The sequence below is a fragment of the Lactuca sativa genome, chromosome 3 (genome assembly GCF_002870075.4).
Source record: "Lactuca sativa cultivar Salinas chromosome 3, Lsat_Salinas_v11, whole genome shotgun sequence".
Lineage (NCBI taxonomy): Eukaryota > Viridiplantae > Streptophyta > Magnoliopsida > Asterales > Asteraceae > Lactuca > Lactuca sativa.
Genome location: NC_056625.2, coordinates 90,913,002 through 90,985,090, shown reverse-complemented (window position 1 = coordinate 90,985,090; position 72,089 = coordinate 90,913,002). Strand labels below are relative to the sequence as shown.

Below are 72,089 nucleotides of genomic sequence, written 5' to 3'. Positions count from 1 at the left end.
GTATCAGAGCGGGGGCATGAGTCAATGTGTTCGACGGGGACGTCAAACTCTATAATGGGGGGTGAAGGTGGGTTGCACCTGATTCCACATCGACTTGGAAGGAGAACGAAACATTTCCTTATAAGGGGTGTGGATACCTTCCTTGTCGCACCGTGTTTTAAAGTTGTGAGGGTAGCAGATCCCATAAGAACTTTACAATTAAGCGTGACCGGGGAGAGCAATCCAGGGATGGATGACCCCCTAGGAAGTTTCATGTTGGGAGCCTAAATCGGACAATATTGTGATACATGCCATAGGGGGATGTTATAAATAGTATCAGAGCAAAGGCACGGGTCGATGTGTTCGACGGGGACATTGAAACCTATAATAGGGGGTGAAGGTGGGTTGCACTTGATCCCACATCGGCTAGGAAGGATAAATAAGCATTCCTAATAAGGGGTATGGATACCTTCCCTATCACAACACATTTTAAAGTTGTGAGGGCAGCAGATCCCATAAGAACTTTGCAGTTAAGTGTGCCCGGGAGAGAGTAATTCAAGGATGGGTGACCCCCTGGGAAGTTTTCGTGCCGAGAGCCCAAAGCGGACAATATTATGATGCATGCTAGAGGGGGATGTTACAGAATCAGCCATTGTGTCTTGCTTAAAATTTTCCAAGTAACTGCTCCTCCATTTAGTAAGAATACCCTTCCAGACTGCGAACAAAAGTTGTCTCAGTTTGTTTGAAAACTAGCATCATTGTAACTGCTTACTCTTAACGTATCACTGTCGCCAAAAACTATTGTCTCAGTCTGTTTGAAAACTAGCATCACTTTAATCTCTTACTCTTAGCATATCACTGTTGCCAAGAACTAGGAACATGTCTTTCGTTCTTCGCAGATACTTAAGAATAGTCTTCACCAAAATCCATTGGGCTCTGCCAGGATTTCCCTGAAACCAACTAACTATGCTCAAACCATTACACACATCATGGAGAGTTCATGTCATTGCATACATGATCGATCCTACATCCAAAGCAAATGGGACTCGACTCATGTCAGCTATCTCTTCATCAGTACTTGTAGTTTGAGTCTTACTCAACTTGATAGTACTATGAATGGGCAATTCCCTTTTCTTTGAAATCTCCATACTGAAACACTTCAATATTTTATCCAAATATGTACTCTGGCAAAGACCAATAAGACGATTCTTTCTATCCTAATGAATCCTTATTCCTAGAATATATGACGCTTCTCCTAGATCTTTCATAGCGAAACACTTCCCAAGCCAAGACAATTCTTGAAAAGTTGGAATGTCGTTTCCTAAAAGGAGTATTTCATCAACATACAAGACTAGTAAAGTTACTATACTCCCACTAGCTTTGACACATACACAGGATTCATCTTCACTTCTAGAGAACCCAAACTCTTTGTTTTTCTCATGGAAGCAAAGATTCCAACTATGAGATGCTTGTTTTAATCCATAAAAGGATTTCACAAGCTTACACTCCATATCAGGAAACTTTACCCTCTGGTTGACTCATGTAGACGTCCTCAAATAGTTTCCCATTAAGGACAGCAGTTTTAACTTCCATCTGCCAAATTTCATAATCATGAAATGCAGTTATGGCTAGCGTTATCTTGATCGACTTTATCTTAGCTACTGGTGAAAAGTTCTGCTCATAGCTAATCCCTTGGGTTTGAGTACAACCCTTTACAACCATCCTAGCATTATAGGTGTGCACTTTCCCATCCATGTCGGTCTTCTTTTTGAAGATCCATTTGCAACCGATTGTCTTTCGACCAGGTACATGATCAACTAAGTTCTATACTTGGTTATCAAAGACAAGGTGAATCTTATTGTTTATTTCCTCCTTCCATTTAGCAGCCTCAGGGACTGTCATTGTTTCCCTGTAGTTAGCAGGCTCATCCATATCTACCAGTGTACGATCACTGAAAAATGTTTCACCATCTATAGTAATATGGAAACCATAGAACTCAGATGGCATGCTAACCCCAATGGAACAACGAAGGGGTAATGATTTGTTAACTGGCTCAACTGGAACCTCTTCCTCATGTTGAGTGCTAGTTTTTTCTGAGGTTCCTTCATTGGATAACTCTTTCATTTCATCAAGATCAATAACACTCCCCCTGTCCTTCTTGAATATGAGCTCTCTCTCGCAAAAGAATCCTCTTTAAGCGACCAAGCTCTAACAAGGTCTGTTGAACAAGTATCCAAAGGACTTATGTGGCTAGCCAATGAAATAACACTTCTTAGCTTTGGGTTTAAGTTTTTCATGCATCTCTCATCTTACGAGTGCTTCACAACCCCATACTTTAATCATATATAGTTTAATGTGTATTCAAAACTTTTCAAAATACTACGGTTTAAAATTAATTTAAGAATTAAACAATTAATAACTAATTAATTTTAATCTAAATAATGATTTAATCTTTTATCTTAATTAAACAATTAATTAAATAAATTTAAATCATATTATTTACCAATTAAACAATTAATTAAATAATTTAAATTTAAACGCATGGATTAAATAATTATTTACCAATTAAACAATTAATTAGATAATGTAACACCCCGGCTTTCAGGTATTTTCAAATTCATCCATTGGTTTTAATTATTTCATATTGGTCCTTGGAATTAAAAGGAAGTGGTCATGGGAAGCCCTAGTGGCAAATTTGTAATTAGGATGTGGGAAGAGTACGCTAAGGATACATGTGAGTACGCTAAGCGTACATGAGGGTACCCTAGTTAGCTGGGCGTACGCATGTCCGAGTGAAACCCTAAATTTTAGGTTTTGTGGTGTATTTAAGCACCTTTATAGCTCATTTACCCCCAACCTTTCCAGCATCCAAGCCCTTGAGTCATTTTTGGTAAACCCTAACCCCATAATAGTGTATTTTGAGCTAAAAGTGTGTCCTTTGTGTGCTTATGTAAGAAGGAATTGCATCAAGGAGTTTAGAAGTTGAAGCAAGCTTGTGGATCTTGGATTATCACCTTCTTGGGAAGATCCTAAAGGTAAAAATTCTTCACCTTGATGATGGGTTTTATGCATAAGAACAATCCTATGTGCTCAAACAAACCCTAATGCTTAGATCTAGGTTTCTCTATTGAACAAGCAATGAATCCAAGACTTGCAAACCCTAATATAGCATACATAATTCGAAATTAACACTATAAGAACATATCTAAGTGATTACCTCTTTCAATTGGCTTGAAATCCTTTGGATCTTCTTGTTCTTGAGCTTAGAGTTACAAGTGTAACTCCTCTAATGGCTTACAAACACCACAAGCAAGAAGATAACTTTTAGAGAGGACGGAGGATGCATAATTTCGGCCTAGGGTTTCTCTTGGGAATCAAGTGGCGAAAAATTGAAGGCTAGGGGTCTTATATATATATATATATATATATATATATATATATATATATATATATATATATATATATATATATATATATATATTGTAGGCTGCTAAGGTTTCAGTCTAAACCCTAATGGACAACTTAGTCACCAAGCAGCCCAAGAAAACTTCTAGAATAAGGCCTTGGATGAAAATATGATGATCCTTCATCATAATTTCGTTCCCCCTTAGTCCATTAGGTTTCCCAGCCCAAAACTCAACTATCACACATTTGACAGTTTATGCCCCTTTATTCAATTAGTCTCTTTTAGTCACCAAATTAATTCCTAATTAATTTATGACTAATACTATCTAAATAAATATGATTTCTCCTTTAATATATTATTCTCATAATATATTAATAAATCATAATATCCTCTGTTTCTCATTAAATTACCTTGTCAAGTTGCTTCGGTGAAGGCAACCCAAAAGGACCATGCACAACCGGGTCAAGTACATACCAAATATAGTTACGGGCTTAAACACTAATCCAACACTTGATGCTTTGTTTCCTTAGATCTCATTTTGGTAGTTTTGTGGTTCTTCTTGTCTCAAAAGTCCCATTTTTATGCATGATTGGTTTTGGACATTTTGGGTTGTCCTTTCAGACCTTAAAAGCCATAAAAATGAGGTCCCTTTAGCTAGTTTGGCTCCATGTATCTTGTGGAATGTCTTAATGGATTAAGACCTTGTGTCAAGGACTTTACGGACGTGTAGAGTCATAAAGTTGGAAAGTTTACGACTCTAGTATGCCTCTGGACCTTGGATCTAAATTGGGAGCTTAAATGTTGAAGCCATTAAGCACTTAATGAAGAAAATGGGGTTGCGAGGTTACGCCCCACATAGAAGGGAGTACGCATCATGTACTCGGTTAGCTTCCCCCGTAATCAGTAAATGTGAGGCTTGCGTACGTTGAGCGTACCTCCGGAGTACGCCCCGCATACTCGCACGGAACAACCAATTTTGAGTTAACTCAGTTGGGTTGACTTAGTTAGGTTGACTCAGTGGATCTCTGGAGTTTGACCAAGTTTGACTGTATGTGATCAAGTTTTACTTTTGAGGGTATTTTGGGCATTGTTGGGATTTTTATGGAATTGGTCACTTGGTGGTTGTAGGCATTTGAGTTGAGATCTGAGATTCGGAGTCGGGCCTTATTAGTTCTGTTCAGCTTGTGAGGTGAGTTTTCCTCACTGTGCTTTCGGGTCGAAGGCACCAAGGCCAGCACATTGGTTAGATAACCTAATATTGTTGATATGTCGAGTATGGAATAGATATGCATGTTAGTTTTTATATGCTAGTCTGGAAGATATGTAGGACTACTTGTGATACTGTCTGTTTATTTGTATATGATATTATATGTTATATGTCGACATATTGTGTGGCTTGGGTTGAGGTTGTACTACTCTGTGATGTAGCCAACAAACCCTGGAGCATACTATATGTGAGTTGAGGGTCGGGGAGGGCATGCCAGACTCATACTGAGGGCTCATGAGCATTCCAGATACGAGCTGAGGGATGGGAAGGGCATGTCACACTCGTCCAGAGGTCTTAGTGGTATTCGATCCGAGGACTGCTCAGGTCGGGGAGCAAGCCAGACACAAGTTGTGGGCCAAGGGGGCAAGCCAGACTTATGATGTGGGCTTAAAGATAATCTAGTCTGTTAGTTGTGGACCCATTACATGTTGTTATTATATTTATGCTATTATTTATGTATTGGAATTTTTGGGGAACTCACTAAACTTTGGGGTTACAGTTTTGGGTTATGTGTCAGGTACATCAGATGATCGTGGGAAGGAAATGGCTTGATCATGCACCTCCTCATGATGTGTTTTGTGATTTTGGGAAAACTCTGATGTTAAAAATGTTTTGGAAGCTACAATGTAAACAATTATGATTTTGGTTGGTTTGAAAAAGTTTAACTTTTTATGAAATTTAATGGATGTGACAAGTTGGTATCAGAGCCTTGGTTTGAGTGAATTGCAGGAACACTCATGTGAATCTAGTCTCAAACTAAGGAAAAAGATTTTTAAAATGGTTTTCCAAATAATCAAGGAGGATGCGATGTGTACGATCAGACGGATCAAGTAAGTAGACCTCAAAATACCATACTATTATTTGACATTGTGATATGTTAGAATAGAATGCTAGCGATAGGCTAGGGATCTTCAGGATTTTACATGATAAAATTGTCTGATTATATGATGCATGACAGCCTAGGGTTCTTCTCTAATGGAATTGACATCATTACTATAGTTGCTTAGTGTATGAATGTTAGGCGTGTCAAACCTAAAAAATAAAGGGGTACAATATACTCCAAAAGAACACTACTATATTGCACTAAAAGGTAGTACAAGGCACGCAGGGTCGATCCACAGAGACACGGGACAATCCATCTCTACCTCTTTGCATAAGGTACTTTGGTCACTAACAACAATAGGGGTTTTGAATGCAATGATTAGAACAAATAATTAAAGACACAAGTAATCGACTAAATGAGTGAATTAAATTCAGAAATTGTAAGGACTCCAACTCGATGTATGACAACTTAGCAATGCGATTCAAAGATGACGAGATACTTTCTCAATTCTATCTAAGTTGGTACTTGAAAGTGTTAACAATCTCTAACACTTCCCATTCACCACATTAATTAACCAAAAAAACCTCTTTGATTAACCCGAACCTTACTAACCTAATATAAACAAGCTCGTAGAATTAGATTAAAAGATTGCATTAAGCTTATGTGAATGTTCCTAACAACACCCAATACTCCCCACAAGCGCAGGAGTGTAAGAGTGAGTTAATAAGATTTAAAGTAAATTCATTCAATGGAAATTGGTTTAGTGGTTGTTACTTAGTCCAATTCACAAAACAATTACGGATTTTGATATTAGATAACTTGAATGACCTAACCCTAATTCAAATGGCCAATAAGAATCACAATTAGAATCAAACATTTGATTAAAGCAAAATCAAATTCACTAGATAGATACTAAAAGAAAACAGCAAGTCATATGATTGAAATCACAAAAAAGAAGTCATAACATGAAGTTGGAGAAACTAGGGTTCTAGCCTCACATGACTAGAGCAACATCACAAGTCAAAAAGATGGAAATAGTACACAATTACAACTTATAAATAAGAGAAATAATGTTTCCAAATTGTAAATGATCAAATCCTTGCAAAAGCCTTTGAAATCCTCTCACCAATATTGCTCTAATATCATGTGTGTGTGTGTAAAAATGACCCAATTCTCGTGATATGAAAAATAGGAAAAACTGCCAAAAGTTGGTTTTAGGGCCGAACACGCCCCGTGTCAAATAAGAGTAAATCAACACGGGTCGTGTTGAGTGAAAAATGATCTTCAACCCTCAATTCTAATTCCAAAGTACAATGCTCAATATTGCTCAGTTGGGCCAACACGACCCGTGTCAAAATGGGCTAAACTGACACAGGTCGTGTTCAGCAAGATCAAACTCTTCTTTATGGTCAAACACGACTCGTGCCCATTTTGCAGTGTAAATCCAACACAAATCGTGTACTCCTCTGACTCTGAATCCAAACTTGATTTTTTTCAACTTTTTCGCTCTTCTCCTGATCATCCCGAAATCCTCACCAATGCTTCCCGGCACCTCCTAAAGCGCGTTCCAACCTCCGGTTTACCTAAAAATAACATGAAAGTGTGAAAATAAGGTTGTTCTAGACACTAATATGAATATGATGAAATGCAAGAAAAATGAAGAACAACTATGCTAAATAGATGCATAAAAAGGGACTAAAAGGTGTGCATAAAGGTGCACAAAATGCGCCTAACAACGCATCATGGTCATACATAACTAGGATTTTATAGCTTCAGAATGTTTGGTCTAGCCTTATTTCTTGTTCTTGTTTGATGAAGGGCTTAGGGTAGGATTAGATATTCGACTCTGTATAGGGTCCAATGTTATGTATGGCTAGTATACACGCCTAACAAGGAAGTCACAACCCCTAGGGATTTATTAGGAGTTGGTTCCCCATTACGATATGAGTGTTATCTAATATCCTCCTGGATTATTTTCAGAATGGTGACTACATGTCGATTTGAGGCAAGATCAAGTCCGGGATCGGGAGTTTTCCGCTAGGGTGAGTCAGTTGCGTTGGATGACAGGATCAGAGAGATTTTGCAGGAGGAGGTTGTTGTTCGTTTCCGAGCTCAGTTACCAGAGATTTTTGGGTTTATCAAGACTGCCATGATTGAGTACTTTGATGAGCGTTATGATGCTTTATCTGAGACTGATGCTATAGCAGCCACTGCAGCCGTACCGGCTGCAGGGGTTGGATCAGGTCAGGTTTTTCAGTATTAGGACTTCAAGAATACGAAGTCCATGACTTTCGATGGGGTGCAGGACCTGATAATCGCCATGAGGTGGCTATCAGATGTGGAAGGATGTTTCTTCACATGTTCTTATCCTACTGACCAGAAGGTTAGATGCGCTCTGAACCTTCTCAGGATCGAAGTGAATGATTGGTGGAGGCTCGCTACTTGTTCGTATTCTGCTGAGCGGATAGTTGTTGTGTCTTAGGAGCAGTTCTATGAGATGTTCTGCTCCCGATATGTGTCGTTGTTGGAGCGAGAGAAGTTGGCCCAGAAGTACTTGGATTCGAGGCAGGGTTCTGAGATGGTAACAGAGATCACCAACATGTCCACGGAGTGGGATATGTTTTCTCCTAAGTTTGCTACATCTGAGAAGCCTCAGATGTGACATCCCGGAGATTTCAACAATTTTTTTTTTAAAATTTTCAAAACAACCCATACACTAAAGAGGTATTTACAAAAACCATTGTTTCTAAAACATTATGTAAAATCAGAATCGTTTATAACATAGTTTTCAAAACAAAAATATTATCAGAGTTTCCAAGAAATCATAAGCTCCAAAAACACGAGGATGTGTACGGTCACACCTTCACCTAGCCAGGGTCCACTGAAGTACCTGAAACCATAAACCAAATCTGTAAGCATGAAGCTTAGTGAGTTCCCTCAAAGTACCAACCACAACAATAGCACATACACAAATAGATAACATATACCAGCAAACACCATACATACAGGACCTTCAACATGACTGGAATGCCCCACTGGCCTGCAGTCCATCTGGTACGCCCGAAGATCCTTCAGTCTGACTGGAACGCCCCACTGACCTGTAGTCTATCTGATACACTCATTGAACCTTTAGCATGAGTGGTACGCTGCATCGGCCTTCAGCCTATCTGGAAAGTTCTTTGGGCCTTCGGCATGACTGGTACTCCCCATTGGCCTTCAGTCTAACCGGGATGCCCTGGATCTGTTGGCCTTCAGCACAAATCAAGTCTGCCTCAACCCAACCACACATAACCATGTCGACGTATACATAACAGATAAGCATACTTAAACATATCGACATAAATATTATCGGGTTTGTTGACTGGCAGCAGAAAGTAGTACAATCTCAACCCAACCACACTACATCAACATATGCATCCGGTAAACATATAGCCAGAGCAGATAACAGGCAGATCTAATAGATCCCTAAGAATAACACCATCTTACATATCAGGATACAGATCTAACAGATCATTATAGTAAGCCATCATATGATAAACTAGGATAACAATCCGAAGGGCCGGCCTTGGTGCCTTCCACACATAAGTACAATGACGAAAACTCACCTCTCGATCTGATCCGTAGCTGATGAGGTCCCAACTCCGAATCTAAGCTCCAACCAATACAAAGGTCCAGAAGAGTGCCAAACTAAAGATGAAAGCTTTTCTTGCTAGATCCTTGCCTCTTTCTTCTAACTTCTTCTCCTTTTGCTCCAAAAATACCACACTAGTTCACAAAATGAGAGGGAAGGGTGATTAGAGTTCACAAGGGCCGATATGGGGGGTTAGAGGTTAATAAAAGATTAGCCCTAGGGACTTAAGGAGATTATATAGGGTGCAAAACCTTAAAACTTAGGTTTTCTCATCTAGCCACCAACACGCCGAGTTTCCTTCACCAAAGTTGATGTGTTGGTCCATAAAATACGCGGCCCAAAACCTTCCAACTCGCCGAGTTGAGGTTGTCAACTCGCCGAGTTCAAAAGGAAAACTTGCTTTAAGGAATAAATCTCATATTTGGAAATAAGTATGTTACAACTCTCTCCCACTTGACCTGGGCTTCGTCCTCGAAGCCTGCTCTGGTGAACAATCTGGATAATGCTCTTGCACCTCAGCCTCCGGTTCCTAGATCCAATTAGAGCCCCTTCGGTGCTGCCATTGTACCTTTACCAAAGGTACTTCCTTGCTATGCGAAACCTTTGCCTTCCTTTCCAAAAAAGCTACCGGCCTTTCAACATAATTCAGGCGCTCATCAACCTGACTATCATCCAAAAGAAATCACCGTGCCCTTATCCAATGTGCACTTTCGCAGCTACGAAACATGGAAAGTGCTGTGAATCCAAACGAGCTCCTCCGGAAAATCCAATCTGCAAGCAACCTTGCCAACCATGACAATCACTCGAAAGACCAAAACTCATCACCACTTAGAATAATCACATCTACTTAACCTGAAATTTGAAGTCTCAAATCGGTCTAATTCCCTGGCAGACCGCCCATACTAAACCATTGCTAATTCCATTCCACTTATCTTCCAAATTTACTACTCAACTTCTGATTACCTGAGGATTCAACTAGAAAACAGAATTACAACCCACATGATGATGCCATAAACGTTTCTCTTGACCGGAGGAACATACATGCCCTCGAGAAAAGGCTCATTCTGATGGTAACAAATTATATGGATATAATGAACAATGTGAGACAAACTAGGAGATAAACCTCCTAGTTCTGAACAAGACACCGTTTCCTTTATCTGTTGAACCAACATGCCACTACTGAGAGTTCTGAGGAACCTGGTCTATCATCACTAAGGAAACCATCCTTCAACCCTGGACCCCTTCACTGCTACCTTTGGCATGCATATCCCTTAATTCAATTCTATAAAAGCAAGACCTTACACACCACACTCACTATTACCAACGCGAGATCCACCAAAAGACCATTCGAAAATAGCAACACATAATATCTTCTTGTGAACCCTTCCCTAAGACTGATGAGCATTCCTTATGAATCTTCCCCCCAGTCTCTGGTTGGAGACATTACCAACACATGCAGACATGCTCTTCCCAACATATCAATTGGAAAATTTACTCAACTGCAAATCCTTATGATGTACTACAACCTTAATTAACCCCAGATTCTTTGTCATGCCATTACCAACCACTATTCCGACGAGTACCAACCACTTGAGACTTTTGTGAAGGGATTTACAATTGCTACCTCAAAGCCAATTCCCAACTTGATAATCAAACCCTTAACAACAACTTGTGAACCTACAAAAATGAAATGCATACATTCCACAAACACTTCTTGATACCTGACTGATACTCCTTACAGCCCTTACTGCTTCCTCTATCCAACCGGTCGATTTGAGAGATTTCTCAAATTCCTTCGATGCCAATACCACAGTGCACATCTAAAGAGAACCCATAACATAATCCAAAAAGGAGAGAAATACCAAAGTTCTATCAAACGACAAACCTCAGTCACTAGCAGAAGATATGCCCATGAATGATCTGAACAAGACCCCATACCTTGTTTGAGACTGAATAGATTCCACTAATACGCAACCAGCTTATGAGGACTTCCAAAGTGGCCCTGAATGCTACCAAGAATTAAGCCGACTATAAACCAGAATTCTACACCACCATAATTGAGGGTAAACATACCAAAGGACCGAAGCAACATAGAACATACTAAACTTGATGATAGGTTGACCCGTCCATTGAAATTCAACTAACGCAACTTGAACTTTCAGAGCACCTACGTTGAATGATGAATGAAAAGACCAAAGATCGAAGATACATTTTCATAGATCTAATGAACCAAAATTCACTCAAAGTTGAACGCACCCAACTCCAAAGCTGAGTTCCTGACCGACCGCTCCTAAGTTGGACTATAATTAGAGATCCATACAACAAACTGAAAAATTCCTCAACAATTGATACTCGGCTAGAATGATTCCAACGGTCCATCATCTATTCATTTTCACCTCCAAAAGGAACCAATGGCTGCTACGAGCCCTTGAACAATTCTTGAACCAAGATCCTACATACTCACACTTTAGATCCATGAGAACCATCCTCCCAATACCATGACCCGAACAGATTGATGATCACCTAAGCAGAATACCCAGTTCTCCCCCACTTAGGGTTCGAACTACCACCCAATGGTGCGGAATCCAAGCCATAACTCAAATTTCCTTAACCAGGTACAACCATCTCTGATCCTGGAATAAATAATACATGCATGATGATCCTCCAAATACGGATCAAACAAATCCCAAGAGAATCCTAAATTTCAGCTGAAGACCTCTGAAGTCCCCAATTATTACCACTTAACATTAAGGATTTTTCACAATAGCATGAGCAACTACTGACTTACGATCCAAACATACACCCCTTGTCTACAATCCTTAAGTTGATCATAACCTTCGCATCATTCTTGAGTCTCGCGACTCGAATATACGGCCTTGAGAAAAATTCTTGAGACCTCAAAAGCAAAGAGCTCGTCCAGATCTGTACCATTCAACCCAAACCGACCACGCCACTGAGGCTAAAAAAAATTATCGGTCCCATCCTTATGCCAAAGAAACCATAACCAACAGATCGACAGATATGGGACTACTACCACGAATCATGATATCATACCATGCTATTCCTCCTGACCAACCCTTAGAATCCCCAAAACTTTCCTTGATTCGGGTATGGATCCTGTGCTTCTAGTAGTACATGCCCAATAGTACCTTCCACATCTATTCGTACCTTCGTCAAGGATCATCTCGAGTCCTCTAAGACTTACTTATAAAATACATCCAATACTTGCTCAACCGCAAAACAATTACACTAAAAAATACTCCCAAGGCTCTCCTAGGATTCAACTCACACCTCCTCTGCCATCAGCTGCTGAAGAACCCCTATCAATGCCATCTAGCCACTTCATAAATATAATTACACACAACAAAGCTTAAATAATCCTTTGACTAAAGAACTCCTCCCTACAACTGGTGGACTCAGACAAGAGCTGCACAATAGATCTGAGTTCTTCATTCTAAGATTATTTAACCTTCAATCCTGCAACGGTTGGACTCAGACAAGAGTTACGCAGTAGGACCAAACCCCTTATCCTAAGATCATTTAAACAATATAGCATGTGACTTAACGTATTCCCTCAATAGCCAGTTCACACGTGAAAGAGTCATATAATAATCAATCAAGGATTCTAAAAGAGCTAAGGCATCATATAATCAGGCAATTCTACCACGCAAATTCCTGAAGATCCCTAGCCTATCACTAGCATGCTGCTCTAACATATCACAACATAATCTCAAATAATTGTGTGGTAATTTGGGGGCTAATTATTGGCTCTGACTCATCATACACATCGCATCCTTCTTTTTCATTTTGAAAACAATTTGAAAATCGTTTTTTTAAATATTTTTCCTTAGTTTCAGACTGGATTCACACAAGTGTTCCTCGAATTCACTCAAATCAAGGATCTGATACCAACTTGTGACATCCTGAAAATTTCAAATTTTTTTTTTAACTTTTCAAAACAAATCGTTCACTAAAGAGTTGTTTACAAAAACCATTGTTCTTAAAACATTATTTAAAATTGGAATCGTTTATAACATAGTTCTCAAAACATTTTCATTATCAGAGTTTCCTAGAAATCATAAGTCTCAAAAACACTAGGATGTGCACGGTCACACCTTCACCTTGCCACGGTCCAGTGAAGTACCTGAAACCATAAACCAAAACTGTAAGCACAAAGCTTAGTGATTTCCCCCAAAGTACCAATCACAACAATAGCACATACACAAACATATAACATATACTAGCAAACAACATACATATAGGGACTTCAGCATGACTGGAACTCCCCACTAGCCTGCAGTCCATCTGGTATACCCGCAGAGCCTTCAGTCTGACTGGAACGCCCCACCGCCATGCAATCTATCTAGTACACTCATAGAACCTTCAGCATGACAGGTATACCCCATCGGCCTTCAGCCTATCTGGAACGTTCTCCGAGCCATCGGCCTGACTAGTATGCCCCACTGGCCTTCAGTCTATCCGGGGCACCCTAGGTCTATTGGCCTTCAGCACAAAGCAGGTCCATCTCAACCCAACCACACATAACCATGTCGACGTATACATAACAGATAAGCATACTTAAACATATCGACATAAATATTATCGGGTTTGTTGACTGGCAGCAGAAAGTAGTACAATCTCAACCCAACCACACTACATCAACATATGAAACCGGTAAACATATAGCCAGAGCAGATAATAGGCAGATCTAGTAGATCACTAAGAATAGCCCCATATTACATATCAGGATACAGATCTAACAGATCATTATAGTACGCCATCATACGACAAACCAGGATAACAATCTGAAGGGCCGGCCTTGGTGCCTTCGACTCGTAAGTATAATGAGGAAAACATGATGGGTTTTCGTATAATACAACATCCTATGGTGCACATACAACCCTAAATACATTGGATCTATGTTTTCACTTTTATGTGGCATGAAGTCGTGATGTATTTGGTGTTGCTTGAAACATTTTTCCCTTTAAGAACTTAGTGCCCTAAGTGTTGCACCTCAAATGGAATCACAATTCACCTAGGACAAAGGTGACTCTTAAGAGAGAAGCTCCATGCACAAAAACCACCATGAACTCCAAGAGCTTCATGTAGAACTACAAGTGGCGATTTTGGGCAATGCACTACATATTTATATGTGGGATTTCAAGGGTCATGGGTATACCAATGGGTTTTATGATCCATGGTTCATGTGGCCTAACTCTTTATGTATCCATACATAAACTCGGTCCAACATGGATCATAAGCCCAACACATATAAATATAACTAATTACCATAATTAGTCCTCATATATTTAATTAGTCTCCTTTTGATCACTAAATTAATTCCAAATTAATTCTTGATTAATACTAATTAAAGCATATGATTTCATATTAATATATTAGAACTTATAATATATTAATAAATCATATATAACCTTCTTTACAGAGTCCATCCAAACAAATTGTTTCGGTGTTATGCAACCCAAATGGACCATGCTACTCTCAGGTTGAGTACATACCAATAATGGTTATGGGCTTAGACATCTAATCCAACAGTCTCCCACTTGGATAAGTCTAAAACTATTATTGCAGGTATGACTCGAAAACCCGACTAGCAATCATATCTTTTAAAAACCGTTGTCGAACTCTGACCTAGTCAATGACTTGTCCATTAGATAAGGGATCATATATTCCTCCATTCTAGATATCATATGGACTGAGACATGGATTATAATCATTGGCTCTATCCATTTGTTGTTTCCCAATATCCGATTTATGACGATTGATTAACTGAACAAATAAAATTATTCTAGGCCCGGCCGAGCACTTACGTTTTTCATCACTAGATCATCGAGGGGCCCATAGATATCACTTTTATCCCTCCAAGGGTAAAAGGAATGGATAAACATCGATTCATATGCTTTCTCTATATACGCACCAAATCACACACAAAAATGCGTTTTATAACACCATGTTACTCGTGCGTTTTCACATAATCAATGTGTAACCGACTTGTAGACTGCAACTCATATCTCTTGGGTTGAAGAATATAAGATATTATCGTCTCATGATCACTCGTGATAAAATCCATGAAGTGATTCAAATGGGCATGAGTTTAATCCAATACTCGAATCTCATTCCAGGAGCACTCATGAATGTTGCAGCAACTTTTGCTATGTCTAAACACTTTAGACATCTACAAACCCAATTCATGACAGTCTTGCCATAATACCTACTTCCAACGTATTATCGATTGTGGATGGTTTGAAAAACTTAGTCATTCAGGAAGAATAACCTAGTTATTCTGGACGTCAAAACATGCAAAGTGAAAGACAAGAATAATCGAATCCAATATGGTCTCATAACTTATGAATATAAATAAAACACCCTTTATTTATCACCATATTGATTACACATTATTCATTGTATAATGTTTCGATTTATCAACCTAATACTTGAATTAAAACAATAGTCATGCCATGCTCCAAGCATGCACACTATGTTTGTCCAAACAATAGCTATGCCATACTCCAAGTATGCACACTATGTTTGTCTATGATCCTTACTTTGTGAAATAGACCAATTGAACATGATTTCAATGATGCTTATTTCACAATCCCAAATCCTTCCTGCAAACGTAAGAATACTAAAATCTTGCCATTTACTGTAATCTGTTAGATTCTAAACTTATATGCCATGATCCTCTTTTAATGACTATGCACAAAAGTCATAAAGACTTGGCAACAGAAATTACAAAGCATTCCAATGGAGAGCAACTCCATGGAAATGAAGTCTCAAATTCAAAGTACATTCCTTTGAACATCCTTCTTGCATTAAGTTTTATAATCTTACATAGATTTAAAGAATAACTTCCACCTATGTAAACATTTCCATATTCCATTTTGACTATCACTTCTGAACAAGAGTTGCCTCCTTTCAGAATATGCCAATATGGTCCTCCCAAAATTAACACTATACTTCCAGTTGTCCATGAGCAACCAATCTTTGGTAAACCTCATATTGCCCTTGACAATTGCTTAATCATTTTAGTCATATCCAGTTCTAGTACTTTTTCCCTCTTAATGCCCTACGCATTTGGAAAAATTTAGAACAGAGGACACGCTTCATGATGTCTCACATTAAGGCATGATACTATACCATTCTTTTGCTATAATATTTCTATTTCTATTTGCCATGTTCTCATAATTCAGATTATGAAAAGGGATGTCGTAATCAATCGAATTTTAGAACGCTAATAATGTAATCATGACTAAATTTGATCAAAATCTCACAATCTAAGCTTTTAGAATTGAACTGAAGTATAATTTCATCTCCCTTAATTATAACAAAACAACCTTTTCAACCCCTGCAACTTTACAAATTGAAACTTTTGTTTTCTACAATTAACATTGCTCACTATCAATATTTACCATAACTAATTATGCTCCCACTATCATAATAATTATTATCTTACTAGCATAACACTTATGCTCCCACTAGCCCTGACATGTATCCAGAAATCATCTGGAATTCTAGAAATCAACACTTTATTGACTTTCTTACCAAAGTTCAGATTTCTGATACGAGATGCTTTGATAAAACTTTATCAAAATCATACACCTTTCCGTAGATAGCTCACATGTGTGTCTAAACAATTTTTAGAACTATGAAAAAGGATGTTATAATCATAATATCAATTGTTTAGAACTTTGCCATTTCTCACAAGTCCATGTTAATGTGCCGGTTAACCACACACGCTCCAGTGATGACTTTGAGAATGCAAATATCACAATTTATATCTACTTAAAAATCTACTTAGTGAAAGCATTTCCTCACCATAATTTTCATGAATCGGAGAGAAACCTTATGACAATTAGATTTTATAGTGCATATGTTCCTATCCATGTAAATTTGTCATAACCATAATCACAAGACAAGGTTAGTGACAAATCCAAACTCATATGGACTGAACTTGTGTAATCTTAACTTCTTGCCACCTGGCAGCACAAGGGCCTACCATTGCTTCCAGGTTGTTATGCAAACAATTGAGAACTCATAGAACTCATGTGCATAGTCAACTTTAACTGGAATGGGCACAAAAACAAGAATATGTCAACACAATAGGTTGCAAACCTCAAGTCATGTGCTAGTGATAAACAATAGGTTGTTATTCTTGATTAGTTCTTGAAACTTTTTCAAGATCTTTAAGACTCCCACTGACCTCTTAACATATAAGATTCTATTGTTAAGAAACATTCCTTGACAAAACAAATATTCAAGAGTTTGTGCGGATACTTATCAAAATAAACACTTCACACAATTGGTCTTAGTTGGTCTTTGTTTTATCCAAAACATCACAACTTACTAATTTCAAATGTATAAGAGTAAGAAAACATTTTACTCTACATTTGACAAGTGTTATAAACCTTCTAAGGATTATGTCACTCAATTTACAATCTTGGAGTATTACTCTAAGATTCAATTTTGGAACAAAATATGACTTATCTTTTTTATTTAACCAATTCAACAAATAATGATTCCTCTTCTTAGTCAAACAAATAAACTAAGATATCCTTAGAGAATCAATTGTGATATGGTTTCATAATCACTAAGATAATCATAAAATAATATACTCAAGTACTCTCCATGTTTTCAAATTGGAGAAACTTTTATCTTTCTGCCTAATTTGACTCTTCTTATTCGTTCTGCCTTACATTGAAACTTTTCCAATGTACCAGAATTACACTTAAACTTGTAAGTATAACCATATTCACTAAACTTTAGTAAATCATGACGACTAACCTTATCGATCTTTGTGGTGGACCTGACCAGCACATAACCAAGTGTACCTGATCTCTTAGTCCTTCACTTGACTCACATATACATGTGCACAAGGAATTAGTCTTAATTTCCTAAAGATAAAAATTCTCATTCATCATACAATACAAGTTGCATGATTCCAAGTTTCTATCCAACTGAAACTTTTGGGTGATGAGAATCTTTCCTTATTTAGTAAATTATGACACTACCACAAACGAAAGAATCAAATCTGTTTTCCAATATTGCTATCAATGGAAACATATAAACAACAATTTTTCACAAATGCCATTTTAAGGATATTTTAAAATAAATAAAATTAAAACCTTTTCTTTTATTTTAAAACTTACAGAAAAACTTATCCTTACAATGCAAATTCATATGAAAACAATGTTGTTATTTATTCTTAGGCAATCTATCACAACTCTAAAGCAACATCTCAAAATTCTGATAATCGAACCATGCGATCGAAATCCATCTTCGCGATCAGAATCAGCATATTCTTCCTTTAAGCTTCCTCTCTTTTCTTTGATTGTACAAAACATCAAAATGTGACCTACTCACCTCATGTAATAAGAATCTCCAAATAGAAATGTAATAGAGTTAGATAGTGGACTTTACCCGAAAGCATAGTCAAACACTCTGACTTTACCATCCTTATGATCTTTCAGGTAAATAGGGCAGCTTCGCAACTAATGTCCCTTCGTTTTGGCAATAGAAACATATGGAATCTTTAGCAATGGTACACGGGACTATTTAAAACTTAGCCTTTCTCTTTACCATTAGGTCAACCGGGTTGACTATGGTCGATCCCTTTCCAGTGGGAAGAGAAAAATTTTCTTGATTTCCAATGTTACCATTGTCAATGTGCAAAAAAGTTTTGGATGTAGATCTTCCAATCAAATTTTCTTTACCAGTGCTCTAAATCATTGTTGATTCAGCAGCAACAAGCAAATAAGGGTCATATCATGCTCTGTCATATAGTAGTCTCAAAGGAATTCACTATGTGACTTAGGAAGTGATTGAAGGACCTAGTCAACAACCAACTTCCTTAAGAATTTGACACCCAGCACCCCTGGCTTGTCAATATGTGACTTCAACTCCAAGATGTGATTACACATAGACACTGCTTGCCAATAGGGATTGAGTGACCTTGAACTTGTGGGTTAGGGAGAATAATTGGATGAGGTGGAGGAAGAGAAGTATGATTTCCATGATCCAATCATGGAACATCATCTTCATTAGGAAAGCCTGTTTCAAGGGATTTGGGAAGATCATAGATGTCTTAACCAGACATCCATAATGGGAGAAATTCAAGTTAGTTGATTTATATCCTTAATATAACACCCAATATGAAATATTAAGGCTAGGACCCAACACAATATTTTATAACTTGGAAGAGGCATGTCGTAATCCAAGCTATAAAATATTTGAAGGTAGGTAAATGACGATTTACTAATTTCCACCACGAAAAACAAAAAAGGATTTTAGGTCTTAAGTGAATTTCAAACTACTAGATCCATTGAGATTCATTGAACTATTCAATGGCATGTTTAAATCTCGATTGTGCCCTTCAAGTTTTGTGATTGGGATGCCGAGGATCACAAAACAAGGTGTGAATAACCATGCAAATTAACTTGGTACCCTTAATTTTTTCACCTAATCGATATGCCGGTTAACCACACGCGCTCCACTGATCTATGATAAACATTAAGTTACCCTTCGCCACTCTTACTAGTCCATGTTAGTGTGTCGGTTAACCACACATGCTCCACTAACGACTTAGTCATGTATAAAGTGCATATTTCATGGGTTAGCAGCAAATTCACATTTTCCTAAGTACCAAATATTGGGAATTTATAAGGGTTTAGTTACTTAGTATTTATCATTATACTTTTAATGAAGGGAGATTAGAGTCATGTCCGACCCGTTTGGCTAACGACCATCCACCAGTCAAGGAAGCGGTGGGTGAGAGTGGACACCCATTAAACTGCCATTTTATAGGCAGTAACCTTATACCCCCCTTATAGACCAGCTTCGAGAATGAGGCTTACTAACGGTAAGATTGACTTTGTTCTTATACATACATATATATATATATATATATATATATATATATATATATATATATATATATATATATATATATATATATATATATAACTATTCACTATTAATATTATAATCGTATAAGGGTTGAATTTTAACTCTTAAAATTCTAAGGGTTTAACTTGGAATTAAAGTATTCTTGGGGGGGAAACTTTACAAATTCCAAAACTTGAGGGCAAGTTTTGAACAATTCAAAAACTTTTGGTTTCCATAACTTATGAGTTTAAAGTAGTTTTAATGAAAAAACTCTTCAAGTTTCATCACTTGAGGACAAGTTATGGAAGACTTTAAAACATTTTAAAAATGAGACTCTTCATTTTTCATAACTTATGGAAATCTTATGAGCTTTAAAAATCATAAATGAGACTTTTCATATAACTTTAGGACAAGTTACAAAAACACATTTTATGAACAACTTTTAGATTAATTTGGATCGAAGATGTCATACCCCGGTTTGACAGGGCGTGGTTGGTCACAAATTTATGGGGCGGACCGAGATGGTTCTTCCGACTACAAATATGATTCAGCTGATGAGGCAGAGATTGCAGACTTCTTAGAGTTGGTAGAAGAGCTATGCCGAATGGCGCCCATCCGAGTTGGAATTTCAGGTCAGCGACATGGTGCTACTGAAGGTCTCACCTTGGAAAGGTGTGATTCTCTTTATGAAGAGGGGAAATTGGGTCCCCGATATATTGGGTCATTTTGGGTTATTACCAGGGTTGGCAAGGTTGCTTATAGATTGGATCTTCCTGAGGAGCTCAATCAGATTCATAGCACTTTCCATGCTTCACAACTATGAAAGTGTGTGTTGGATGAGGGTATGGTGGTTTCCTTGGATGCTATTCAAGTTGATAAGCACATGAACTATGTTGAGAACCCAGTAGCTATTCTAGATAGGAAATTAAAGGTTATGTGTAGCAAGGAAGTATCTTTGGTAAATGTGCGATGGCAGCATCAGAGGGGCTCCGAGTGGACGTGGCAGCCGGAGGCTGAGATGCGGGAGCATTATCCAGATTTGTGCTCTGCAGGAGACTTTGAGGATGAAGTCTATTTCAAGTGGGGGAGATTTGTAACACCACGGCTTTCAAGTATTTTCAAATTCATCCCGTGGTTTTAATTATGTCATTTTTGGTCCTTGGAATTGGAAGGAAGTGGTCATAGGAAGCCCTAGTGGCAAATTTGTAATTTAGATGTGGGAGGAGTACGCTAAGCATACATGTGAGTAGGATAAGTGTAAAAGCCAAAAAAAACTGTGGGTTTTAAGCACTATAACACTCCTATGGTGCACATGCAACCCTAGATCCTTTGGATCCATGTTTCCTCTAATTATATATATGCAATTTCAATTTTCCAAAGCATACATCCTAACTAGAATACAATAGAGGATATACAACATAAAAACCAAGTTAGATGAATACCTCTTGATGTAGTTTGTAGTTCTTGGCCTTAGAAAGCTTTAGCACATCAAGTGTGATTCCTCTAATGTGTCACAAACACCAAATAAAAGAGGAGGCTTGAGAGAGTAGGATAGTTAGCTCAAAATCGGTTATCACTCTTCTTAGAATGAATGGGCAACCGATTTTAGGGCTAGGGGTTGCTTTATAGTGTTACAAAGGATAGGGTTTCATCCATGAAAACCCTAATGCACTATGACCCTTCATATTTCTTAGGCTACATGGGATAAACCTCCATGGACTATCATATTGGTTTAATGCATCCTAATCAACCATGGATTATTGGCCCACACTATAAGAATCATTGATTTATTTAATCAGTCCCCGTATATTAATCAGTCTCTTTAGATCACTAAATTAATTCCAAATTAATTCTTGATCAATACTAATTAAAGAATATGATTTCTCAATTAATATATTATACTTATAATATATTAATAAATCACAAATAACCTTTCTCTCAAAATTCCATCCTATCAAATTGCTTCGGTGAAGGCAACCCAAAAGGATCATGCTACTATCGGGTCAAGTACATACCAGTTATAGTTATGGGCTTAGATACCTAATACAACAGCCTCCCACTTGGATAAGTCTGATAACTATAACTGCCAATGTAACTTCAAAATCCGATTAGAAATCGTACCTCTCAAAAGCCATTGTCGAACTCTGACCTAGTGAGTGACACGTCCTTTAGACAAGGGATCATATATTCCTCAGTTCTTCAAGATATCATGCGGACAAATACATGGAACATAGTCATACTTATTATCTTGTATTTTGTTTCCCGATTTCCGATTTATCTGACATAGAACATAATTAAACACATCAATTTAGTCCTGACTGGGCCCAACACATAAGTCAAAAAAATCATCGAGGGGCCTAAGATATCGCTTTTAATCCTCTTAGGATAAAAGGAACAGATAAACTTCGACTTATATTCTTGTACTATCTACTCATTAAATCATGCATAACGATACGTGTTATAACATCAAGTTACTCATGTGTTTTCATATCATCAATGCACAACAACCTCGTAGTCAACAACTCATATATCTTGGTTTGAAGACTATATGATATTATCGTCTCACAATCACTCGTTATAAATTCCATGAAGTGATTTAGGTTAGCGTGGGTTTAATCCAATACTCAAATATTATTTCAAGAGCACTCATGAACGTGGTAGCATACTTTTGCTATGTTTAACACCTTAGACAATCTACAAGCCAATTCATGACAATCTAACCTCATAACCTACTTCCAAAGTATGATCGATTGTCGATAGTTTGAATAATCTTATTATTCTGGAAGTCAAAACATGCAAAAGTGAAAAAATAGTAAATAATTGACACAAGATAGTAACTTTACTTATAAATAAAACTCATTTTATTCAATCATCAAATGTCGATTATAGTTTAGCTATTGCAAGTTTCTAAATATTTATCTAATCACTAAAACTAATATCGTCTGTTATCCTAATGCCCCTTGCATGCTGCAAGTGCCTAACCCTAGTTAGTCCCTTCGTAAGGGGATCTATTGGGTTGTCCTCTGACGATATCCTCTTCACAAAGAGGTGTCCTTCTTCTACTTGATGTCTTATGAAGTGGTACTTTCTTTCTATATGTCATGATCTATCATGATCTCTCGGTTCCTTGGCTAAGGCAACCACCCCTTCATTATCGCAGAAAATCTCCACAGACTCCTTTATGGATGGTACAACTCCAAGGTCTCCGATGAATTTTTTCAAACATATCGCCTCTTTCGATGATTTTCTCGCAGCTATGTACTCTGATTCACACGTTGAATCAACTACAGTCTCCTGCTTGGAACTCTTCCATGTTACTGCTCCTCCATTTAGGGTAAATACCCTGCCCGACTGAGAGCGCAAATTATCTCTGTCGGTCTGAAAACCGGTGGCACAATACCCTGTCACTCTCAAGTCATCACTCCCACCGAGGGTAAGAACCCAGTCCTTAATCCTCCGCAGGTACTTAAGAATGTTCTTTAATGTAGTCCAGTGAGCTTTACCAGGATTCCCTTAATAGTTGTTGACCATGCTCAAAACAATGGCCACATCAAGGTGAGTTCATGTCATAGCATCATGATCGAGCCAACTATAGAAACATACGGTACTCGACTCATTTCTGCTATCTCAGCCTCTGTACTCGGACTCTGAGTCTTACTCAGTTTGGTATTGCTCTGGATTGGTAAGTCTCTTTTCTTGGAATTCCCCATGCTGAAACATTTCAACACCTTATCCAAGTAGGTGATTTGACTAAGTCCTATTACTCTTTTACTCCTGTTTCTCAATACCCTTATCCCTAGAATGTAAGCAGCTTCTCCAATGTCCTTCATAGCGAAACACTTCCCAAGCCAGGACTTAACCTCCTGCAAGGTTGGAATGTCGTTTCCTATGAGCAGTATGTCATCCTCATACAACACGAGAAATCTAACTATAGTCCCACTAGCTTTGACATATACACAGGACTCATCCTTGCTTCTCGAAAATCCAAACTCTTTGACTTTATCATCGAAACAAATATTCCATCTATGAGATGCTTGTTTCAATCCATAAATGGATTTCTCAAGCTTACACACTCTATTAGGGTACTTTCCATTGACAAAACCCTCTGGCTGACTCATGTAAACATCTTCAACCAACTTTCCATTAAGGAACGCTGTTTTCACATCCATTTGCCATATTTCATAGTCATGAAATGCATCTATGGCTAACATAACCCTTATAGATTTAATCTTCACTACTAGTGAGAATGTCTCATCATAGTCAACTCCCTAAGTTTGAGTAAAGCCCTTCGCAACTAATCGCTCCTTATATGTGTGTACTTTCCCATCCATATCGATCTTCTTCTTGAAGATCCATTTGCACCGGACTGTTTTGCGGCCTGGTACATTGTCAACCAAGTTCCAAACTTGATTTTCATACATGGACTGAATCTCGCTTTCCATAGCCTCTTTCCATTTAGCAGACTCGGGGCCTACCATGGCTTCCTTGTAGTTATTAGGTTCATCCATATATATCAATAATCTATCAGTGATAAATGTATCACCTTCAGTTGTTATATGAAATCCATATAACACAGGTGGAACATTAACTCTACTAGAACGTCTCATAGGTACGGACTCGTCAATCGGTTCAACAGGAGCTTCCTCCTTGGGTTGAGCACCAGTGTTTGAGGTTCCTTCCTCACTTAACTTTTGAAGCTCTTCAAGGTCAATTTGCCTCCCACTATCCTCTTGGCATATGAGTTCTCTCTCATGAAAGACTCCTCTCCTCGTAATGAAGACAACATTGTCACTCAGTCTATTGAAGAGATATCCAAAATATTTTTGTGGGTAGCTGATGAAAATACATCGCTCACTACGAGGTTCGAGCTTGTCGTGAGTCTCTCCTCTTACAAAAGCCTCGCAACCCCAAACTTTGATGTGATCCAACGAGGGAACCATCCCTGTCCACATCTCGTAGGGTGTTTTGGCAACCTTTTTAGTAGGGACTAGATTTAGGATATAGGCAGCAGTCTCTAAGGCGTATCCCTAGAATGAGATAGGTAATGAAGCTCGACTCATCATGGAACGAACCACATCCAACAAGGTTCGATTGTGCCTATCATCCACACCATTCAACTACGGTGTCCTAGGTGGCATCAACTGTGAAACAATTCCACATTCCTTAAGATAGTCTAGGAACTCGATACTAAGATACTCACCACCTCGATCAGATCGGAGCATCTTTAGTTTCATGTCCAATTGATTCTCCACTTCTTGCTTAAACTCTTTGAACCTTTCAAATGTTTCTAACTAATGCTTGATTAAGTATATATAGCCAAATCTGTTGTAATCATCAGTAAAAGTCACATAGAAGCGGTTAGCATCCCTTGTGGGGGATCTAAAGGGTCCACATACATCCGTGTGTATGAGATCCAACAGACCTTCACCCCTTTCACAAGTACCAGTGAAGGGTGACTTGGTCGTCTTTCCAAGCAAACAAGATTCGCAAGTGTCATCCGACTTCAAGTCAAATAACTCCAAGACTCCATCATTTTGGAATTGGACTGTGCGCTTCTTATTGATATGTCTAAGAAGATAATGCCACAAGCATGCCTTGTCCAAAACATTTGACGAATCAATATTCAACACATTATTTCCTAGGTTATCTACAACCATCATACTTTCATATATACCATTACAAGGTAATGCTTCAAAATAAAATATACCATTATAATAAGGATTGATAATACCAATTACATTATTAAAATAAAAGGTAAAATCTTGTTTATACAAACTATGAAAGGAAATAATATTTCTCTCCATATCCGACGAGTAACAACAATTATTCAATTATAAATTTAACCCACTACTAAGCAATAAAGAATAAACTCCAATCCTGGTGACAGGCGACATTTTCCTATTTCCCATGATTAAGTTTATCTTCCCGTGCTCCACATACCTACTTCTTTTTAGTCCCTGCAAATCAGAACAAACGTGAAATCCACAACCTGTATCAAGGACCCAAGAAATAGCATGTGATGAGTTATTAGAAAGAATAGTGTAAACACTTGCGAAGGTGGGATTTATCTTCCCATCCTTAATGTCATGCAAGTATTTGTGGCAGCTTCGTTTCCAGTGCCCTTTTTCATTATAATGGAAGCACGTTGCTTCATTTGGATTGGTAGAGGAATTAGCAGAACCAGCTTTGGTCCCACTGGAAGAGGATCCATCAAAAGAATTTCCCTTGTGGCTCTTAGAAGGAGTATTCCTCTTTATATGATAAGTCATTATGAACTGATCATAACAAGAAGGTAAAGAATGTAGGATGATGTCAATAGCCAACTCATCATCAAAGTTCACATTCAACTTCAGCAAGCGGTCCACATATCTCTGCATCTTTTGCAAGTGGGCCGTGATGGACTCTCCATCCTTCATTTTGTTTGTGATCATGGAGGCAATGATCTCATACCTCTCCTGTCGAGCACTTTAATGGTACCTTTCCATCAAATCTTGGTGCATTTCGAAGGGCCAGAAATCCTCATAGGACTTTTGAAGCTCAACAGTCATGGTAGCAATCATAATACACGACACCTTTGTCGTGTCCCTTTCATGAACCCTGTATTCCTCGATTTGTTCGGGAGTAGCAGTTTGTTCAACAATCTCCTTCATCTCTTTATTGAGAACATATTCTTTGTCCTCATTGCGAAGGGCCATACGAATGTTTCTAATCCAATCGTTAAAGTTTGACCCATCGAAGATAGTTCTCCCAACCAAGTTCATTAGGGAGAATGAGCTAGAAGGGTTGGATCCTGAAGCATTGTTTGGGATAGACATTTGAAAAGGAAGAAGAACAAAGTTTAGATTAGATGAGAATCCTAAATACAACACCTAAATGAAATATTAAGGTTAGGACCCAACAAAAAATTTAATAATTCGGAAGAGGGATATCGTAATCCAATTGCAAAATATTCGAAGGTAGGTAAATGACAATTTACCAATTCTCACAATGAAAAATGAAATTGATTATTAAGTTTTAAATTGGATTGAAATTCCTATATTCTTTTGAGATTCATTAAACTTTTCAATGGCATATTTAAATCTCTATTGTGCCCTTCAAGTTTGTAACTGGGATGCCGAGGATCACAAACAAGGTGTGAATAACCATGCAAATGTGCTTGGTACTCTTAATGTTACAAATCACCTAATCAATGTGACGGTTAACCACACACGCTCCGTTGATCTATGATTAACATCAAGCTACCTTTTTCCATCCTTTCTAGTCCCAAATTTGTGTGTCGGTTAACCACACACGCTCCACTAACGACTTAGCAAGGTGCAAAGCGCAGTCTCATGGAAAAGCACCATTTTCACATTTTTCCTAAAGTAACTAAGATTGGGAATTTAATAAGGTTTGGTTACTTTATAATTTCATTATACTTATTAATGAAGATTAATGTCCTATCCTACCCATTCGGCTAACGACCCTCCACCAGTCAAGGAAGCGGTGGGTGAGAGTGGACACCCATTAAACCACCATTTTATAGGCAATAACCTTATACCCCCTTATAGCCCGACTGCGTGAATGAGGTCTGCTAAAGGTAAGACTGACTTGTCTTATATATATATATATATATATATATATATATATATATATATATATATATATATATATATATCTATATATATAAGTATTAAATTTTAATATTATAATAGTATAACGGTTGAATTTTAAATTTTAAAACTCTAGGGTTTGGAAAAAAATGTTTCATTAGCGAGACTTAACAATTTCCAAAACTTGACGGCAATTTATGAAACTCTTCAAAACTTTTGGTTTACATAACTTATGAGTTTAATGTTATTTTAATGGATGAGACTTTTCATGTTCCATAACTTGAGGACAAGTTATGAAACTTATTAAAACATTTAGATCAATTCCAACAAATAAAATTATCATATAACTAATGATTAATCTAACTAAACTTATAAAGCAAGACAATATCAAATCAACAATTTACAAGTAACTTTGTTTATCATATAACCAACAATTATCTTAAAACTTTGATAATTATATTTTAATTGGAAGAGGATCATCATTACCAAATCAGAAAATAAGATTTTTACAACACAAATCAGTTTTTGGTAATGATCCTAATCCAATTCTGGCCAAAACTCGAAATTCTGCAAACAGAAGCCTCTACTCGACGAGTACATGAACTGGACTCATCGAATTGCCCTTTTAGTGAGTGAACTCGTCAATTCAGAACATTGGACTCGGCGAGTTCATCAATCAGAGGCTAGAAAATCGATTTTTTCAGCTTTAAAAAATAACCAAACATCAAATATAATATAACACAATCCTAGGCTCTGATACCACTGTTGGGTTTTAAGCACTATAACACTCCTATGGTGCACATGCAACCCTAGATGCTTTGTATCTATGTTTTCTCTATTTATACATGCAATTTCAGTTTTCCAAAGCATACATCCTAACTAGCATACAATAGAGGATATACAACATAAAAACCAAGTTAGATGAATACCTCTTGATGTAGTTTGTATTTCTTGGACTTAGAAAGCTTTAGCACCTCACGTGTGATGCCTCTAATGTGTCACAAACACCAAATGCTTGGAGGCTTGAGAGAGTAGGCTAGTTAGCTCAATATCGGTCACTCTTATTAGATTGAATGGGCAACCGATTTTAGTGTTAGGGAGTTGCTTTTATAGTGTTAAAAAGGCTAGGGTTTCATCCAGGAAAACCCTAATGCACCTTGAGCCTTCATATTTCTTAGGCTCCATGGGTTAAACCTCTATGGACTATCATATTCGTTTAGCGCATCCTAATCAACCATAGATCATTGGCCCACACTATAAGAATCATTGATTTACTTAATCAGTCCGCGTATATTTAATTAGTCTCTTTTGATCACTAAATTAATTCCAAATTAATTCTTGATCAATACTAATTAAATAATATGATTTCTCAATTAATAAATTATAATTATAATTAATCACAAATAATCTTTCTCTCAAAAGTCCATCCTATCAAATTGCTCTGGTGAAGGCAACCTAAAAGGACAATGCTATTATCGAGTCAAGCACATACCAGTTATAGTTATGGTCTTAGACACCTAATCCAACCAAAACATGGTCCCAAAAATTTTGTTTTTAATAATAGATAAAATAGTGATTCCAATAACATCCAAACATCTCAAATAAAAAACCAATGTATTAATTGTCATAAAATCAGAGTAAACATCAAGTGTGGAATCCAGTGGTGTGTGCGATGCAGTCATCCCGAGCTTTTCCCTCTAGGACCAGAAGTACCTGAAACATAAATGGAAAACTGTAAGCACAAAGCTTAGTGAGTTCCCGCAAAATACCACATACCAACTATACAATAAAAAAAAGTGGGTCATACCCGACTTCGGACCCCGTCCGGCATCGGGCCCTGTCCGGCATCGGGCCCCGCCCGACATCGAGTTGAGCTCGGTAAAACAGGCCCCGCCCTACATACAATAACATATATCAAAATAAACACATACATATGCAAATAATCACAGAGATATATAGCATACAGATATCCATCGGGCCTTGACCCAGAAATCATATAAACACAGCACATATAATAGTCACAAAGACAACTAGCATACTAACAACATAATAGAAACATGGGCCGGCCTTAGTTCCTTCAACCCGCTAAACCCGGTAAGGAAACACACCTCGAATGTTCAAAGGTAACTGGATAAATCCCTGGCCCCGAAAATCAGCTCTACTCAACCCCTAAACATAAACAATCCCTTAAATATCGATCAATATTTCAAAACCCCTTAAAGGTTAAGCTTGGTCAAAATCAAAGTCAACGCTCCGAGTTGACTAAAATCGCCGAGTTGTTCTTCAACTCGCCGAGTTTCCTCCTTAATCACCAAAATCGCAAAAAGTTTGTCCAACTTGCCGAGTTCACCCATGAACTCACCGGGTTTCCCCTTAATCAAGCAGAATTGGGAAAAGTCGATCCAACTCGCCGAGTTCACCTATGAAATTGCCAAGTTCACCTGTGAACTCGTAGATTTCTTTAGGAGACACACCTCTTAATCCATTAAGTCATTCTCGAAAATAAAAGTTCCACCATTTAGATCTAGGCTAGAATATCGACTAAAAGGGTAAAGTTTCCAACTTTACCCTTAAGAACCATCCCAATGGGTAAAGAACCCAAACCCTTAGCTTAGAAGGTTAAGTCTTAAACAATAAGCGTGTATTCATCAAGACAAAGCTCCATAATACAGATCTGGTCCTTAAAGGCTGCTAACACACATAAAGTTTCCAACTTTACGCTCAAGTATACTTAGAAGAGGCTCAAATGATCAAAAGAAGCCATAAGATGGACTTAATGCATGCATGGGGCTCTTAAGACCATAAAGTTGGCACCTTTATGCCAAAAGAGCTCAAGAGGACCATAGATCTGGAAATATATCACTTGGGATGACCTTCAACCCCACCAATCACCTAAACATGGCTAAAAGCCTCAAAACTAACCCAAAAAGAGATCTAATAAAATATTAAGCAAGGTTAGAACTTTATACCAGAGATATGCCAGAAATGAAGCAAAGAATCAAGATCTTGAAGGCTCTAACTTGAATCACCACCTTGCACCAAGCTTCTCCTTCTTCCAATAGCTTCAAACACACCAAAATACACTCAAAGGGCTCACAACACTCAAAAAGGCTTTAGGGTTTCGAGACTAGGGTTAGGGACTTTGGAGGCTGGAAATAAGGCAAACACTTGGGACTCAGGGTGTTTAAAAAGGGTGCAAAACCCTAAATTTAGGGTTTCCTCCAAAGCAGTCAACTCGCTTAGTTGAGACTCCTCAACTCGTCGAGTTGCCTCATTAAAATATGCAGCCAAAAATAACTTCAACATGTCGAGTTGGGGCTTCCAACTCGACGAGTTCTTCAGGAAAAATGTGATACTTGGAATAAAATCTTACCAGAAATAAGGCGTTACACTAAGAGTATTAGGGAGTACCCTAGTACGATGGACGTACGCATATGTACGTTGGGATACGCATGTCTGAGGGAAACCTAAATTTTTAGGGTTTGTTGGGTATTTAAGCACCCTTATATCTCATTTATCCCTATATTTCTAGTCTACAAGACCTTGTGTCATTTTTGGCAAACCCTAACCCCATAAGAGTGTATTGTGAGCTAAAAGTGTGTCCTTTGTGTGCTTAAGGAAGAAGGAGTTGCATCAAGGAGTTTAGAAGTTGAATCAAGCTTGTGGATCTTGGATCATCGCCTTCTTGGGAAGCTCGAGAAGGTAAAAACACTTCACTGTTATGCTTTGTTTTCTTAGAACTCATTTTGGTAGCTTTTGTGGTTCTTCTTGTCTCAAAAGTCCCATTTTTATGCATGATTGGTTTTAGACGTTTTAGGTTGTCCTTTCTGACCCTAAAAAGGGTTCTAAGCCATAAAAATGAGGCCCCTTTAGCTAGTTTGGCTTCATGTATCTTGTAGAAGGTCTTAGTGGATTAAGTGTTGAAGCCATTAAGCACTTAATGAAGAAAATGGGGTTGCGAGGTTACGCCTCACATAGAAGGGAGTATGCACCATGTACTCGGTTAGCTCCCCCGTAATCAATCAATACGAGGCTTGCGTACGTTGAGCGTACCTTAGGAGTACACCCCGCGTACTCGTATGGAACAGCTAATTTTGAGTTAACTCGGTTGGGTTGACTCGGCTGGGTTAACTCAATGGATCTATGGAGTTTGACCATGTTTGACCAAGTTTGACTTTTGAGGGTATTTTGGGTATTGTTGGGATTTTTTATGGAATTGATCACTTGGTGGTTGTAGGCATTTGAGTTGAGAGCTGAGATTCGGAGTTGGGGCTTATTAGTTCTATTTAGCTTGTGAGGTGATTTTTCCTCACTGTACTTTCGGGTCGAAGGCAACAAGGCTAGCTCATTGGTTTGATAACCTAATATTGTTGATATGACGTGTATGGAATAGATATGCATGCTAGTTTTGATATGATAGTCTGGTAGATCTGTAGGACTACATGTGATACTATTTGTTTGTAACATTTCATTTCAAATAGAGTAATTAAATAATAAATCTAGAACCCCAAGATGTAAATTTATATTTTATATTAATTTATACTAGCCCTAAAATGTATAATATTTAGCGGGGTGTTCATTTCGGGGAGCCAACCGATACAATTTTGGTTTTCGAGGTAAAAGTGTAAATCCATGATTTATTTTGTAAAGATTTTTAGAAGTCGGGGGTGTTCAGTATCATTTGGACTTAATATGAAAGGATTTATGGAAGCAAGGGGCTAAAGGGTAAATTTTGGACCTAAGTTGAAAAGGTTTTGTGGAGGAAGGGCCATTTGGTAACATTAGGATTTGATTTGAAAGAAAAAGGAGAAGGAGGGACTAATAGTGTCAATATGGATCAAAGTTTGAAATGGACGGGTACATGAACTGGACTCATCGAATTGCCCTTTTAGTGAGTGAACTCGTCAAGTCAGAACATTGGACTCGGCGAGTTCATCAATCAGAGGCCAGAAAATCGATTTTTTCAGCTTTAAAAAATAACCAAACATCAAATATAATATAAAACAATCCTAGGCTCTGATACCACTGTTGGGTTTTAAGCACTATAACACTCCTATGGTGCACATGCAACCCTAGATGCTTTGTATCTATGTTTTCTCTAATTATACATGCAATTTCAGTTTTCCAAAGCATACATCCTAACTAGCATACAATAGAGGATATACAACATAAAAACCAAGTTAGATGAATACCTCTTGATGTAGTTTGTATTTCTTGGACTTAGAAAGCTTTAGCACCTCACGTGTGATGCCTTTAATGTGTCACAAACACCAAATGCTTGGAGGCTTGAGAGAGTAGGCTAGTTAGCTCAATATCGGTCACTCTTATTAGATTGAATGGGCAACCGATTTTAGTGTTAGGGGGTTGCTTTTATAGTGTTAAAAAGGCTAGGGTTTCATCCAGGCAAACCCTAATGCACCTTGAGCCTTCATATTTCTTAGGCTCCATGGGTTAAACCTCTATGGACTATCATATTTGTTTAGCGCATCCTAATCAACCATAGATCATTGGCCCACACTATAAGAATCATTGATTTACTTAATCAGTCCCCGTATATTTAATTAGTCTCTTTTGATCACTAAATTAATTCCAAATTAATTCTTGATCAATACTAATTAAATAATATGATTTCTCAATTAATAAATTATACTTATAACATATTAATAAATCACAAATAATCTTTCTCTCAAAAGTCCATCCTATCAAATTGCTCTGGTGAAGGCAACCTAAAAGGACAATGCTATTATCGAGTCAAGTACATACCAGTTATAGTTATGGTCTTAGACACCTAATCCAACCAAAACATGGTCCCAAAAATTTTGTTTTTAATAATAGATAAAATAGTGATTCCAATAACATCCAAACATCTCAAAAAAAAAAACCAATGTATTAATTGTCATAAAATCAGAGTAAACATCAAGTGCGGAATCCAGTGGTGTGTGCGATGCAGTCATCCCGAGCTCTTCCCTCTAGGACCAGAAGTACCTGAAACATAAATGGAAAACTGTAAGCACAAAGCTTAGTGAGTTCCCGCTAAACACCACATACCAACTATACAATAAAAAAAAAGTGGGCCATACCCGACTTCGGACCCCGTCCGGCATCGGGCCCTGTCCGGCATCGGGCCCTGCACGACATCGAGTTGAGCTCGGTAAAACAGGCCCCGCCCTACATACAATAACATATATCAAAATAAACACATACACATGCAAATAATCACAGAGATATATAGCATACGGATATCCATCGGGCCCCGCCTAACATCGGGCCTTGACCCAGAAATCATATAAACACAGCACATATAATAGTCACAAAGACAACTAGAATACTAACAACATAATAGAAACATGGGTCGGCCTTAGTTCCTTCAACCCGCTAAACCCGGTAAGGAAACACACCTCGAATGTTGAAAGGTAACTGGATAAATCCCTGGCCCCGAAACTCAGCTCTACTCAACCCCTAAACATAAACAATCCCTTAAATATCGATCAATATTTCAAAACCCCTTAAAGGTCAAGCTTGGTCAAAATCAAAGTCAACGCTCCGAGTTGACTAAACTCGCCGAGTTGTTCTTCAACTCGCCGAGTTTCCTCCTTAATCACCAAAATCGCAAAATGTTGGTCCAACTTGCCGAGTTCACCCATGAACTCACCGGGTTTCCCCTTAATCAAGCAGAATCGGGAAAAGTCGATCCAACTCGCCGAGATCACCTATGAAATTGCCAAGTTCACCTATGAACTCGTAGATTTCTTTAGGAGACACACCTCTTAATCCATTAAGTCACCATTCTCGAAAATAAAATTTCCACCATTTAGATCTAGGCTAGAATATCGACTAATAGGGTAAAGTTTCCAACTTTACCCTTAAGAACCATCCCAATGGGTAAAGAACCCAAACCCTTAGCTTAGAAGGTTAAGTCTTAAACAATAAGCATGTATTCATCAAGACAAAGCTCCATAATACAAATCTGGTCCTTAAAGGCTGCTAACACACATAAAGTTTCCAACTTTACGCTCAAGTATACTTAGAAGAGGCTCAAATGATCAAAAGAAGCCATAAGATGGACTTAATGCATGCATGGGGCTCTTAAGACCATAAAGTTGGCACCTTTATGCCAAAAGAGCTCAAGAGGACCATAGATCTGGAAATATATCGCTTGGGATGACCTTCAACCCCACCAATCACCTAAACATGGCTAAAAGCCTCAAAACTAACCCAAAAAGAGATCTAATCAAATATTAAGCAAGGTTAGAACTTTATACCAAAGATATGCCAGAAATGAAGCAAAGAATCAAGATCTTGAAGGCTCTAACTTGAATCACCACCTTGCACCAAGCTTCTCCTTCTTCCAATAGCTTCAAACACACCAAAATACACTCAAAGGGCTCACAACACTCAAAAAGGCTTTAGGGTTTCGAGACTAGGGTTAGGGACTTTGGAGGCTGGAAATAAGGCAAAAACTTGGGACTCAAGGTGTTTAAAAAGGGTGCAAAACCCTAAATTTAGGGTTTCCTCCAGAGCAGTCAACTTGCTTAGTTGAGACTCCTCAACTCGTCGAGTTGCCTCATTAAAATCTGCAGCCAAAAATAACTTCAACATGTCGAGTTGGGGCTTCCAACTCGACGAGTTCTTTAGGAAAAATGTGATACTTGGAATAAAATCTTACCAGAAATAAGGCGTTACACTAAGAGTATTAGGGAATACCCTAGTACGATGGACGTACGCATATGTACGTTGGGATACGCATGTCTGAGTGAAACCTAAATTTTTAGGGTTTGTTGGGTATTTAAGCACCTTTATATCTCATTTACCCCTATATTTCCAGTCTACAAGACCTTGAGTCATTTTTGGCAAACCCTAACCCCATAAGAGTGTATTTTGAGCTAAAAGTGTGTCCTTTGTGTGCTTAACGAAGAAGGAGTTGCATCAAGGAGTTTAGAGGTTGAATCAAGCTTGTGGATCTTGGATCATCGCCTTCTTGGGAAGCTCCAGAAGGTAAAAACACTTCACTTTTATGCTTTGTTTTCTTAGATCTCATTTTGGTAGCTTTTGTGGTTCTTCTTGTCTCAAATGTCCCATTTTTATGCATGATTGGTTTTGGACGTTTTAGGCTGTCCTTTCTGACCCTAAAAAGGGTTCTAAGCCATAAAAATGAGGCCCCTTTAGCTAGTTTGGCTTCATGTATCTTGTAGAAGGTCTTAGTGGATTAAGTGTTGAAGCCATTAAGCACTTAATGAAGAAAATGGGGTTGCGAGGTTACGCCTCACATAGAAGGGAGTATGCACCATGTACTCGGTTAGCTCCCCCATAATCAATCAATGCGAGGCTTGCGTACGTTGAGCGTACCTCAGGAGTACACCCCGCGTACTCGTATGGAACAGCTAATTTTGAGTTAACTCGGTTGGGTTGACTCGGCTGGGTTAACTCAATGGATCTATGGAGTTTGACCATGTTTGACCAAGTTTGACTTTTGAGGGTATTTTGGGTATTGTTGGGATTTTTTATGGAATTGATCACTTGGTGGTTGTAGGCATTTGAGTTGAGAGCTGAGATTCGGAGTTGGGGCTTATTAGTTCTATTTAGCTTGTGAGGTGAGTTTCCCTCACTGTACTTTCGGGTCGAAGGCAACAAGGCTAGCTCATTGGTTTGATAACCTAATATTGTTGATATGACGTGTATGGAATAGATATGCATGCTAGTTTTGATATGATAGTCTGGTAGATCTGTAGGATGTGATACTATTTGTTTGTAACATTTCATTTCAAATAGAGTAATTAAATAATAAATCTAGAACCCCAAGATGTAAATTTATATTTTATATTAATTTATACTGGCCCTAAAATGTATAATATTTAGCAGGGTGTTCATTTCGGGGAGCCAACCGATACAATTTGGGTTTTCGAGGTAAAAGTGTAAATCCATGATTTATTTTGTAAAGATTTTTAGAAGTCAGGGGTGTTCAGTATCATTTGGACTTAATATGAAAGGATTTATGGAAGCAAGGGGCTAAAGGGTAAATTTTGGACCTAAGTTGAAAAGGTTTTGTGGAGGAAGGGCCATTTGGTAACATTAGGATTTGATTTGAAAGAAAAAGGAGAAGGAGGGACTAATAGTGTTAATATGGATCAAAGTTTGAAATGGACGGGACTTATAAACCCATCACCTTGTTTCCTAACCCTAAACCTAGCATCATACACCAACCACTACCCTCCTTCCGCCTATCTCCAACGCCGCCAACTTATCACCCCTCCAACCGTTAGCCGCCATTGCCACCTCCTTAACTTCGTCGTGAGCCTCCACCTGAGTCGTGCATTGCCTCCGCTATCTGCTGCCAACAATGTTGTGAACCGCAAGGACCAACGAACACTATTGCTCCCATTGACCGGTGAAACTGTAGTGCTCTTCTCTGTCTTCTTCTGCCACTGCACGGTCGTCGTCGTCGCCATTCCGAGCGGCTGTTGCGGGACCTGCATTTTGGATCATTGGAATTGAATTATGAATTACACCCGATCACACCGTATGATTTCTCTAGTACAGTGATGAACTTAATGGATTAAGTCCTTAGTGGGTTAAGTAAGAAACACTTAACCCTAATCGTCATTTTATGTGAAACCAGAATTTTTCTTAGGCCATGAGTTGGGCCTTTCTATTGGGGTTTTGGTGATTGGGCTTTTGATGGGGCATCCAAGAACAAGTATATATGAACTAGAATATTTAGATGGGCTTTAGGGTAAGGCCCATGTGAGGGGTTTTGGCCCAATTTGGAAAATTAGGCCATGTGTTGGGCTTTGGTCCATTAGTTGACTTTTGAGCCTTTGGAGTGTGAGTTGGGCCTTAGGCTTGGAACCCAATTATTAATTTAGTGTTTTTTTGATGTTGACAGTTCGGAAACCTGTCATCCAGCAGCTAGGGTTTCGTCTGCGAGACTTCAGCAGTGTGAGGTGAGTTCTTCTCATTGGATTGTTATCCTGATATGTTATATGCTCGAGTACTGTATGATCTGTTAAATCAGTATCCTGGTAGATAGGATGTTATTATTTTATTATGATTCGTTAGATCGGTATCCTGGTAAATAGGATGTTACTTTGCTTAGTAATCTGTTAGATCTGTTGACTGGCTGTAGACTGTTATGTGATTATCTGTTATATGAGCATATATGATTGGTGGTTAAGGCTTTACTGCTTTGTGCATGAGTCAACAGACCGGGGCATTCCAACCCGATGGTTGTGGGCCGAGAGTATTCCATCCCGAGGGTGATTGGACTCGCAGTATGTTGGCATTCTAACCCGGTGGTTGAGGGTCGGGGTATTCTTACCAGATTGTTGATTGGACCCATAGTGTGTTGGCATTCCAACCCGATGGTTGATGGTTGGGGTATTCTATCCCGATGGATTATTGGACCAGAGTATATTGGCATTCCAACCTGATGGTTGAGGGCCTGGGATATTCCATCCCGATGGAAGATTGGACCCATAGTATGTTGTTTGTGATATACATTGGCGGAGCTTTATTAGGACAAGGGGGGTTGTGGCCCTCCCTGATTTTATGTTTATAAATAGTCCTTATACTTTCATTTTATACATTTTAGATCCAAAAAAATAAAATTTTGGTTGTGGCCCCCTTGCTTACCAACTTTATACATATTATATCCCCCCCCCACCAAATCAAACGTTGAAGCTCCACCCCTTGTGATATATATTATTTTGTGTGTGTTGGTATTTTGGGTAAACTCACTGAGCTTTGTGCTTACTGTTTCAGTTATTGTTTCAGGTGCTTCAGAGGTCTTGACAAGGCGAAGGCGTGACCGTCCACATCCTCGCGTTTTAGACTTATGGTTTTTGGGATACTCTGATATGAAACTATTTTTAAAACATTTTGTAATAACTAATGGATTTTGGATGTTTGAAATTTTTTTAAATTGGCTTGATTTATATGGGTGTTACAAGTTGGTATCAAAGCCTTGGTTTGAGTGAATTAGAGGAACACTCGTGTGAATCCAGTCACAAACTAAGGAAAAAGATTTCCAAAATAATTTTCAAATGGTTTTCAAAATACTAAAGGAGGATGTGAAGTGTACGATCAGTCGGAGCCAGTAAGTAGACCCCAAAATACCATACAAGTATTTGATGTTGTGATATGTTAGAACAGTATGCTAGTGATAGGCTAGGGATCTTCAGGAATTGCATGATATAGTTGCCCGATTATATGATGCCTTAGTTCCTATAGGGTTCTCTTGTTAAGATGATATGTGAATTTTTCGCATGTGAATTCACTATGGAGTGGATACGCTAAGTCACATACTGCATGGTTTAAAAGATCTTAGGCTGAGAGGTTTGGCCCTGCTGCGTAGCTCTCGTCTGAGTCCAACCGTTGTGGGATTGAATCTTTTAGCCTAATATTTTTTAAACAGTGGGGTATGTGATTGTATTCATGTGATAGTCAACTGGAACCAATGGAGGGTCGTGTGGCAAGCGTGGTATGGATGAGTCGTATGGGGTCAGCTGGCCAGTAGCATTATTGGACGAGGTAGCGGTGGTTTCCCTTGTTTGGGCACGGTTTATATTGGGTCGGCATGAAGAAGGATTAGCCACTCTTGAGAGAGTAAGGGCAGGGCGAAGATGCACGAAAGATGGTGGGAGACTGAGATCGAGGATTTCATGGGAAGATCTGTCATATCTTATTGCATTTTAGTGTCAGTTGACTCCTTTGCATGAATGTTTCTTGCTTTGTGCTTTGTGCAACTCATGAGTGATGTTAGTTAGCCATTAAGTGAATATGTCAAGTCACATGTGAAAAAGGTTGGATAATATCATAGTGACAGATTTGACCCTGCTTCGCAGCTCTTGTCCGAGTTCAACAATTATAGGGATGAGTCTGTTACTCGAAGGATTATCCAATCTTTGTTGCATGTGATTGTATTCATGGAATGGCTAATTGATATTGTGAGGGATTCTTCAGCAGCTGATGGCAGAGGGGGTGTGGGTGAGTCATAGGATGGCCTAGGGAGTATTAGTGCGGTGGTTTCGCCAAGGAGCAGGTTTCAGAAGTATTTTGTGACTTGGACTTAGAGGAACTTAGATAATTCTGGAGGAGAGTATGGATAGGTGTGGAAGGTAGTATTGGGCATTACTGAAAGCATAGGATCCATACTCGAATCAAGGAAGATCTCGAGGATTCTAAGGGCTAGTTAGGGAAGGTAACATGGTTGGATACCATGGTTTGCGACAGTGGTTCTGTTCCTGTCAATATTTTGGTTGTGGTTGCTCAGATATGAGGATGGTCCTGGTATTTGGTGTGAGTCCAGTGGTTTTATCAATTTTGGTTATCTGGTGCAGACCTAGTGAGTTTTGGTTTGAGGATTCGAGGGTTTTGCTCGAGGCCGGGATGCGAGTCGCGGGACTCAGGAAGGGAGTGATGATTATGATCAGCTTAGTTTGTAGCTGGAAGTAGAATGGTTGATTGATGGATTGGAATGTCATTTTCAAGGGAAAGGATTGTGCCCTTTCAGTTTTCCGAGTTCGAGGGAGTGAGCAGGTTTGTGACCCCAGAGTTAGGTTGTATTCCAGCTCGGGGTCAGTTAGTCGCAGGGGTTGGCGATAGTATTTCAGTGTTGGTGAGTGCTGGTGGGTCGATGTGGCATGAGTATCTTGTGAAGCGTATGCGATCACAGTTCCTACCCATAGGAGCTAAGGTCTGGTTCGCTTTGGATCTCTTGTACCGGGTGGCAAGGATCGATTGTGCGATCTATTATACTTTCGGGATTGGAGCCTATGTCTTGAGAATAGTTGTAGCCTGATTTAGGGCAGAGGTTGTTTCAGTTACTGCAGTTCAGTTGTGGATGATTGAGCTGGTGAGTGAGTCAGGGTGCGAGACCCTGAATGATATGATTTCTAGAGCCCAAGAGCGGGAGATTTTTTTGGAGCACATTAGGAAGAGGGTTATTATATGGGAGCTCTGGGGACAGGGTCCCACAGGATGGTTATTCAACATTGTTAGGATTCAGTGGTTTCAGTAACCGTTATTGATTGGTTGATGAAAGCGCCAAGGGAAGTAGCTCGTTGCTGAGGTATTGGTTGCAGTATCTATCTTTTGGTCTTCAAGATTTGAATGTGGTATCCTTCAAGAATTAGGGACTTTGGGTTTCACTGGGATTCAGGAAGTGCTCATCTTTTTCTTAGAAGTGTGTAATCTTTTGGGATTGGCTAGTGATGGAGCATTAGTAGATAAGCACTAATTGTCATCGGGTTGATTGTTGTAAGGTAAGAAGGAATGGGAACCCTTCAATTTTCGTGTGCTTTGAGAATTTAGTCGATTCTAAATGGAGGAGAATCGTCTAGGGATTCAGAAGTAGGAGCAATTTCAAAACTATGATAACTTTCGCATCCTTGTCAGGAAGGAGGACATCCCAAGCAGCTGTATGGAATACGGATAGTATGAGTTGGGAGTTCGGTAAATCTCCCCAGCATGTGAATCGTGTCTTCTCAGTGCTTGGTAACAGAGGTTGGGGAATTAGGTTGGGTTTCCAATCGTTAATTGAGTTCAGTGCGGGTGTTCGGTCGAGTGTGTGCTCGACTCTGAGGGTATTTGGATTGATAGATTGAGAGTAAGACACTAGGCTGCGATTGTGGTGGAGTGAAAGTGTTATCAGACTGTGGGATGACCCGTAGCGTTCACAAAATATTTCAGATGGTTAGGTCAGGATGGGTCAGTTCATAAGATTGTGGGTAGACCACAACCTGATGGGAATCAAGAAACAGTAGGTCGTTGGGGACCGGGCATGATGTAAGACTATAGTATTCTGGTAGCGTTCACTTTTCGTATCTGATTCGATGGTGACAGGTTGTCAGGCTATTACAATTGGATGGACCAGAAGGATTGATGGATCCATGAGTGGTGATATAACTAGGGCAGTTATTGCTAGTCGAAGTTTCCTTCGGATGTCGCATGGAGCGACTGTAAGATTGCCCATTGATTCAACAACTGGGCAGGAATCTGGTATTCTGAATGAGCTTTCTGTCAAGTATAAGTGTATTGCAGGGAAATTTGGCATGTGACTCTGTCTTCTAGTAGGAAGCTCAGGTTATCAGAAGTTGAGTAGCCAGTTGGGAGTTAAGTGCAATGAATTCAGCAATGATTCAGTGTGGGCGGTCTGCCAGGGAGCCAGACCATCTCGAGACTTCAGATTTCATATTGAGTAAATGTGATCATATTACAAAGAATTCATTTATCTTCAGGTTTCAGAACCATGCGAAGTTTGGCTACGATTGCCTTGGAAATCTGGGGTATGCTTATAGTTGTGACCGTGTTGCTCCAGTGATTTGGCGTGTCAAGAATGGCAAGGAATGATTTCAAGGACGACATCCAATTTAAGTGGGGGAGAGTTGTAACATTCCATTTCAAATAAAGTATTTAAATAATAAATCCGGAACCCCAAGAGGTAAATTTATATTTTATATTAATTTATAGTAGCCCTAAAACCATAATATTTAGTTGGGTGTTGATTTCGGGGAGCCAAACGATACAATTTGGGTTTTCAAGGTTTAAAGTGTAATTCTGGGATTTATTTTGTAAAGATTTTTAGAAGTCATGAGGGTGTTTGGTATCATTTGGACTTAATATGGAAGGATTTATGGAAGCAGGGGCTAAAGGGTAAATTCTGGACCTAAGTTGAAAAGGTTTTGTAGAGTAGGGGCCATTTGGTAACATTGGGATTTGATTTGAAAGAAAAGGGGAAGGAGGGATTAATAGTGTCAATATGGATCAAAGTTTGAAATGGACTGGACTTATAAGCCCGTCACCTTGTTTCCCAATCCTAATCCTAGCATCATACACCAACCGCCACCCTCCATCCTCCAATCTCCAGCGCCGCCACCTTATCACCCCTCCAACTGTTAGCCGCCATCGGCACCTCCTTATCATCGTCGTGAGCTTCCAATAGAGTCGTGCATTGTTGTCGCTATCTGCTGCCAACGAAGCTGTGAACCGCAAGGACCGGCGAACACCATTGCTCCCATTGACCGGTGAAACCGCAGTGCTCTTCTTCGTCTTCTTCTACCGCTGTTGCGGCTGACGTTCTTCCTCGGCTGCCTCATCTCCTTCCCAACCCGTAGCTGCTACCGCCGCAGTTACTGCCAACGAAGACGAAGATCGCCGTTGTCGAACAACCATTGTTCTGTTGTTGTCGTTGTTGGACTGTTCCGACGAGATGGTGGCAGTGTTTGTGGGTTGCAATGCGGATGCACAAGTGTGTGGGCTTTCTGTTGAGTAGAAGTCATGAAGAACAACCATGGCAGCCGGCCATGGTAGCTGCCACCGATGACGCTATTGTTACCACCATTAGCCGCGGCTGTCACCGCCATTCATGTTGTTGCCACCACCGTACACCACCAGGTGGGTGACTGGATTCATTTACAAACAGAAAGAGCGTGTGTGTATGTGTGTGTGGTTACTTGGCCAGAAATCACAAGAGAACCACCACCACCACTGTGAGGTGGTGGCTAGCACCTCCGACCACCGCCTGCTACCACAAGTACGGCTATGTGTGTGTATTTTATTATGTGTGTTATTTTGGATACTTGTTATATGGATGTTGTATCATTGTATTATGGCCGGAATAATCAAGGAAAAACCCATAACCACCACCGTGAGGTGGTGGCTGTCGCCTTCTGCCGCCACCAGCCGCCGTGTTGGGTGACGGTGTGCATTGGGTGTTTGGATTGTTAGTTTAGATGCTTGGATATATTTGGCCTAAATTCATAACCCCCACCACGAGGTGGTGGCCGCCACTGTGAGCCGCTGTTGACCGCCACTACCCAAGGTGGTAGTGGGTGGTGCCCGACTTATTTAACCCTAATTGACCTAATGAAGCCCTAATTGACCTAAAAGCCTAACCATTTGACAAATGGGCACGTGATTGGGTTGGAAACCCTAATTAGGGTTTAGAAAACCCTAATTTTGGATTTGTTGGTTTGGGCTTATCGGGACCCGCATTTTGGGTCATTGGAATTGAATTATGAATTACACCCGATCACACCATATGATTTAAGAAACACTTTATGTGAGAAACACTTAACCCTAATCGTCATTTTATGTGAAAACCCTAATTTTGCTTGGGCCTTGAGTCGGGCCTTTCTATTGGGTTTTGGTGATTGGGCTTTTGATGGGCCATCCAAGAACAAGTATATATGAACTACAATATTTAGATAGGCTTTGGGGTAAGGTCCATGTGAGGGGTTTTGGCCCAATTTGGAAAATTAGGCCATGTTTTGGGCTTTGGTCCATTGGTTGACTTTTGGGCCTTTGGAGTGTGAGTTGGGCCTTGGGCTTGGAACCCAATTATTAATTGGGTGTTGTTTTGATGTTGACAGTTCGGAAATTTATCATCCAGCAGTTAGGGTTTCGTCTGTGGGACTTCAACAGTGTGAGGTGAGTTCTTCTCACTATATCAACAAGGTCTAAGCACCAAGGTCGGCCCTTTGGATTGTTAACCTGATATGTTATATGCTCGAGTACTTTATGATATGTTAGATCAGTATCCTGGTAGATAGGATGTTATTATGTGATTATGATTCGTTAGATCGGTATCCTGGTAAATAGGATGTTACTTTGCTTAGTAATTTGTTAGATCTGTTGACTGGTTGTAGACTGTTATGTGATTATCTGTTATATGAGCATATATGATTGGTGGTTGAGGTTTTACTGCTTTGTGCGTGAGTCAACAGACCGGGGCATTCCAACCCAATGGTTGTGGGCCGAGAGTATTCCATCCTGAGGATGATTGGACTCGCAGTATGTTGGCATTCCAACTTGGTGGTTGGGGGACGTGGTATTACAACCCGAAGGTTTATTGGACCCGTAGTGTGTTGGCATTCCAACCCGATGGTTGATGGCTGGGGTATTCCATCCCGATGGATTATTAGACCCATAGTATATTGGCATTCCAACCTGATGGTTGAGGGCCTGGGATATTCCATCCTGATGGAAGATTGGACCCATAGTATATTGTTTGTGATATATGTTATTTTGTGTGTGTTGGTATTTTGGGGGAACTAACTAAGCTTTGTGCTTACGATATTTGTTTATTGTTTCAGGTGCTTCTGAGGTCTCGGTAAGGCGAAGGCGTGAACGTACACATCCTCGCGTTTTGGAATTATGATTTTTGGGATTCTCTGATATGAAATTATTTTGAAAACATTTTGTAATAACTAATGGCTTTTGGATGTTTGAAAAAGTTTTAAATTGACTTGATTTTTATGGGTGTTACGTTGTTTATTTCTATATGATATTATCTGTTATATGTCAACATATTGTGTGGGTTGGGTTGGGGTTGTACTGCTTCGTGTTGTAGCCAACAAACCCTAGAGCATACTAGATGTGAGCTGAGGGTCAGGGAGGGCATGCCAGACTCATACTGAGGGCTCATGAGCATTCCAGATACGAGCTGAGGGTCGGGAAGGGCATGTCAGACTCATACTGAGGGCTTAGTGGTATTCAGTTTGAGGACTGGTCAGGCTGGGGAGCAAGTCAGACATAAGTTGTGGGCCCAGGGGGCACACCAAATTTATGTTGTGGGCTCAGGGTAATCCAGTCTGTTAGTTGTGGTCCCATTGCATGATGTTATTATATTTGTGCTCTTTATTTGTGTATTGGTATTTTGGCGTAACTCACTAAGCTTTGGACTTACAGTTTTGGATTATGTTTTAGGTACCTCAGATGATCTTGGGAAGGCAAAGGCCTGATCGTGCACCCTCATGTTGTGTTTTGTGATTTTAGGAAAACTCTGATGTTAAACATGTTTTGGAAACTACAATGTAAACAATTTTGATTTTTGGTTGGTTTGAAAAAGTTTAAATTTTTATGAAATTTATGGATGTAACAGATAATTCAAATTTAATCTTAATCCCTTATCCTTCGATAAATATTAATTATTGCTTATGAGTATTATTTTTAAAAGAAAATTCAATTACGAGAATCAAGCTCTTGTTTTGTTACGGTATGTGTTACATTGAAACAATTTTGCTATAACAAAATGGGTAAACCCAAATGAATACGTTTATAATCATCCATTTTCAGTGAAAAAAAAAAATAAATAAATAATAATAATAATAATAATAATAATAATAATAATAATAATAATACCTCCAATGCCATTTAAATTGGTACGAGTACCCAATTTAATGGGAAAGAGACCTTAATACATTGGTTTATAACCACCAATTATCAAAAATAAAGAAAAAGTCAAAAAAATATAAATAAATAAAGAGCCCATTACCGCCTATACGTTTGGAATTGGTAGGATAGGAGTTCCAACTTCAAGTCTATGGGCGAAAAAACCTAAGTGCAAGAGATTAAAACCGTTAATTCTCAAAAAGAATATATTCGAACGTAAAAACCATTATTTTCAATTCTTCGTGAACCAATCTTAAGAGCATATGGTATGGACAACGATAAATACTATTATTGTTGATGTGACACCTCATAACCTAGTCATAACAAGATGAATACCTCATCTCCTTCTTTTTGTTGTATCTAGTTGTGTTGTTTCTTGTTGTGGTCATACCTAAATGAAACATGATCTTCTATTGGTTGGCTGCACAATTTCTCTCTCTCTATCTCTCTCCTTTTTACGAGTATTATAACACCATGAACACCACCCCCATTTATTGTTGCTTCTTGTTATAACACCACTTCAAGTGCTCATGCCATATGTTCTAAGAGATTTATGGTTTAGTCTTATTTTTTATGGTTTCGGTGTAAACCAGTTTGGTCTGCAGTGTTTGTGCTCTCAAACCGCAGATGAATATTAAAATTTAAAATATTAAAAACAGGACCTTTGGGACATCGAAGTGCAACAAGCCTTGACTTAGGCATCTAAAGTGATAGTTTAAAAATTATATTTATTTTCCCAATATAAAAAATGCTTATGTTTATCTGAACCGAGACTTAAACTAATCATGTGTTTTCCAATGCTAAACATACGACTTAATACCAAAACGGGATTGATCTTGAGATTGAAGTTTAAATGCTTAGATTTTAACTTTCTTTTTCATGAAAGTGATAAAGATTATCATAGGGATAAGATTAATTTTAAATAAGTTTACGGATAAGATAAGTTTGTTTTAGCATTTTAAGGTTGTACCTCTTAAATATCTATAAACTTTTTGTGATGACGATAGAAACCAACTCAAAAGCTTATTCTAAATATTAATAAGCTTCATGTAAGCATCGGCTCTTAAACTCATTACAAGTAACATTCTTATACACACATTTTCACACGCAAAACAACACTTGGCATTCCAATCTGTGTGCAATTCGATCCTCCAGCTTATCTACGGGAAAAAAGGGTATGTTTTGGCATAATTTCTAAATATCTCATTTCATTGTCCCTTGCAATTACTAATTGCATTCTTGTTTTATTAGTTATAAATCCATGTAGAATGGGTCTGTTTTTAGGGTGTAATCGACTGAAATTGACAACAAACCATACTCAATCTCATTGCAGCAGCTTTTGGAGTAAAAAAGTATGCTTAATAAAGATCTGTAAAGATCCATAGAATGGAGCATGTAGAAGTCGATAGATTAAGCAGCTTGCCAGATGAACTAATCCATAAAATCCTTTCTTTCATTAACATCAAAGATGCTATTAGCATTAGTGTATTATCATCTAGATGGAGGTTTATCTGGACTTCAATGCCCTATCTGAACTTCGAGAATATTATTCTCAATCATGGACGCCAATTCTCCAAATTTATTTCTGAAGTTCTATCTCACCGAAATAATCAAATACAATTGTCTTCAGTCAAGCTTGTTCTTGGGAGAACACTTATTGATGACGAATCTGTGGCAAGAATTCTCAACTGTGCATTCTCTCACAATATCAAACACCTCACTGTTACACGCTCACCTGGAGAATTTATTGGATATTATCTTTTTTACAGATCATCATTTATTGCGACACCAAAGTGGGACCTCCCAGCTTTAACCACATTGGATCTTCACCATGTCAAACTGTCTAATGATAACGATGGAAGTGGTTTCTTCTCAAAGTGCACCAATTTGAAGAACTTGTCCTTAATTGCATGCACATTAATGAAGGGAACCAAAGTTTTGAATATTTGTCTTCCTCGGCTTTCTAAACTTACACTTAAATATATACGTGCAAATATTGAATTAATTGCACCTCAACTAAAGAATCTGACTATTAGATGGTGTGTTGGGAAGCATCTGATTTCTACACCTGGGCTTACCTCATTGGTCATACAAAGTTATCAACGTTGGCAGCTTTCTTATTCTACACAACCAGGTTTAGGTTTAGGTTTCCCTTGTTTGGAGAAGGTTGACCTCTTTGTGCACTATCCATCCGATGCAGATGTTCATAAAATAGTTTCTCTGCTTCAACACCTCCCTAATGTCAAGCTTCTTACACTTAACTTGGATCTTCTTGAGGTATTGCGCCTTGAATATTGCAAACACACATGGTAATGAAGATGGCATTAATTAAATTTATAGGAAATTTTATTTTGTTATATTTTTTGCAGAGTCTTTCATCATCCGTGGAACTAATCCCACATCAAGTCTGTGTTTTTGATAACGCGAAGATTTTGAAGTTTACAACAAAAACGCCCGTAAAGGTATACTTAGAGGTAACCAACTCTACAGATATCAAAAACAATGATGATAGTTTACCAAATGCCATCTTCCCAATGATCTCACATGAGGTATTCAAACAATATATACCAATATAAATATATTATTTATTGGGTTTTATGAACTCAATTGTTATTGCTCAATTACCAACTTGAAATTCTGCAGGAGATTAGAGCTATGTGGGATATGGCATCAGCGCAAGTATTGGTGAAACAATTGAGGGTGTTGCTTAAGGAGTGTAGAGCAAATACAAATAGTGACACCAACAACGCTCATATGCATGAACATGGAAAATCACAAGTTGGGAAGCACTGCGCGTGGGCATTGCAGTTGAACCTTAGGGAAATGATGCCACTGATTCAGCATACAGAAATTGTTGCAGCACTAGAGACTTGTCTCATGATGCCTTGGATTAGGCAAAAGTATATTCAAAGATCAGAGACTCCTCCCATCATTGCATGGTTGGAGGAAATGTGTGCAGTGTTTGAGCGCATTGAAAGACTGATAACTCAGCTGTCTGCATCAAAGAGGGTTGTGTTGCAACCAGTTTTTCTTAGTTTGTGTGAAGATGCAACCATTCTCACCAATAATATGTTGGGATGGATAAGGACAGTAAATTAGACTCATTATTAATTATTATTGGTTATTATTATTTCTCGTTGTCTAGTTGCAGATAATCAAACGGTAGATTTATTTGGCTTCTATGCATTTAGTAGGTAGGTAAGGAAGAATTCAAGAGCCCTGGAATGATAGTTACATTTTTGTTAAGAAAATATTTGGTGGAATGGAATGATTTTAGGGTTGACGTTTGTTTGAGATTCAATGAAAAACTTGGTTTGTGGGTATTTTGTTTGCCATCTTTTTTACTTGTTTCACCAAAAGACAAAAGTAAATACAATGAGTATTAATGTTAATGATACTCCTAAATCCTTTTATTTTATTGAATCATGTTGTTTTCATGTAGCCTTTCCAGAAAAGTGTTGCATTTGATCTATGTAGTTTTTGCATCACTTTCCTTGTACGAAGCTATAGGTGTTGAAAAAAACTAAAATCGAATGAACGAACGGCTTTTTCATTTTTCAGTTAAACCAAATATCCGAAACCTTATTTGGTTCAGTTTTCGGTTTCTATTTCTACCGGTGGGTTTTTTGAATTAACCGAATTCTAAAATGGTATTTAAACTTCACAACACACACAAGGACTTTTTATCATTCAGCCCAGTTTAGGGCAGGTGCAAGAGGGGCAATGGAACAGGGCCCACAAATTTAAGGGGCCCAATTTTTTTTTTAATTCTATTATCGTTCAGCCCAACTTCCCAATCAATTCAACATCATCGAAAGAACTAGGCAACCAGCGACCAACATCAAACCCAAGCCAGCGCCCAGCAGTGATCATTCGATCAATCATCGTTGTGTTCGTTTTCGTTAAAAAAAATCGATTGCAGCCTTCCAACTGCAGCGACAGCAATCAGCAAATCAGTGGGCATCGGACATTAGGCCTCAGTGTGCGAGACTGCGAGAGATAGGTGAGGGTCGATTATCCATTTATCCTATTAGCACTTTATCAATAATTCTTCAATCTTCGTTCTTATCTTCTTGATTCTTATTGCTAACCAGTAATACATAATTACAGATAATGTAAATATGTAATAGATTATGAGAATTAAGAAATTAAGGAATGAAGAATAAGGAATTAAAGATTATAAATTTGTAAATTATAATTGTCGATTCAATAACATACTTGAATAGTTGAACGTGTGAATAAAGTAGAGTCTAATAGAATAAATAGATTATCAATTTTTCAAATTCATGGTATGTTTAATTGTTTAATTGTTTATCTTTAACTGTTTAATTTTTTAGATTCATGAACATTTAATTGTTTATCCCTATGTCATATTGTCATATTATGAGATTGAAATCTGGTTGACTGATTCATAATGTTGAAAATAGATTCATGAATGTTTAATTTTTCAGATTTAAGTTTTTTTTTTAAATCAGTTTAATTAGATTTTAGTTTATTACAGCAGTCTGCAGATGTTAAAAAACAAACAGTCTTCTACATTTAGACTACAGACGTTTGGTCCAGCTCTTCTACTACAGAGGTCAGCAGATGTGGTCCGCAGACTGCAAACGTTTTGCCTCAGAAAAAACAAACAGAACCTTAGTTATGCTTCTTTTGGTGTTGTTTTTCAAAATTTATGACCTCTTTACATTTGTTCTATCTTTTTTCTGATTTTTTAGTTCTATTCTTTTTTCTGATTTTTTATATAGGTAAATTGAAAGAGGAGAAATAAACAAAGAGATTGAAGGAGGGATCAATTGTGAACTAGTGAACGTTCACAATTGTTAACTAATGGTATTGTCAATGACACTTTTGCAAATTTCACCTAGTCTGTATATTTTCTTTTTGTGTGCATGATAACATTAGTAACATTATCGGTAAAACCCAAAAATTTGACCATAATGGTGATTATAGGTATCATAAATGAATTTCTTTATGTAAAGGATGGAGACATGTAGTCAAATATAGCATTTAAGCATTTACCATGTGCTTTGATAATGAAAAAAAATAGGATTACTTGCTTATTGTTTTAAATTGTCATCTTTTGTTCGACCACTTTGAAGGTCGAAAATAGGAGCTCGTTTTCAATTTTGCCTCGAGCCCCAAATCAGCTAGGACCCGACTGCATCAAGAACATACATGCATATTGGATGTATTAAGCATATTATGCATGATGCATTCAATATGTGTCAGGGGAAATGCTATTTACCTTTGCTCTGCGGTTCTGGCCTCTTCGATCGTCTCAGTGGCATCATATGTGACATCCCCAATTTCATGGCCAGAAAAGACCGATTTGTTTATGCTTTTTCTTTTAAATCAGAGTAATCTTTTAAAGAAAACGGTTGCGGAATTTGTTCCCAAAACAAGATATGATAATAACTTATCAAAACATTTCTCAAAGAGAATGTATTTTCATTTAATAATAAAACCTCAGGATGTCATGTTCCGATACAGACATATAAGCATAAACAGAACTTACATTCGATTACACTAATGATTTATATCTCCTTTAAATCTCTCTATGAAATATGTCTTCGTATCGATACCTGCGATACAAAGAAAACTGAGTGGGTCAGGCTTGGGAGTCTGGTGAGCATATAGGGTTTTCAACCCATAATAATATAATTATTATATTTAATTATCAAACAATCAATTCAAATACCCACCCCCATTATCTCCATTTATTTCTTAAAGATTTATCCTAAGAACCAATTACCCTTCTCCCATTCATTCTTAAGGATTGCCCTAAGGAACTGGCACAATGTCTAGTGCTGCCAAGGTTCTTAGATTACCTCTGGTGAACACGCAATTCATAATAATTAATGAACACCTAGTTCAAGAACACCTAATGAACACTTAGTTCCAATATTACCCAATGAACACCTAGCTCACAAACACTTAATGAACACTTAGTTCAATTATCCCTGATGAACACTAAGTTCAAATATCTAATGAACACTTAGTTCGAATATCCTTGGTGAACCCAATCACCAAGGAACACAGAGAATGAAAGCTCTTAGTTCAAACAACATGATAATAAAATATATCTCGATCCTGCGAAACCACTAATGTTATAAACACATATAAATTATATTTCTAAAACAATATATTCCATCCCATCGATCCCCACATACTAACCCTATACAATGATCTTACGAGATCTAGCCTAAGGAATCGATATGAACCACAAACTGACGAAGCTGCTTCGGAAATTTCCTGGCAGCAAACGAGGATCAATAAAGACATCAAATGAAGGGAATGGAATAAGTTTCACCACGAACCTTCGTTCGTAAAAGAAAGAACCACAAGACAGTTAAGTCAGGGGTAGTTATCTAGATAACAATGCCTAGGTGTGGTCCGACTATCATGAGGTATTATACCCCTAGACTCTACCTATCCCAGCATCGAACTTTTCCTAGCAGTGGCCTGAATACATGAGGTATTTAACCCCAGACGCACCCTATCCAGCAATATAACACCAAACATACCTAGCAGTGGTCTATTACCGACACACTTTACTAGGCAGTCTACGAAGTTCCCTTAATTACTTCGTGAAAGAAAACGCTGACATATGAAGCTCGGTCGATCACCTCATAAAAGAAACGCTGACTTCAAAGCTCTCTCAAAATAAAAGTATGGGGAAATACTACTAGAGTACTCCCGTACGCTCCCGTAACCGACACACAAAATTGTCAAAAAGAATTTGTACATGATAGTACTTCTGGAACATTATAGTACTTTGGTATGTGAAAGAATCATACCCGAGAACATAATAGTACCCTGGCACAAGCAGCACCCAAGACACAGAGCTTTGAAAAAGACTTCGTACATAAAATGTACTTCTGTACGTAGGACGCACTCCACCGATCATCAATCTCACAACACACGTACTCTTAATAAGAGGCTACCTAATGTCCAAACTTAATTGAACTAAACATCCCTATTTAAGCCTTAACCCATCACTAGGCAAGCCTACAATGCTTATAATCAATTTTCGATATTAACTCCATTTAGGCAATGCTAACTAGTGTATACTTAACACAGAGTTTTAAGTAATAATATCATATTTTCACATCTTAACACATATTGAACCATAACTGATTCGCACGTTGTATATTATCAAATATATCTAACCCGTATTTCGAACAATAACAAATACTTTACATACATATGTATATTTCATACTTTAATCAATACACGTATAAAAATTACATTCCTAAAAGTGACTATATGCATGATACCTTATCGTATGAACACGTAATTCAAAAATACATAATTTGTACTCCCGGATCTAAAATTTACCTCCTTACCTAATCCATATTCCCGGATTTAAAACTAACCTCTTGATTTGATCCATACTCTCGAATCTAAAACTAACCTCTTGATTTGATCCATACTCTCGGATCTAAAACTAACCTCCTGACCTGATCCATACATCCGGATCTAAAACAAGTTTATCTCTTTATCCTTTTATCTAATGGTCCAACCCACCTTTTATCACCTACCAACAACCTCATCTACTCATGTTCTACCCAACATATCTTTAGATACAAAATACGTATATAGTTTAACTCATTAAAACTTATATAATTCACTCATTCCACAATCATCTCAAATAAACAACAAAATATTATACACGTAGCACGTATTTCATAGCAAATACTTAATATTTATGTGTTAGAAGAAAGTGACCACACACTCACTTGATTAGAAGATGATCGGACAGCACTACCGCTTGTAGAAGTAGTATTCTTCGGTAGATCTGGAAGATCTTCACAAAAACCGGGCTCCTCGCGGGCAGAACTTCGGCTCGGGAATCTTACTTCTTGGGATCTTCGGGGCATCGAGACTTGCTTTGGGACTCGGGAATGATACCGGGGCTTCGGGATATTTCTTACACGAAAAATGATGCAAAAACGCGAGAGAAAGGGAAGAAATGAGCAAAGAAACTCGGCAGCCTCGACCTCCTTTTATAGGGGCTGGAACCTTCGATTACGTTGGGCGTAATCTTAGGTACGCTGGGCGTAACCTGGATAAGCCCGGTGACTCCCCCCCCCCCCCCCCCCCTTGGATAATATCCGAATTTTTATTTAAATTAAATACTTTAATTATTTAATAAAATTCAAAAATTCGTATCTTCCTCATAAGAGCTCCGTTTTGGACGTTCTTTATATCCCCGCGTAGGTGAGACTACGATCTACAACTTTCGTTTCAACCCACAATAATATTATTATTATATTTAATTATCAAACAATCAATTCAAATACCCACCCCCCATTATCTCCATTTATTTCTTAAAGATTTATCCTAAGAAACAATTACCTGTGACATCCCCAAAATCTCGGCCAGAAAAGACCGATTTTCATTTATGCTTTTAAAATAATTTCAGAGTAAATCCTTTTGATTTGAAAGAGTTGCGAAATTTGTTCCCAAAAACAAAACGTGATAAAACAATGTTTACCAAAGCATTTCATAAAAGAAATGTATTTTTATTATATAATCAAAACTCGGGATGTCATGTTCCGATACAGACAATAAAGCATAAACGATAACATTACAAGTCATTCAACAAATATATACATATACAGATTTGTAAACAAAACAACTTGATGGTTCATCCATCTTATGCCCTTGCGCCACTTCCTGTAATACAAATAAAACTGAGTGGGTCAGGCTTGGGAGCCTGGTGAGCATATAGGTTTTTCAACCCACAATAAATAATTAAATTAATTTTCATCAACCAACAATAACCCAATTACCCATTCCTGTTATTCTCACTTTATGTCCTTAAAATAACTAACACAAGGGACCTAGTCTAAGAATATTTCATCGGGGCGACAACACATGCTTCGGGGGTTCCTCAGCAATATAAGTCAAATAAGGCAACCATGAGGGGGATGGAGTACAGCGAATGAACACCCAAGTTCATTAACACCTACAGGTGGCGAGCCTGCTAGTGTTCCACAAGACTATCTAGAAAAGTTCGTGGTCGTCATCTAAACTCCACTAAATGACTGAATCAAAACAACAACGAGGCATCTCATCTGTTTATTACACACCAACTATCTACCCATGTTCTACCCAACATATTAGTAGATAAAAATATACATTTTTATACATAGTTTAAAAACCTGTATAGCATGCTTTAATCAATACATATTCCACATAACAGATGAGGCACACACACATAACACGTATTTCATAGAGAATAAATCAGATCTATGAGATAGAAGAGAGTGAATATACATTCACACATATAACAACAAAATATATACACATAGCACGTATTTTATATAAAATACTTCCTAATATTGTATTGGAAGAAAGTAACCACACACTCACTTGATCAAAAGATGATCGGACAGCACTACGGCTTACAGTAGTAGTAATCCTCAGCAGATCTGGAAGATTTTCACAAAAATCGAACTTCTCGCGGGCAGAGCTTCGGCTCGGGAATCGCACTTCTCGAGATCCCACGAGCGTGAAACTTCCTTCTTAATTTGGATATAAGACCCAGGGTGTCGGGATGGCTTCGGGGGTTCACACGCAAAGCTTCGGCACGAAAAAGAGAAGAATTGAGCAAATATGCCCGGAACCCTCGCATCCTATTTATAGGAGGCTGAGGCCTCGCAGTACGCTAGGCGTACTGCCTTACGCGGGGCTTAAGCCTCCGAATGCGTCATGGCATGCGTCATCCGAAGAACTCGAGTGCGAGGCGCGTCATGCTTCGCGGTACGCTGGGCGTAGTTCGGATCAGATCGGTGACTTATACGTACTCCGTTTTCGACGTTCTTTATATCCACGCGTAGGTGAGACTACGCTCTACAACTTTCGTTTAGACTTCGTCGGCTAATTTTGACTTTATTTTTATTATTTATTTTTAGTAGGCTCGGACAGGAAAACTTCGTTATAAATTCATAACTTCTTCGTCCGACGTCCGTTTTTGCCTATCTTTTCATCGTTTCGCTACTAACAACGAGACCTTCGATTCTCATTTAGATTGCTTCGGCTAAAAACCACTCGATCTCAAATCGAGTATTCGGGCTGCATACTGCTAAGTCGAAACTTCGAAAAATCATAACTTCCTCATACGAAGTCATATTTTGGCGTTCTTTTTATGCACACTCTCGGTTTAATGAACTCTACGACTTGCGTTTAGATCACTAAGGCTAAATATCGCTCTAATGTAAATTTCACTTTTTACATCATTCAGCGTTGCCGGTTCTGTCGCGAAACTTCGACAGGTCATAACTTCTTCGTTATAACTCGGATTTCGGCATTCTTTATATCTTCGGAATCCTTGTTTCGACCACTACATCTTTATGCAAAGATATTGGGATTATCCCACACTTCAAATTTTGACGCTTATTTTATTCTTAATTCATTAAATTATAATAATTAAGTAAATAAACACATAATGCACATCATTCACATAATACTCAAATATTTCATCATTAATATTTCAAAAGAGTTACAAGGGTTAACCTAGACTATTACATCAACGAAAATGCCTAGCCTGGAAACGCGGGCGTTACAATTCTCTCCCCCTTAGGATGATTCCGTCCCCGGAATCACACATCAACAAACAAATGCGGATAGCGACTCAACATGTCACTCTCCGTTTCCCAGGTGAGATTTGACCCATTCGTATGTTTCCAACGGACAAGCACTAATTCGACCATCTTGCGTCGAAGCTTCTTAGTCTTTCGGTCAACAGTTGTCTCTGGTTCTTCAATTAACCTCTTGTTTTCATCAATTCTCAATTCAAAAATTGGAATTATATCAGGAACTTCTCCCGTGAACTTCCTCAAATAACACACATGAAAAGTGTTGTGAATTCCATTCAGTTCTTCGGGTAATTCGAGCTTGTAAGCTTGGCTCCCAATTCTCTGAAGAACTTTAAACAGTCCAATAAACATTGTACTCAACTTTCCCCTTTTACCAAATCTTATAAGTCCCTTCCACGGCGAGACTTTAAGCAAAACCGAATCTCCAACCTCAAAAGTCATCGGTCTTCGCTTCTTGTTAGCATAGCTCTTTTGACGATCTTGAGCTGCTAACATTCTTTCCCTGATCACTTTCAACTTCTCAGCAGTCTGATGGACCATCTCGGGTCCCATAAACTACTTTTCCCCAGCCTCAAGCCAACAAGGCGGCGTACGACACTTTTGTTCGTACAAAGCTTGATAAGGTTCCATCTTTATGCTCGAGTTGAAACTATTATTGTAGTAAAATTCTACCAAAGGTAAATGTTCATCCCAGTTACCTAGGAATTCTAGGGTACATGCTCTCAGCATATCTTTAAGTGTTTGTATTGTTCTTTCACTCTGACTATCAGTTTGTGGATGGTAAGCCATACTTAAACACAACTTGGTACCTATTTCCTCTTGTAGACTTTTCCAAACCTTGAGGTGAAACGGCTATCAAGATCCGATACAATCGTTAACGGAACACCGTGAAGCCTCACAATTTCTTTCACATAAGAATTCTCAAGTTTATCCATAGACCATTTCTCCTTAGCTGCTATGAAATGCGCACTCTTAGTGAATCGATCAACGACCACCCAAATCATGTCGTGACCATTCTTTGTTTTGGGTAGTTTAGTGACAAAATCCATCGCAATGTCTTCCCACTTACCCATAGGCACAGGTAAAGGCTCTAAACTCCCATATGGTTTCTGATGTTGTGTCTTGACTCTCGCACAAGTCACACACTCGGCCACATACTTTGCAACATCAAGCTTCATCGTCGGCCACCAGTAGTAGGGTTTCAGGTCCCTATACATTTTAGTGCTACCAGGATGAATCGAGTACATGGTTTTGTGAGCTTCTTCCATCAGAAGATCTCTAATTCCTCCTGACTTAGGTACCCAAATACGATCTTGGAATACCTTCAGTCCATGACCGTTTGTACCAAACACCAACGTTTTGCCCAAACGTTCCTCCTTCCGGTCATTCTTCTCAAAAGCTTCCTTTTGAGCTTTCTTTATACTCTCCACAATTGTCGAGACAACTTCTATTCTCAACGCTCTTGGCCTTTTTCTCTCAACATTAACTTTCCGACTGAGAGCATCAGCAACAACATTAGCTTTACCGGGATCATAAATTATCTCACACTCGTAGTCCTTGAGTAACTCTAGCCAGCGTCATTGCCTCATATTCAATTCTTTCTGATTAAAGAGATATTGGAGACTCTTATGATCAGTGAAAAGTTTACACTTCGTGCCATAGAGGTAATGCCTCCATATTTTTAGAGCGAAAACTACCGCTGCCAAATCCAAATCATGAGTAGGGTAGTTCTTTTCATGCTCTTTCAACTGTCGAGACACATATGCTATCACCTTTTCTCTTTGGGTCAAAACACAACCCAATCCGACCCCAAACGCATCGCTATAGACAGCGAAGTCTTCAACTCCATCAGGTAGAGAAAGTATCGGTGTCTCGCATAGCTTCTCGAATGCTTCTTTATGCTTATCACTCCAAGCATAAGTAGCTCCTTTGTGGGTTAAAGCTGTTAATGGAGTAGCAATCGAAGAAAAGCCTTGGATAAACCTTCGGTAATATCCAGTTAATCCTAAAAAGCTTCGGATCTCCGTGGGACTTTTCGGTTGTTCCCACTTCATTACGGCTTCAATCTTTGCTGGATCAACCATTATCCCTTCTTGGTTGACCATGTGACCCAAAAATTGGACTTCTCGAATCCAAAAATCACATTTGGAGAACTTTGCATACAACTTCTCTTTCTTCAAAACTTCTAGCACTTCTTGCAAGTGTCTACCATGCTCCTCTTGGCTTTTCGAATAAATCAGAATGTCATCTATGAACACTATCACGGATTTATCAAGGAACGGGTTACAAACCCTATTCATTAAATCCATGAATGTTGCTGGAGCATTGGTTAGTCCAAACGACATAACCAAGAACTCGTAGTGTCCATATCTAGTTCTGAATGCAGTCTTCTCGATATCTTGCTCTCTTACTTTTAGCTGATGATATCCTGACTTAAGATCGATCTTCGAGAAATAGCTCGAACCTTGCAATTGATCAAATAGGTCATCAATCCTCGGCAACGGATATCTATTCTTTATTGTTGCCTTGTTCAGCTCTCTGTAATCGATGCACATTCTCATACTTCCATCTTTCTTCTTCACAAATAACACCGGAGCTCCCCAGGGTGATGAACTAGGTCTAATGAAACCTTTGTCCAATAACTCCTGAAGTTGCATCATCAGCTCCTTCATCTCCATCGGTGCTAATCGGTAAGGTGCTTTTGCTATTGGCGTGGTTCCTGGTAACAAGTCTATTCTGAACTCCGCTTGTCTATCAGGTGGTAATCCAGGAAGATCTTCGGGAAATACTTCTGGATAATCACACACCACTGGAATGCTCTGCATCACCTTCTTTTCCTTCTTAGCATCAATCACGAATGCTAAGTATGATGTACATCCCTTGGTCAAACACTTTCTGGCTTTCATTAGAGAAATGATTCCAGAATTTACTCTGCGTTTGTCCACATACACCATAAACGAATCTTTCCCAGGTGGGTTTACTTTAACTATCTTCTTCTTGCACAATATCTTGGCGTCATTGGCGCTAAGCCAATCCATTCCCAGAACGACGTCGAAACCATTAAGTTCGATAGGCAATAATTCCTCGTGAAACTTATTCCCAATAAGGTCGATTAAGATGTTTTTCATACGATGGCTAACAGGTACAAACTTGCCACTAGCAACTTCGACTAATAAAGCATTATCTAGTCTATCAATAGGCAAAGCTAGTTTTCTACCAAACTCATGCGAAATAAAGGAGTAGTTGGCTCCAGAATCAAAAAAAATTTGAGCAGGTAATTCGTTTACGAGAAAGGTACCTGAAGCGACATCAGCTTCATCTTTAGTAGCCTCAAGTGTCATTTCGAAGGCTCTCGCCTTCGGCTTCGGTGGAATGTTGGGCTTAGCTGCATCCTTCTTCTTCAGATAGTCTCTCAAAATGTGCCCCTCTTCATTACAACCAAAACACATCCTTTTGTTGTTCGGACACTCATTGGCAAAATGCTCAATCTTTCCACACTTGTAGCAGGTGACATCCTCACTACACTTCCCAAAGTGCTTTTTCTTACACTTATCACACCATTTCGCTTCGCCTCCTTTTCCTCCAAACTTTTTCGAATCAGATTTCGAAAATTTGCTTTTCTTACCGGAACCAGATGTTCCCTCAATCTTTCTCTTCTCACCAACCTCAACCTTGTCGGTGGTTCTCCCCTTAATCATGTTCTCAACAGACTTGGCAGCCCAAATAGATGCCTCTAGAGTATGTGTCTGACGAACTGGCACTGCTTACTCCCATGAGAGTCCCTTTGCATACCGGTCAACCTTTGTCAACTCATCTAGAACGATGCGCAAAGCAAACTCCATCTTATCGGTAAAGTTATTAGTGTATTCATCAACTGACATGCTGCCTTTCATCAATGTCAGAAACTTGTTCTCTAATTCCAACAGATTTTGAGCCGAGCAGAACTTGCGCTTGAACAGCACCAAGAATTCTACCCATGTCAATTGCAGTGGCTCATTAGGGCTTAAAGTCTTCCCTAGAGTGTTCCACCAACGAACGGCTCCACCTCGGAACTGACGCACTGCATAGATAGTCTGCAACTTGCCTCTGCAACCACAAGTCATGAAGGCTAACTCCATTTCGGAGATCCAATCCATAACTCCAATCGGATCCTCCTTTCCATTGAAGGTCGATGGTTTGCAAGTTAGAAAGTCCTTGTACTTGCATCCCATTCCTTCCATCCTGGCTGTTTTGCCTAACTATCGGTGGGTTGGCTTGACCAACAGACCCACTGAAGCTTCCACCTTCCGAGTGCCCTTCATTTAATTCAGGCTCTTCCATACGAATTAACAGTTCTTCACGATTTTGTTGAAGCAACCGCCTAGTCTCCTCCATTTGACGATCCAACATTGTTTGAATCATCATTTGTACACCAGCAATTGTTATCGACTCAGGTGTTGCTGCTACGACAGGTATTTGTTCAATCACGGGTGGTTGATTCCTGTTTTCATCAGCATTTCCAACTCCACTTTTTTTTCTCACCATTTTGATCTACACACCGAATAAGGTGAAATTAGATCCTCATTCACGATAGATATTTAAATCATCCTTATCACTCCGAAACGTTTACATGCTAGTTCTAATATCGTAGACGTACGCTTAGAATCCTACACACATAAGGTTTCTAGATCCGGTCGGCAACAGACCATAGATCCGAACAAATAATATCATATACGGCAACATATAACATTTAGCACATAAAAGCATTTTAGGCAACTTCCCTAAAATAAACTAGTGCTCGTGTCTAAAACATAACAGACACACATCTCAAAATTTCACTTAGCATTCTAAGTTTAAGTCTAGAAATCCTACAAATTCCTAGTTCGCTTAAACTAATGCTCTGATACCAACTGTGACATCCCCAAAATCTCGGCCAGAAAAGACCGATTTTCATTTATGCTTTTAAAATAATTTCAGAGTAAATCCTTTTGATTTGAAAGAGTTGCGAAATTTGTTCCCAAAAACAAAACGTGATAAAACAATGTTTACCAAAGCATTTCATAAAAGAAATGTATTTTTATTATATAATCAAAACTCGGGATGTCATGTTCCGATACAGACAATAAAGCATAAACGATAACATTACAAGTCATTCAACAAATATATACATATACAGACTTGTAAACAAAACAACTTGATGGTTCATCCATCTTATGCCCTTGCGCCACTTCCTATAATACAAATAAAACTGAGTGGGTCAGGCTTGGGAGCCTGGTGAGCATATAGGGTTTTCAACCCACAATAAATAATTAAATTAATTTTCATCAACCAACAATAACCCAATTACCCATTCCCGTTATTCTCACTTTATGTCCTTAAAATAACTAACACAAGGGACCTAGTCTAAGAATATTTCATCGGGGCGACAACACATGCTTCGGGGGTTCCTCAGCAATATAAGTCAAATAAGGCAACCATGAGGGGGATGGAGTACAGCGAATGAACACCCAAGTTCATTAACACCTACAGGTGGCGAGCCTGCTAGTGTTCCACAAGACTATCTAGAAAAGTTCGTGGTCGTCATCTAAACTCCACTAAATGACTGAATCAAAACAACAACGAGGCATCTCATCTGTTTATTACACACCAACTATCTACCCATGTTCTACCCAACATATTAGTAGATAAAAATATACATTTTTATACATAGTTTAAAAACCTGTATAGCATGCTTTAATCAATACATATTCCACATAACAGATGAGGCACACACACATAACACGTATTTCATAGAGAATAAATCAGATCTATGAGATAGAAGAGAGTGAATATACATTCACACATATAACAACAAAATATATACACATAGCACGTATTTTATATAAAATACTTCCTAATATTGTATTGGAAGAAAGTAACCACACACTCACTTGATCAAAAGATGATCGGACAGCACTACGGCTTACAGTAGTAGTAATCCTCAGCAGATCTGGAAGATTTTCACAAAAATCGAACTTCTCGCGGGCAGAGCTTCGGCTCGGGAATCGCACTTCTCGGGATCCCACGAGCGTGAAACTTCCTTCTTAATTTGGATATAAGACCCAGGGTGTCGGGATGGCTTCGGGGGTTCACACGCAAAGCTTCGGCACGAAAAAGAGAAGAATTGAGCAAATATGCCCGGAACCCTCGCATCCTATTTATAGGAGGCTGAGGCCTCGCAGTACGCTAGGCGTATTGCCTTACGCGGGGCTTAAGCCTCCGAATGCGTCATGGCATGCGTCATCCGAAGAACTCGAGTGCGAGGCGCGTCATGCTTCGCGGTACGCTGGGCGTAGTTCGGATCAGATCGGTGACTCCTTCGGATATACATCCGAATTAAAGATTAAATTTAAATACTAATTATTTAATAAACTTCGGAAATTCATATCTTCTTCATACGAACTCCGTTTTCGACGTTCTTTATATCCACGCGTAGGTGAGACTACGCTCTACAACTTTCGTTTAGACTTCGTCGGCTAATTTTGAATTTATTTTTATTATTTATTTTTAGTAGGCTCGGACAGAAAATTTTCGTTATAAATTCATAACTTCTTCGTCTGACGTTCGTTTTTGCCTATCTTTTCATCGTTTCGCTACTAACAACGAGACCTTCGATTCTCGTTTAGATTGTTTCGGCTAAAAACCGCTCGATCTCAAATCGAGTATTCGGGCTGCATACTGCTAAGTCGAAACTTTGAAAAATCATAACTTACTCATACGAAGTCAGATTTTGGCGTTCTTTTTATGCACGCTCTCGGTTTAACGAACTCTACGACTTTCGTTTAGATCACTAAGGCTAAATATCGCTCTAATGTAAATTTCACTTTTTATGTCATTCAGCGTTCACTACTAGAAAAAAGGCCTTTTACGACGCTCATTGCGCGTCGTAAAACGCTCAGACGACGCGCAAATGCGCGTCAAGGAAGGCCCTGTCATAAAGAGAGACGACGCGCATTTATGACACGCATTTACGATGCGCAGTTATGACACGCAATGCGTATCAAGGAAGGCCCTGTCATAAAGGAAGACGACACGCATTTGCGTGTCGTAACTTTACGACGCACGTGTTTATGACACGCAATGCGTATCAAGGAAGCCCCAGTCAAGAAAGGTCATGTCATAAATGAAGACGACACACATTTTTGCGTATCGTAATTTTAATTTTTTTTTTTAAAAAAAAATATATTTATATATTTATTAATTTATAAATTAAATTTGCATTTAATCTCTCATAATAGAAATAAAATACCATATACAAAAAAATACAACCCATTGCATAATATTAAATAAAATACAACCCATGGCCGAACTATTCTTTTCAATTTCATCTTCATCAGAATTTCCATCTTTACCCTCGTCATTACCCTATATTACTCTAGGTAAATGTCCATGACTCCATAAGGATCCTACCAAAGCTAGTCAAAGTCATGCTATAGAGTCATGAAAAAAACAATTTAGCATCCTACATTACTGAGGAAATAACATGGAGGGGCATTTAGGTAAAATCGTCATTGGGTTTAGGATATATGTAATTATATGTAAACTTACTCATGGGGAAGAGCTATCTGCATATATATACATTATTAAATGAAGATTTATAGATTCTTATTAGGCATGTAAATGTAAATAAGAACTTATGTGTACAATTACTTGTCTTTTCAATGTGGTCTATAAACTCAGTGACTTCTTCCACAATATCCGGATATACTCCAAGCAAACTATTTACCTAAAAAAAATTTCTTTAATTTATCAAATTAAATCTAAGGATACCACACAAAAAGTCATCTAGAAGTTTTATGGATACACAAACAACGAATGCAAATATCTAGCAATAAAGCAGGAAGCAGATACTAGAAACAAAAAAGAATAAATCTTTAAATAATGTGTATTGTGTATATAATTTTACCCTTGATTGCAATTGTGGCCGAGTAATACTCTTTGTGCAATACTCTGCAAGGCACTTCAAAAATGACTGGTAATCATCTGAGTTGCTCAATCTTTCCTTCACCTTCTCACGAAGACAAAGCATTTGAGCATGTACATCTTCCAACATACAAAGGGTCAATAAGGACATGAAATCAATTGCTCAAAAGAATGCAATACCTTTATAACAACAGCCAGATGGGACTAGTAGATACCTTGATGAAAGAGTTCAGCTACAGAGTCTTCAAGAGTACGTGGGGGTTTATTTTGGGAAAAATGATGTGTCACATCACAATATTTATCATCTTGATCATGTTCTCTTTGTTTTGTGTCTTCTGATGTGTCTTTTTCTTTCTCACCATGTTCCTTAATCTCTTTATCAGGTATAGTACATGCTGTTTCATGATTTGGATCAGGCTGGTCAGGGAACATATCATCAGGTAACCGGATCATTTGAACGAATAGCAATGCTAATCAAGTTAGGGCTCGGCTTGGGTGCAGACATACCTCCATCCATTGACAGTGAAGATGAACATGAAATTGGACTACAATGAATAAAGATGATGTATTGAGAAAAAGTGCAACAACCATTTAAAAGAACAATTGCAAAATATGGGGCTTAGATGCTTGATATAGTTTCACTGTAAGTTTGTTTAACTTTAAACAACAAAAGGTAAATGATAATCATTCATTAATATACTTCTGAACATCTTCATCTAAAAAATTCATTCCAAGATTAATTGGCTGCTAACTTTTCCAACCTTGAATTGAACTAGATTTGTCAAATATTCTTGAACGTCATATATGATTAGGATGCAATACCAAGTAAATCAGATTGAAAAAGAAAATAAAAAAAAAAAAACATTATGTTCTTCAGATTATAACCAAATCAGATTACTATAATATAAGCAAATTATAGCAAAAGCTAAAAAACAAAAAACACATTATGCCCAAATCATACAGAGGCGATACCAGCAAACAAGAAATAAGAAACACTTAAACTATATCATTTTATCAAATAAAAGCTACCCTTTAACCCACCTTGTCAGTTTTGCAATCTGTTCTTCTGGAACATTGAATTTAATAAGCACCTCTCTTGCAACATCCATGCTTAATCTACGAAGATCAGCACCAGTTAATATATTGGTTCCATAAATATAAAACAAAGTAAAGTTAATATATTGGTATTATGGGTAACAAAGTAAAGTAATGAGTAAAATTTCACCTGAAAATCACAGAATAACTTTAAGAGTCACCAGCAAGAATTACCTGTCTTGATGAAAGAGTTGATAGGATAACTTTGACATGAGTATGAACTGTAACAGCTTGTTGTGTGCTTATCTCTGGAATAAAGGACTTATAAGGTTGCTTACTCAAGAAGTGTTGTTGTTTCTTGCTGTGTGCTTATCTCTGCAATGACAGACTGTAGAAAACAAACAATTAAGTAAGTGCACATAACAACAACAGGAAATTAAATATATTTTATGAATTATATAATTGAATTAACAAACCTTGCAGCGTGAAAAGAATATACATCCAGGGTGAAGTTCAGGACCAAGAACAGCAACTATTTCATTGATGAGGCGACCTACTCCTTGCTGAAGCACAACCTATCCATTCTCTCCAGACAAAAGAATATCCATAGCAAGGCCAAGTGTTGCCTAAAAAAGAATGACAGATCATATAATAACTATTATCTCCTAGTCTAGATCGTTTTAATTACATGCCAGCTCTTGTTAATTTTTATTCTTACATTAGAGAGAAAGGTGGCAATTGTATACATACAAAAGGATATGTAATGTACCTGAACTTGTGAAACATAAGACAAGCCCGTAGCTTCTATTCTTAGAAGAAGTCCATGCAAAGCCCATACTTGTAAGTTAGCTATTGAACTCTTAGCTAGTGAAGAGATAGAATGCACAGTGGATGGAACTAAACTTAATAATGCCATTCCTCCTGCACTGCGTACAACATGAGAATGATAAATCTTTTGCTTTCAGAAAATAAAATAAATAAATTATGAGAAAACAAGTAACTTCACTAAAAAAGATACAACATAAAAAGAAAAATACATGCGTTGGATGCAACCAAGAGCTAGAGCAATTGATCCAACATAATGCTCTGGTGCACCAGTTACATCATTAAGCAGTGATCGAGTCTAGTCAAAACAAATTATGGATCATGAGATTTTTAACACATTCTAAAATGAAATAAATAACAATATCAAAATTTTACCAATCTGGCAGTAAACATATCATTTCCAAGGCGAGCTAGAAGCCCTAGCCCTTCTGATGATGCTCTTCGTTGTGATTCACAGGTTGGCCCTTTCCCATGCATTTCACTAATCACAACCCATAAACTGTCATATAGATTCCACCATGATTCATCCAACTTTTCAATTTGATAAGATACAGATTGCTTGTGAGTCAAAAAAAAGTTACCTGATTGAGAGCAATAGACTTTTGTAGAAGAATCAGCTTAGCTCTATATCTTCACTGTGGCATTTTGTCGAACACCTTCTGTGCAGTAACAAAATGAAAATCTTGCCATCAAAAATTCCATGTATGGTTTTAAACCAGTCAAAATCCCGAAAAGAAAGAACAAAAATCAGATAACAAAAAATAGCTTAGCAAGAAAAGTTACCTTGTCTCAGTGTAGGAACCACCGCCACCCTCCTCTGTTAAAATTAAAAAGATAAGAACATGTTCAAAGGTGAAACAATGACAATATCTAGAATAACTGAAAGTGTTGAAGAGAGAAGAGATGGTTGCTGATTATCCGATGGTTGTTGATTATCCGACGGTGGCCACGTAACAATTTCCCAAATTGAACAATTTTCCCGTGTGGGAGAAAGGAGAATCCTCTGCTAGGCGTGAATATTGACTGTTAGGCATGAATATCTACTGCTAGGGCCGACGAACGCACCTGGCCAGCCGGTCTCTTTTTCGTCGATTCTGATTTCCTTTTCTTCGATTGAACATCACAAAACCAACACGGGACCAACAGTTTTTCCTTCCTCCCAATCCCGGAAGACGTGGAATCGATGCCCTCTATTTTTGGAAGTCGGATCGATGGATACTCGTCCTTGTTAGATTTTTTTTAGGCTTCAAAATTGATAGATTTTTTTTGTCGATTCTTTCAAGTTTGAATCAAAAAATGAGAAAGAGTTAGGGAAATCAAGAGTGCAATGCTCGTCCTTGTTAGGTTGAAGATGAAAGATAGATAGAAGATAGAAAAAAAAAAAAGGCGGGTTTTCAAAATTTTGGGGATTTCATTTCCCCCCTTGTCTACTAAAAGCACGTTTCATTAAAATTATAAAGCGACAGGTAGAGACGACGCGCGTTTAAGATAAAGCGCCCTCCGTGTTTTTAATTTTTTTTTCTTGAGACACTAAATTAAGGGCACGCAATAAAGCGTGACGTAAATCCTTAAATTTTTTGGAGAGATGACACTATTTTAAGTGCACGTCCTTTTGCGTATCGTTAATTATCGCGTGTCGTAAAAAGTGCGTCATTAAAGGTCTTTTTTCTAGTAGTGGTTGTCGGTTCTGTCGCGAAACTTCGACAAGTCATAACTTCTTCGTTATAACTCGGATTTCGGCATTCTTTATATCTTCGGAATCCTTGTTTCGACCACTACATCTTTATGCAAAGATATTGGGATTATCCCACACTTCAAATATTGACGCTTATTTTATTCTTAATTCATTAAATTATAATAATTAAGTAAATAAACACATAATGCACATCATTCACATAATACTCAAATATTTCATCATTAATACTTCAAAAGAGTTGCAAGGGTTAACCTAGACTATTACATCAACGAAAATGCCTAGCCTGGAAACGCGGGAGTTACATTACCCTTCTCCCATTCATTCCTAAGGATTGCCCTAAGGAACAGGCACAATGTCTAGTGTTGCCAGGTTCTTAGATTACCTCTGGTGAACACGCAATTCACAATAATTAATGAACACCTAGTTCAAGCACACCTAATGAACACTTAGTTCCAATATTACCCAATGAACACCTAGTTCACAAACACTTAAGGAACACTTAGTTCAATTATCCCTGATGAACACTAAGTTCAAATATCTAATGAACACTTAGTTCGAATATCCCTGGTGAACCCAATCACCAAAGGAACACAGAGAATGAAAGCTCTAAGTTCAAACAACGTCATAATAAAATAGATCTCGATCCTGCGAAACCACTAATGTTATAAACACATATAAATTATATTTCTAAAACAATATATTCCATCCCGTCGATCCCCACATACTGACCCTATACAATGATCTTACGAGATCTAGCCTAAAGAATTGATATGAACCATAAACTGACGAAGCTGCTTCGGAAATTCCCTGGCAGCAAACGAGGATCAATAAAGACATCAAATGAAGGGAATGGAATAAGTTTCACCACGAACCTTCGTTCGTAAAAGAAAGAACCACAAGACAGGTAAGTCAGGGGTACTTATCTAGATAACAATGCCTAGGTGTGGTCCGACTATCATGAGGTATTATACCCCCAGACTCTACCTATCCCAACATCGAACTTTGCCTAGCAGTGGCCTGAATACATGAGGTATTTAACCCCCAGATGCACCCTATCCAGCAATATAACACCAAACATACCTAGCAATGGTCTATTACCGACACACTTTACTAGGCAGTCTACGAAGTTCCCTTAATTACTTCGTGAAAGAAAACGCTAACATATGAAGCTCGGTCGATCACCTCATAAAAGAAACGCTGACTCCAAAGCTCTCTCAAAATAAAAGTATGGGGAAATACTACTAAAGTACTCCCGTACGCTCCCGTAACCGACACACAAAATTATCAAAAAGAATTTGTACATGATAGTACTTCTGGCACATTATAGTACTTTGTTATGCGAAAGAATCGTACCCGAGAACATAATAGTACCCTGGCACAAGCACCACCCAAGACACAGAGCTTTGAAAAAGACTCCGTACATAAAATGTACTTCTATACGTAGGACGTACTCCACCGATCATCAATCTCACAACACACATACTCTTAATAAGAGGCTACCCAATGTCCAAACATAATTGAAGTAAACATCCCTATTTAAGCCTTAACCCATCACTAGGCAAGCCTACAATGCTTATAATCAATTTTTGATATTAACTCCGTTTAGGCAATGCTAACTAGTGTATACTTAACACAGAGTTTCAAGTAATAATATCATATTTTCACATCTTAACACATATTGAACCATAACTGATTCACACGTTGTATATTATCAAATATATCTAACCCTTATTTCGGACAATAACAAATACTTTACATACATATGTATATTTCATACTTTAATCAATACACATATAAAAATCACATTCCTAAAAGGGACTATACGCATGATACCTTATCGTATGAACATGTAATTCAAAAATACATAATCCGTACTCCTGGATCTAAAATTTACCTCCTTACCTAATCCATATTCCCGGATCTAAAACTAACCTCTTGATTTGATCTATACTCTCGGATCTAAAACTAACCTCTTGATTTGATCCATACTCTTGGATCTAAAACTAACCTCCTGACCTGATCCATACATCCGGATCTAAAACAAGTTTATCTCTTTATCCTTTTATCTAATGGTCCAACCCACCTTTTATCACCTACCAACAACCTCATCTACTCATGTTCTACCCAACATATGTTTAGATACAAAATACGTATATAGTTTAACTCATTAAAACTTATATAATTCACCCATTCCACAATCATCTCAAATAAACAACAAAATATTATACACGTAGCACGTATTTCATAGCAAATACTTAATATTTATGTGTTAGAAGAAAGTGACCACACACTCACTTGATTAGAAGATGATCGGACAACACTACGGCTTGTAGAAGTAGTATTCTTCGGTAGATCTGGAAGATCTTCACAAAAATCGGGCTCCTCGCGGGCAGAGTTTCGGCTCGGGAATCTTACTTCTCGGGTTCTTCGGGCCTTCAAGACTTGCTTCGGGGCTTGGGAATGATAACGGGGCTTCGGGATATTTCTTGCACGAAAAACGATGAAAAAACGCGAGAGAAAGGGAAGAAATGAGCAAAGAAACTCGGCAGCCTCGACCTCCTTTTATAGGGGCTGGAACCTTCGATTACGCTAGGCGTAATCTTAGGTACGCTGGGCGTAACCTGGATAAGCCCAGTGACTCCCCCCCCCCCCCCCCCCTTTGGATAATATCCGAATTTTTATTTAAATTAAATACTTTAATTATTTAATAAACTTCAAAAATTCATATCTTCCTCATCGAGCTCCGTTTTCGAAATTCTTTATATCCCCGCATAGGTGAGACTACAATCTACAACTTTCGTTTAGACTCCATCGGCTAATTTTGACTTTATTTTTATTATATTATTTTAGTAGGCCGGGATAGGAAAACTCCGTTATAAATTCATAACTTCTTCATCCGACGTCTGTTTTCGCCTATCTTTTTATCGTTTCACTACAATTGACAAGATCTTCGATTCTCGTTTGGATTGTTTCGGCTAAAACCCGCCCGATCTCAAATCGAGTATTCGGGCTGCAAACTGCTAAGTCGAAACTTAGAAAAATCATAACTTCCTCATACAAAGTCAGATTTGGACGTTCTTTTTATGCACGCTCATGGTTTAACGAACTCTACGACTTTCGTTTAGATTGCTAAGGCTAAATATCATTCTAACGTAAATTCACTTTTTATGTCATTCAGCGTCGTGTCGGTTCTGTCGCGAAACTTCGACATGTCATAACTTCTTCATTATAACTCGGATTTCGGCGTTCTTTATATGTACGGAATCCTTGTAACGTATACTATAACTTAGTTAAGATTAATCATTTTAAATAATCTTTCATCAAAAAGTCATTTTTGACGCTTATCATCTCTAAATTGACTAGCCCGGATCTACGGGCGTTACAATTATCTCCCCCTTAGGATGATTACGTCCCGGAATCATCAACGAAATAGGACTTGCATAATGATTCCACACGTTATTTCTTCATCCTAGGTAATAACCGTAACTTCTATGTTTCCTCGAAAGAGCAGTGTGTACAATCAGCCTGAGCCTGAATGGTGATTTCCTAAAATACCCTTACTTTGTGTTATGAGATGCTTATGATATATGTTGTGAGATATTATGCATGCTAGGGATAGGCTAGGTATTCCATATTTTACAACTAGAGTGGCCTGATTTGTGATACCTTATCCTACGATTTGCGGTTATCAGTGATGTGCTTTCGAATATGTAAGTGTACCCAGCAGGAATCCCATGTTGAGAGGATTTTGAGTAGAGGAGTAATCTAGGAGAGATACCTAGACGAGCATGGGAGGAGCCTACCGAGAGGGTAGCCAGATTCCCACGTGGGGCGAAGTTGTTTGAGTTAGGTGATATCCTTCGAGATTAGGCTTGTCGAAAAAACCTAAAACCCGTTCTACCCACCCGACCCGTTTTGAATTCGGGTAGAATGAATCGGGTAGAATGGGTAACGGGTATGAACATTCGGGTAATAGGTTAACTTGATAATAATATAGGTTGGGTTTTAGGTATGAATATTTATTTTCGGGCATACCCGAATTCGTTTTTTAAATAATACCAAATATACAATGCAGTCACGTACGCACACTTCAAATAAAACAAAACCCTTCGTTTCCTTCTTATGAACGACCGCTCGACAGTCGACGCAAACTTGCAAAGGGAATACGTCTTGAACCATCATCACAATTCTCTGTTTCTCACTATCGTACGACATCGCAA

General features: G+C 38.4%; 1 protein-coding gene across 1 annotated transcript; it reads left to right on the top strand.

Annotated features, from left to right (window-relative positions):
- Positions 1–46,867: 46,867 nt before the first annotated feature.
- Positions 46,868–49,078, top strand: LOC122197033 (F-box/FBD/LRR-repeat protein At5g53840). Its single transcript, XM_042900504.1, has 3 exons — positions 46,868–48,042; positions 48,135–48,314; positions 48,409–49,078. The coding sequence occupies exons 1-3, from the start codon at positions 47,152–47,154 to the stop codon at positions 48,862–48,864; spliced, it is 1,527 nt and encodes a 508-aa protein (XP_042756438.1). The 5' UTR covers positions 46,868–47,151; the 3' UTR covers positions 48,865–49,078.
- The last annotated feature ends 23,011 nt before the right edge of the window (positions 49,079–72,089 follow it).

What these genes read in the sequence shown, in the direction of transcription:
- LOC122197033 (XM_042900504.1), top strand. Translation starts at nt 47,152, where the DNA reads ATGGAGCATGTAGAAGTCGATAGATTAAGCAGCTTGCCAGATGAACTA. An exon ending in TTAACTTGGATCTTCTTGAG is followed by an intron (nt 48,043 to 48,134) that starts GTATTGCGCCTT and finishes TATTTTTTGCAG; the next exon opens with AGTCTTTCATCATCCGTGGA. An exon ending in TCCCAATGATCTCACATGAG is followed by an intron (nt 48,315 to 48,408) that starts GTATTCAAACAA and finishes GAAATTCTGCAG; the next exon opens with GAGATTAGAGCTATGTGGGA.